Source organism: Octopus sinensis, linkage group LG15 (assembly GCF_006345805.1).
Source record: "Octopus sinensis linkage group LG15, ASM634580v1, whole genome shotgun sequence".
NCBI classification, from domain to species: domain Eukaryota; kingdom Metazoa; phylum Mollusca; class Cephalopoda; order Octopoda; family Octopodidae; genus Octopus; species Octopus sinensis.
In genome coordinates, this window is record NC_043011.1 from 5,597,374 (window position 1) to 5,669,462 (window position 72,089).

Below are 72,089 nucleotides of genomic sequence, written 5' to 3' on the forward strand. Positions count from 1 at the left end.
CTTCCTTAATAAGAACTGGAATAATCTGGTTTATGATTTTTCCCAGAAAACAATTATAAATCAAATCATTTCCGCTAATTCCGTGAATCTGAAAGTCAGACGACAGAAATACATTCTGAAAATAACAAAAAAACTTGGCAATGAATATTATTCGTGAGAACATTTCAACGACCAATGGAATTACACTAATAGCGAACTAAAATGCGATCACTGAACTAAACAGGATCTACTACTGAAAATATTACTGGGAAAATCTGTTTATGAACAACCAAAAGTCTTTAGTCCTGCGTATTACATTGTCCAATGTGTTCTTCTTTTCAATACAGTAAAGTATGATTTGGGAAAGATTTAACTGCTATTTCTAGTGGTTAGGGTGTTCAGATCGGGATTGTAAGGTTGTGAGTTCGATTCCCAGCGGCGCGTTGTGTCCTTAAGCAAGATGTTTTATTTTACCTTGCTCCTGTTCACTCAGCTGGCAAAAATGTGTTGTACTTGTATTTCAAAGGACCAGACTTAATCACATTCTTGTGTCACGCTGAATCTTCCCGAGAACCATGTGAAGACTACGCATGTCTGTGGAGTGCTCAGCCACCTGCACGCTAATTTCACGAGCAGGCTGTTCCGTTGATTGGATCAACTAGAACCCTCATGGTCGTAACCGACGGAGTGCCATAATCACAGGAAAATTCTACTGGAGAAGTCCTGATGGTGTTGATGTTGGGTCCCAAGACAACCGCTGTCAATAATTATTAATTTTGGTGTTATTGTATAGCTCCAAGACAGTTCTGTTTGCTCAGATATATGGCACACTGGTAGTTGCCGTTGAATAGCCCCGGGACAGCTCATGCTGGAGCAGTCGTATAACACACACAACGATCACAAATCAGACTTTCTTATCATACCATGGACTCCTTAAATTCATAATCGAATCTTCGGGGTCCCATCTTGACATACAACCTCTCACGACCATTTCGGACCTGGTTGAGCCCATCCCTCTCCACGTCTAACCTGAACGGAAAAATGAAAAACAAAGTTGACCTCGGCGTTTCGTACTTTATCACTTATATATATATTTATAAAAAAGAAGTTTGGAAACGCCACTATATAAGATAAATTTTAATTTTCTTAGAAATTTTTCTCGTACATTTCAGAGGATGTTTGCTTCGTTTCGGTTTCTTCATTATTTTTTGTAGAAGGACGAGGTGTTGAGTTGAGTTTGTTTAAGACTGCTATTAGGCTTGAGTTTATGCTCTTCAATTCTTTTAGTATCTCTTCATTTATCGAGATGATGTTATTGGTGTCTGTTTTAGTAGGCATTTTCGGGAGCTCGTGCGTGATATGATATTTACATATGTATGTATATATATATATATATATATATATATAATATATATATATATATATATATATATAAGACAAGATAGAAAATACTAAAATAATTTTAATCGTGAAATACATTTTGTACTGGTTTCAGTCTTTTCGGCATTTTTCAGTTAAGAGTAAAACAGGAAAAGCAATTAAATTGACGAAAAAATTAAATGAAATGGTTTGAAAATATTTCCATAGTCTTCAAACAGGTAGGGCAGTTTCCTTGAAGAAGAAGAAGAAGAAGAAAAGAAGAAGAAGAAGAAGAGAGTGGTAGTAGAAGAAGGGAGGCCCAGTAGTAGTGGTTGTTCGTGGAATCTTCTTTAATGGTCAAGTGACCTAAAAGATGATCCAAAAGAACAACAAAGCAGATATATTAGAAAAAATGGCTTAATCTGCCACCATTAATTCACTCCCGCATACTCCAGATCAGAGCCATTATAGATGGACATCTGGCACAAAGACACCTCAGGGAAAGAATGGCACCGGAAAAAAATGAAGATGGAAATAGAACTTCTAAAAGACGAATGAAGATAAAGTTAAATCGATCGATGAAGAAGTCAACCAAGAAATTAACAAAATAACTCAAGGCCCCAACCTAAAGAAAATCTCAAAATTATGGAAAGAGGATTGCGTCAAAGAACCGAAATCCCTCCAAGGCTGGGGAAAAAACGCCACTTGGTTTTCAAACTATGAAACTGCCCTTGCAAACACCCTTTCCTAAAAATAAGGAAATCAAAATAACACTCAAACACAGGCTCACACCTATCTAAAAAACAGAACCATTCCCCCTACCAAAAGAAGATTACAAGACTTTACCCTAACTTCATAAGCCACCCGCGAAACAACATTACTATATTTACTTGTTTCAGTCATTTGACTGCGGCCATGCTGGAGCACCGCCTTTAGTCGAGCAAATATATATATATATATATATACAACAGGCTTCTTTCAGTTTCCGTCTACCAAATCCACTCACAAGGCATTGGTCGGCCCGGGGCTATAGCAGAGGACACTTGCCCAAGATGCCACGCAGTGGGACTGAACCCGGAACCATGTGGTTGGTTAACAAGCTACTTACCACACAGCCACTCCCGACAACAAAGAAATAAAAAATCACTACCCACAAGGTAGACATTACAGCCTCCCTCCATAAGGAGATACCAATGTAATTTTTATTCCAACAATCCACCTAACGACCACGCACAACAAACCCATACCACACGAAATAATTACCAATGATGGCCCTCTAAAGCACTACATCCTAAAAGGGAATATGGGGACACACTTTTCAATCCCCATCCAAAAATCCGCACCATAAATCACAACAACAAGGCACTATACAACAACAGGGGACAATTACATAATAGCTACCGTCCCAGTCACCTCAACCGTTTTTTTGGACCCAGTACACAGACACAGGGATACGAGATAGCACCAGACAGGAGAAGTCAAAAATGATAAAAGTCATTACTCTAACTCACAAAGAACTAGCATCAAACCAGAACAGCATACTCTCCAAAGGGCTCAAATTTACATCCATCCCACCAACGCCCCAACTACTACGAAATGGAAGAAGCCATTGCGGAATTCAGTAGAAAATTACGACTCACCGAGGTACTTTGCTACAGATACAACCTTGTGAGTGGATTTGGTAGACAGGAACTGAAAGAAGCCTGTCGTATATATATGTGTGTGTGTGTGTGTGTGTGTGTGTGTGTGTGTGTGTGTGTGTCCGTGTTTATCTCCTCACCATCACTTGACAACCGACGCTGGTGTGTTTACGTTCCCGTAATTTAGCTGTTCCGCAAAAGAGACCCGTAGAATAAGTACTAGGCTTACAAAGAATAAGTCCTGGAGGTCGATTTGTTCGACTAAAGACGGTGCTCCAGCATGACCGCAGTCAAATGACTGAAACAGTTAAAGTTGAGACCGCTACAACGCAGAAAATTTCTGTCTCACTATTGGCTAAAAATACATAGTTTTTTCGATTTCTAAATATTTGTAACTTTATCCTCAATTTGTTCTCCACAGTATCATGGCTTCACAGCAGTAAGAGTGGAAAACTACATCAATATAACCGATTTTCAGATTTTTTACATCCTTCTAAAAAAAAATGCAGATTCTGTGAATCAATTTAACTAGATCCCATATATGTGTGTCTGTGTATGTATATATGTACACACACGCAACACACGCACACACACACACACACACACACACCACACACACACACACACATATATATATATATATTATATATATATATATATATATAATGTAGTATATAAAATTTAGAACACACAAACACACGTGTGTGTGGTGTGTGTGTGTGTTTGATATTATGTATATTGTTCGCCATTGTTGTATTCGTTGACCGAACGCGGCACTCTTAGTATGTTTGTAAGCCATTTTTCATTTCTTTTATATGCTTCTATGAGTGTTGAAATCTTTATGAAAACATCGGTTTGACACCGAGTTTATTTTTGTTATTTTTGTTACTTTTGTAAAATCATTTCTAGGGTGGAGTTTCAGTTTTTTATACTCAGTTCTTTTTTTATAATTACCAGAAACGATTTGAGGAAGGGCCTGAAGACTTAGAACCCCAGCGACTATTCTTCGAGGAATAGCAGGCACAGGAAATGGATGGATGAATTACTGCTCTAATCCTTTTATTCTTTAGCCTTTTGTTTCTTTTTTTTCTATCCCTTTTACTGCTATGATTGCACGCTTGATATCATAGACTTGAAGGAATTTATGTTATGAAAAAATATAAGAATTATATTGAAATATATGTATGGTCATTTTATTCTTTCGTAATGATTTCCCAACATAAGAAAATAAAATTAGAAGCTATTATCTCCCCGTAAATAGCAATTTCCAGCAATTCCACTGCATATTTGGTTGTTACGTGCAATTGTTGTTTTTAAAGAATATATTCTTTTATTCTTTTATTCTTTTACTTGTTTCAGTCATTTGACTGCGGCCATGCTGGAGCACCGCCTTTTAGTCAAAGAAATCGACTCCATGACTTATTCTTTGTAAGCCTAGTACTTATTCTATCATTCTATTTTGCCGAACCGCTAAGTTACGGAGACGTAAACACGCTAACATCGGTTGTCAAGTGATGGTAATGTAGAGGAACAATCACACACACACACACACACACAACACACACACACACACACACACACACACACACACACACACATATATATATATATATATATATATATATATATATATATATATATATATAATGTAGTATATAAAATTTAGAACACACAAACACACGTGTGTGTGTGTGTGTGTGTGTGTTTGATATTATGTATATTGTTCGCCATTGTTGTATTCGTTGACCGAACGCGGCACTCTTAGTATGTTTGTAAGCCATTTTTCATTTCTTTATATGCTTCTATGAGTGTTGAAATCTTTATGAAAACATCGGTTTGACACCGAGTTTATTTTTGTTATTTTTGTTACTTTTGTAAAATCATTTCTAGGGTGGAGTTTCAGTTTTTTATACTCAGTTCTTTTTTTATAATTACCAGAAACGATTTGAGGAAGGGCCTGAAGACTTAGAACCCCAGCGACTATTCTTCGAGGAATAGCAGGCACAGGAAATGGATGGATGAATTACTGCTCTAATCCTTTTATTCTTTAGCCTTTTGTTTCTTTTTTTTCTATCCCTTTTACTGCTATGATTGCACGCTTGATATCATAGACTTGAAGGAATTTATGTTATGAAAAAATATAAGAATTATATTGAAATATATGTATGGTCATTTTATTCTTTCGTAATGATTTCCCAACATAAGAAAATAAAATTAGAAGCTATTATCTCCCCGTAAATAGCAATTTCCAGCAATTCCACTGCATATTTGGTTGTTACGTGCAATTGTTGTTTTTAAAGAATATATTCTTTTATTCTTTTATTCTTTTACTTGTTTCAGTCATTTGACTGCGGCCATGCTGGAGCACCGCTTTTAGTCAAAGAAATCGACTCCATGACTTATTCTTTGTAAGCCTAGTACTTATTCTATCATTCTATTTTGCCGAACCGCTAAGTTACGGAGACGTAAACACGCTAACATCGGTTGTCAAGTGATGGTAATGTAGAGGAACAATCACACACACACACACACACACACAACACACACACACACACACATATATATATATATATATATATATATATATATATATATATTATATATATATATATATTTTACTGTTTATATGTTTGTACTGTCGTTACCGTCTTGCTTTTTTTTTACCCCTCTGCGAAAAGATCTCAGAATTTTAATTGATTTGCTTTTCGCGGGAAGGAATTTTTCTTCGAAGTATACGTCTCGCTTTTATCCTTCGAAACGTTTAGTAGATGAAATCTTAGCGACTGAAGAAGGGGATTTTTCGTTGTGCTTATTGTCCTGTATCTCTCCTTTTTTTTTTTTTTTTGCTTGTCTTGTTCCTTGGTTTGTGTCTATGTGTTTCGTCTCTCTATGTGTTCGACGTCTTTTTGGTGTCCTGTACACATATATGCGTGTATATGTACATGTAGAGGTAGGTACGTACATATATGTTTATATATATGCATATGTTCTATTTTATTAACATATATATATATATATATATATATATATATATATATATAATATATATAAAGTAACAAACTAAAGAAAATTTCTTCAAGGGTTAAAACATCCAATTCAATGGTCCGTCAGTTGAATACCACATAAATAGGAGTATAATTCAAATTACGAACAATAAATTAAATAGAGAGATACAACTGACAATCCAATAATTTATTTCTGTTATAATATAACATAATATACAATGAATATAATAAAAGATAAGATAACATAAACAATTATTAAAAACCAAAGAAACCAACAATTTGTTTCGACTTGTACACATCTTTTGATATATAATCAATTCAATTCCCTTATATAAACCTCATCAGAGCCAATGGTTTGAAGACAGACGAAAATCCATGTGAAAGGACGGCTGGATTGTAAAAGAAGATTAATTCAAATGCCTATGTATTATGAGCGTGAACATTAGCCGTTCAACAACAAAATTATAACGGACAAAATAATTAAGTAGAATCTACAACTATCGAAGTATATTTCTATATATCTCAAATACGTTTATGCCGAAGACAATCTTTCGCTCTTATAATGACATACAACAATAACATACAGGTCCATTATTAAATATTAGAGTCTTACTTAATCTAGAAACTAATAAAACGTGTAAAAAAAAAACATAAAGGATAATCTTATTTTTAATATATAAGGACTCTTCTATTTATTTAAAGTTATTGATATAAACAAGATTGTTTAAAGTAACTAATAAAAAAAGTTCTTTATTTATTGTTTATCGGAGGGAGATTTCCGTAATAAATATGAACAGAAACCTGACGAAAATCTTCTTGGTTTACTTAATTTGTCGTAGGGGCAATTCCGTAATAATGAAGATAAGTTTAGAGCTACAAGCATTATTACATAAATAGATATAGAGTTAGGCTATAATAACGGATATCAAAATATAACTAGTCTTTTTTTTTAGAAGTAACCAGATTTTTTCCTGTGGTACGTTTACGCTGATGTGTTTGAGGTTTTCATTTCCAGTGGCAGCAATTTTATTTATTTTATTTTTGCTGGTAATTTTCTTCAATGATCAATGTCTAAACATCACTAAATCTCTAGCAAGGTTTACGATTGCGGCTGTTAGTGACTCTGTTGAAGAAGAATTTACAGAGATTTACTACGCGGAAAGAATTGAATTCCTGCTGCCTTCTCCAGTCTTATAGGAAATATGGTTGCAGATCAAACTGACTAAACATTCGTTCAGCATCCAGTGCACCTACTGTTTAAACAACCTTGCAATCAGACTAAATAGATCATAGGATTGATTCGAGGCACTTTCTGGGGGTTCGGTGCCTCCATGTATGGATGGGGTGAATTATGGAACAGTGTAGGGTAGGTGAGGGGAGCAAATGTTTGACTATTTCATGCAGATTAAAAGGTGGATCGATATTTGGACAATCAACATTCACTTGTTACTATATTTAGATTACTGGGATGAGGGGAAGAATGGAAGGGTGGCGTAGAAGATCAGCAACAACAACAACAACAACAACACCCAAATGATGAAGGAGAGATTGAATAAGACTGATATTAAGCATTTACATTGTTAGGTAGGAGCGGAGAGCCGAGTGCTTGTTTTTCTTTATGTCCTGGGAACTATAGTCATTGACGGAATGCAATAGCGTAACGAACGAAAGCATATTTTGCTGTCATCGCAAACACACACACACACACCTTACACACACACACCTTACACACACACACCTTCAACACAAAGAAATTAAAGGGAAGGACACAGGAGTATGAAGGGAGGAAGACGTGTTATAGCGGTAGATAAGAAGACACCTACATTATCGCATACATACGTGATATTTGAAGACATAAAGCGAATATTTTATTTCAACCGCCCAAATTACGTTTTATTTACGTAACCACCACCACTGGTTAAACAAGTCTATAAATAAATGGACGGACACACACACACACACGTCGGTGTAAGTGATTTCTATTCCTATATAAGCAACTTGCGGGATTTTAAATGCTTCATTGAAGAGAAAATACACAAAGCGTTGGAACTCTCTTTAAACCTTCCATTCAGATATTATTTTAAATGACTGCTGTGTAATGACAGGTAAAGACTGAAAGGACACGCTTGATTTTTACCTGTTTATATTATTTATATACATATATATTTATATATTTATTTGTTAATTTATACATAAAGAAATACTTACTCAAAAAAGAAAAAAGAAATAACCTGTTGTTGAGAGGCTGGAGTAAAACAAGATTGAGAAAGAAAAGAAGTGTTAAAATAATTCAAGGAAGTATTTGTACATATTTTAAAAATCGAAAAAAAGACAGAAAAAAAAGCGCAGTAAAATATAATTAACTGAATTTACAGGGTCAATGGGAAAGCAAATATATTTGTATTTTTCTCTATGGATTACGCTGGCTCTTGCTGGACTGATTTTAAATATTTTCAATATTGACTGGCAGAAGACAAGCATACCACAAGGTATTATTCTTATCATTGTGCTTGGAATCCTGCAAGGTTCTGTTTACGAATTCCCAGTGCAGACGATCGCCACATTGATTGTCGGCGGCAAAAAGCGTGAAAATCCAACGGCTGAAGCCGACAACTTCACACTCGTTCTGAATTACAACTTATTAGCTGTCGCAGTTGAAGATATTGAAGAATGTTTCCAGACAATGTTTCAAGCATTCATGGGCAATTTATGTTTCAATGTATCTGCTGTTCTTGTCAGTGCAACTTCGGAAGAAAATCTCAAAATACATGAACTAAATTGTCGTGATAAATACCGGAAGTTAATATACGATGAACTTTTCAAAGAAGGTGTCTGTTTCGCTAATGGCTACTATGACGATATCAACCAAGACCGTTTTAAGAACGTATGGATGTATTACCAAATGTGTCCAAAAGATATTTTTATTAGTCAACACCTTGATTCAATATGTGATCGATTTGCACGAGAATTTATGGTAATTCACCGCACCAGCAAAGTTTTACGTAAATGTGGACAATATCAAGATCTAATGTTGCTATCTGAGGGAGAATCTTTTGCTTATACATATACTGACACGAAATACTATGGAAAGATGGCCCGTCCTTATAACCAGCCCACCTTTTACTATTCAGCTGACGTGCAAAATATATTTAACCGGCGATTTGATTACACCTTAGTATTGGATGCCGATACAGGGGTTCCCGATGGAACAGTAGAAAAGCTTCTCAGGATAGCTGCAGCAAACCCAGAGAAAGGGATCATCCAACCATCTATAAAACTAAGTCGCGATGAAAACGATACCATTTACATGAGACTGGAAGCAATGAGACAAATGATCTACGAGCCAATGACAAATGCTGTCACAGCATTACTTGGTCAGTGTGGTTTCTTCGGAAAAGGGCTCATCAAAAACCGTATATACATCGAAAATATAATCGGGGATAGAGACAATCTAATCGAACGTGTTCCTATCGATGTTCTTAGTCACGACACATTTGAAGCAGCTTTACTCAAACCTTACTATGCCGGCTCAGTGTTCTTACTGGAAGCTCCCAGTTTTAATTACGTTACATGGAACATTCGAGAACGACGTTGGAATCGAGGTGAGGTTATATTATCCATGTACTTCTGGAAAAATACGATTGGTATAATTTTTAGGAGCTTACAGAAAGTTTTTCAAAGGGATAAGTTTAATAAGACAGTTCTGAGGACCGAAAGTAAACTTGATTTCGTTACGGCTTATATTGCCCATTCGGCATTAAGACAGATGTTGATGAAACCTTTCTTACTTATATTTATTTGTTTACATGTTGGTGTAGAACTCAAGTTTTCAATTGCCCCAATCGCTATCATTATGTTCATGGTTCTTATCTTCCCTAAATTTGCTACGTGTACCAGATCAAACATTAAATATGTTATAATTGAAACGTTGACATCCATCTTACAATTTACACCTGAAGCCATTGTTGGTTGCGTTCGCATCTTTCGTGCAATCCAAGCGAATATTTCCGCCAATTGTAAATGGATTCCACAAAGATCTGTCGAAGAAGAATTTAAAAACTGCAATCCTTTCCTCTCCAGTCTGAAACACTTATGGATGTACTCTTTATTGGCCGCTGTTGTTGCTCCGGTGGTAGTGATTTTTGCTCCAAGTTCAAATCTTATATTAAGTATGTTGATCACATTATTTCTTCTTCCGCTGTTTACTGGAGTAACGTCATTAAAAATGAATTTTCATTTCGGATCCACTTCTTCGTTTGCGCCCAACGAACATCCTGACATTTGTGTAATTACTTCTCCCAAGATCTTCGGTTCTGGACAAAAATATAAAATTAATAATGTCTGAACGAGAAAACAAGACTGAGCCAACGAAACAAAGTCAAGATTGAAAAGAAAAAAAAACAATCAAAACCCATCTAAAACACATTGACTCTCATTAATTCACCTCACTTAAATTATTACTTATTTATGGAATACTTTTGATCATATATAAGTATTACCACGGCCTTTAACCATGCCTTTTTTTTAATCTGTCTCTGTCTCATCTGAGCACGTCTTTCTCTCGCAGTCTCATGAACTTTCTTGCCTTCATAAAAAGAGGCAAAAATAGTTTCTTGTCATATATAATATATATATATATATATATATATATTCATATGATTGAAACGAAATGGGAACTGATTTACTGCTATCTCAGGTTTTTATTTTTGATGTTCTGTATAAATTCTAAAAATTGTTTACACAGCCAATTGTTGACCATGATGATGATCATCCTCATCATCATTATCATCATCATCATCATCATCATCATTCATCATCATCATCATCATCATCATCATCATCATCATCATCATCATTATCATCATCATCATCATATCATTATTATTAGAATTGTTGTTATTATTATTATTATTATTATTATTATTATTATTATTATTATTATTATTATTATTATTATTATTATTATTATTATTATTGTTGTTGTTGGTGTTGTGACTGCTTTTATTATTGTTGCTATTGCCATTATTCTTATTATATAAAAAATGGCTCATTACGAAAGTAAGTCCGTATATACACATTCATAGTTACAACCACATCTTGTGAAAGACAAGTTTTACTTTTAGTTTTATCCATCCATCCATCCATCCATATATATATATATATATATATATATATAATATATATATATATATATATATATATATATATATGTACTCTTTTTCACCACAATTTTCTCTCACTCTTTCTTCCTGTTTCTGTTGCCCCAAAGGAGCCAGCCTTGTCGCACTCTGTGTCTCGCTGAATCTCCCCGAGAGCTACATTAAGGGTACACATGTCTGTGGAGTGCTCAGCCACTTGTACGTTAATTTCACGAGCGGGTTGTTCCGTTGATCGGATCAACTTGAACCCTCGTCGTAACCGACGCAGTGCTACAACGATGCATATATACATATATATATATATATATATATATATATATATATATATATTATATATATATATATATTTATATATATATATATATATAGATATATATATATACTAGCGTGCCCGTTTCATCAAAACTTTTATAACTGATAGAAAATGGCTTTATCAAATCAATGAGAGAAACCATTGATAAATTCAACATTTGAGAAAATATATGTGTACAGAATTGAAGCCCTTGCAGAATCAGATGCTGTGGTAATGTCTTTATATATGTGGTTGCTATGATATGTGTTGATGTTATGGTATATACTCTAGAATAAAAATGTTGTTGCTAATATTAACATATTCTGTGATAATATGGTTGCTATGACATGTTGATTTAACGATCATACACTCTGACATTAATATCGTCTTACTAAGCTGGTTGCTATAGAATGTCAGTTCTAGTATTGTTACAAGTGTAGTTAATATCTTTGCGGTTTCTAAGGCGGCGAGTTGGCAGAAACGTTAGCACGCCGGGTGAAATGCTTAGCGGTATTACGTCCGTCTTTACGTTCTGAGTTCAAATATTGCCGCGGTTTACATTGCTTTTCATCCTGCCTTAATCGATAAAATAAGTACCAGTCGAACAATGGAGCCAATTTAATCCCCAAAACTGCTGGCAGTATACCAAAATTTGAAACCAATAACCATTGATTGTCTTAGCATTACAACACGATTAGCAGAAAATTTTCTTTCATCCAGCTGGACAATATACTTGGATTATCACAAAGGATTTTCCTCCTCAAGCCAATGAAAAACCATTCGACTGTCTATGTATGCATGTGTGTGTTTTTATTTAATTACATGATTCACTCCATGGGGTGGTCAGTTATTTTCCAGTCTTTCAAAGGTTTAGAAATTACTTCGATATTTAAGGTAAATTCTTTTCTACTCTAGGCACAAGGCCCGAAATTTAGGGGGAGGGACCTAGTCGATTAGATCGACCCTAGTATGCAACTGGTACTTAATTTATCGACCCTAAAAAGATGAAAGACAAAGTCGACCTCGGCGGAAACCGCTAAGCATTTCGCCCGGCGTGCTAACGTTTCTGTCAGCTCGCCGCCTTTCCACAGAATGATACTGCAGGCGGTATCCATGGGTATTAGCAGTAGACAGACGACTGGCTACTTTAAAAAAAAAAGCGAGTTTAGTCGTTAAGCTACCCGGTACGAATTGATCCTATAATGTAAAGAAAACTGACCTATCACTTCTTCCACTTCATGAATTACAAGATTCAAAATAAATTTTCATAAATTATTTTTGTAGATGATCATAGATTTTTACACATATTCATTCATATTCCAAATTTCCATGTTTTCATAAATTATAATAAAATGTTTTCCATAAATTTTCATAAATTATTATACAATTTTTCATACATGTTGATAAATTTTCATAAGTATTTATATATATTTTATATATTCTTGTTTTATTTGTTTTGTTTCGTTTTTATTTTGATACAAATTTTAATGAGGAAGAATAAAAAGTGAAGCTGTGAAAATTAAACAGTGTTTTTTTTTCTTTTTATTTGCTTTATTGTATTTGTTTCTGGATGTAGTATTCTGGGCAGATTGCAAAGAAGTCTGCAAGTTGTGATCTTGGCCCCTTATGAGCCAGGGAAACCGGGTAAATAACCTTACCTGTTGTGCAGTTCAAGAAAGCAAAGTTATATCTGGTCGTGGGGTGAAGAAATTCGTGGTTCGGTCCCGCTACGCATACCTTAGGGGATGAAAAGATGTCCGAATAAAATAATAAAACAGGGACAACGAACAAAAGGTCTTTAGTTTTATCGGAGGTGTGACTCTTTACGCTAAGATGGACTTTTTGCCTCTTATGACAGCAATATCAAAACCACTATAGCAAAGTACTGAGGACGATATAATCCACAAAAAACTTTCAAGGCAGTGGTGCTCCAGCGTGGCCACAGTACAAAGGTTGAAATGAGTAAATGAGTGACCAGAAACAACAAGAATCCGCATTAAGCGTCAAGTTTGGTTTAGTGGACGAATATATCCAGAAGTAATTTCCAGTTTATGTTTTACTAGCTGAGTATCCGTCGTTACCAGGTAATTTTCACAGTAGAATACCTTTACAGATTTTCCGAATAGCACACCTTCATAAGTTGGGTGTTATCCGTTTTGACGGGGATGTTTCAAAAATTTCTTTCATCGCATCCTTTCAAATGATAAGAAAGTGGGGAAGTGCTTATGAAAATATTTTTGAAAATTTATGAACACCCCTCCCCCTTTCCGGACAAATCTTGTCCTTTTTATTTTTTTTGCATTAGGCAATTAAAAACAATGTGAGGTACCTTTTTAGTAAAAAAAAGATAAAAAATTGAACATAACACTTAAACGGTGCGAGAAGCCATTTCAATCTCCAATTCTTTTATTTTCAAATAGAAAATGAAACTTAATTTAAAAACAATGATGAAATTAAAAATTTTATTTTCATTAACACCCTCACCCCACCCCCAAAATCTTCTAAAATTTTGGCTTTTTTCAAAATAATTTTTTAATCATAATATTTTTAACCCTAACCTTAATCTGAATCAGCATTTTGTTTCTGTATATAATTTCAATATAATTTTCAGACGAAAAGGTGATTTAAAGAAGATTTAGCTGTCGTTTCTAGCACGTCCTATGCCCATCTTGTACCTTCCTCGTTTCTTTGTCACTCTGACATATATTAATGTTTTTTCAATATTTTTCTCCACACAAACACATTTTATGGAATGATTAATGTAGTGGTTTATTGCTACGGTTTAAGCAAACACCACAAAATACATTTGTAATATAACGTTTTAATCACTCTATCACCCTAATGAAATTCCTTACACACACACACACACACACACACACACACACACACACACATCTCAGTGTGAGCGACATTCTTTTATAGAGAGTGAGAAAGTTTAACATGACAAAATAAAAGAGATGACAATAAAAAGGAAATCTTTTCTGTTGTCACAGATTTTCAAAATCTAAAATTAAGTGAAAATTGCTGTACTTTTTTTTTTACGACGAATCTGCGTCTGCGATTCATTTATTCAGAAAAATTTTAGAAAAATATTACAGAAATTTAAAGGTTAATTACTTTTGCCCAATCAGAAAACAGGATTTGGAAGCTAAGCAATTTGCATGTGATAAATTGAGTATCATGAAAATGAAAGTAACCGTGACAAGCCGCAGATTTAAACCGAGGTTTCTCATTTTTACCTATGGATCCTTTGATTTCCATTTTACATGGACCCATTCGATGTTTAAAAACTCTTATTCTTTTAAATTAGATATTATTAAGACTTGTATAAGTATTCTTTGCTACTCTAGGCGCAAGGCTCGAAATTTTGGCGGGAGAGCACCAGTCGATTAGATCAACCCCAGTACGCAACTGGTACTTGATTTATAGAGCCCTGGATGAAAGGCAAAGTCGACCTCGGCGGAATTTGAACTCAGAACGTAGCGGCAGACGAAATACCTATTTCTTTACTACCCACAAGGGGCTAAACACAGAGAGGACAAACAAGGACAGACAAACGGATTAAGTTGATTACATCGACCCCAGTGCGTAACTAGTATTTAATTTATCGAACCCGAAAGGATGAAAGGCAAAGTCGGCCTCGGCGGAATTTGAACTCAGAATGTAGCGGCAGACGAAATACCGCTAAGCATTTCGCCCGGCGTGCTTACGACTCTGCCAATTCGCCGCCTTAAGGACTTGTATAAATATTGCTAAAATAGTTTGTGTGTTGTGGACGTAAAAACCAATTTGTTGCGCACAAACTTCACTAGTCTAATGCAGTTTTTTCATGGCCCCCTGAAAAATTACTGTGTTTCCCTAATTTTCAATATTGCATCTGTGGACCCCAAGAGTCTATATCAGGGGTTCTCAACAATTTTTTTCTATGGACCCACTTTGATTACTGTTTCATTCTGTTGGGCCCCTATAGTCATTTGATGTTTAAAAACTAGTTTTCTAGAAACCTCTTTCAAAATTCTTACTTCGCTATTCACATATTAACTTGTCTAGGTTGAATTATATAAAATGCAAGAGAATGAAACCTAGTTGTTTCTTGCAATACATACAAATACATTTCAAGGACCCTTAAAATACTATTTTAGATCCCCAGCTTAGTATTTTGTTGCGTGCATCCCCAAAACTCTCGGGGACTATATGCCCCATCCCCGCCCCGGTTGACAATTCCTGCTTTAAACAAAATGGAAGCAATGCGTAACAGTTAATACATATACAAAGTGAGGGGCTGTCGAAACTCGTAGCAAATTATATATTTTTTATTATTATTTACGGACGACATTGCGTTTGGGCTTAGATTTCGAAAATCAAATTCGTTTTCCTCTAGAATGTACCGTCTCAGAGCCTTCTGGGGCTAAACACATATCCATAACTACAAACACTCACGTTTATATATATATATATATATATATATATATATATATTCAAAAGCAGAAATTTAACAAAAGCTGTTACTCGGAGTTTCACGTTCCCAACTGTCCGACGAACGGGAACGTGAAACTCCGAGTAACAGCTTTTGTTAAATTTATGCTGCTTTTAAATAAAGCATATTACTCTACCTCTGGTATTTGAGTACTCTTTTTTCCACCTTGTGTTTACTCAGGTAACATTTATGTGTTTACCCCGGTATATATATATATATATATATATATATATATATATATATATATATATATACATACATACATACATACATCATACATACATACATACATACATACATACATACATACGTACATACATTAATACATCAATACATACATACATACATACATACATACATACATACAACATACATACATACAAGCATTTTTTCAACATATTTTATGTTTTATCTTTTAAGTGTTTCAATCGTTAAATTGCGACCATGTTGGGGCAACTGCCTTGAAGAACTTTTAGTTGAATAAATCGACCTAAGTGCTAATTTCTTTTTAAGCCTGATACTTATTCCATCGGTATCTTTTGCCGAACTGCTAAGTTACGGGCGCACATACGCACACACACACACACACACACACACCAACACCGGTTGTCAAACGGTAGTACAGGACAAACACAGATGCAAAGATGCGCGAGGGCGCACACACACAGATACACGCACGAACGCACACACACACATACACACGTACATATGCACACACACAAATATATATATATATATTTACGGCGAGCTTCTTTCGGTTTCCGTCAACCAAATCCACTCACACGTCTTTGCTTGGCCAAAGTCTATAATTGAAGACTCTAACCCAAGGTACCGTACAGTAAAATTGAACTTGAAGCCATGTGGTTGGGAAGCAAACTTCTCACCACACAGCCTCGGCTGCGCCATATTCATTTTTATGTTCACTACTAGCATTGGTGAGTAGATCTGTAAACCCGAAGTGCATTGCCTCTTAACGTTTCGGGGATTTTACACACCTCAAGAATATTATTCATATCATCTAACTTACCAAAATATTTACCTACATGGTACATGGATACATGCAGGCATACATACATTCATACATGCATAGATACATACATGCAGGCATGCATACATACATACATGTTCCCATACATAAATATATATATACATATATACAAGCATGCATGCATACATATATGCATGCATACATACATACATTCATGCATGCACACACAGACATACATGCGTGCGTACATACATATATGCATACATACATGCGTGCATACATACATACATGATGCATGCATACATACATGCACACATATATTTATATATACATACAAGCATGCACACATGAATATATACATACATGCATACATATATACATGCATACATATATACATGCATACATACATGTTGGCTGCCCCCTCGTTATCGAGTATGGCCATTGCATGAAGCTTAATCAATGTTGTTATCGTGCAATGCCTGTGCAAGAAGATTTTTTTTAAAGTGAGGAAAGGCTTTGCACTGAGTCAATCCCACTCACTAAGCAACAGCAGCCATAATCCGAAAAGAAGAACAAGTCATCGGTAACCACTGAACCGCAGGTTTTATGTCGGAGTTATCCCAGTTTCCTGAGTTACCTTCTCCTAGAAGGATTCCCTAACAAAGGCTAGGAGTCCTTCACTCCCAATGGTTTAACCGCGCGATCGAGTATTCAGTCCGATTATTTCTATGTCCCCGCGCATGATACAGCCTTAAGACATTTATTGGATGGCCGTTGACTCTCAAGAGTTCCTCCGCCCTTTGACGGGTTTTGTTTTTCCTCCCGCAGTCCTAATAATAATAAACACCCTCCTCACCAAGCATGCATACATACATAGACACATACACACATGCATACATACGTAGGTACATACACGCATACATACATGCATACATGCGTACATACATACATGCATATGTTTTCAGAAAATGTAATGCAGTTTTTAAATTCTTCTTCGATAGATCTTTCTGGAGTTCTTTTGCATTTTATGGAAATGAGTGTCTTTTAAATTTGAATTCCAAATATATTCAGTATCTTCTGCCATCTTACTCGTCTTTTTTATTAAATAGTCATTAATCTATCAATTATGCCCCTTCAGTTCTATTCCGTTGGACGATGCTGAAAAGCTACAAGTCCACCATCTTGACTCTTATAGCAGACGATATGTAGTGGAAAGAGACGGCATATTCAAAACAGAACACATCCATCTTTTACTATTTGCTGGAATGAAACGTTAGAAATAACAGTTGGTAAATTAATTTTAGTAATCTCTTCAAATTATTTGCTGAACCAAAGTTAAATTGCATTTTTCTCTTTAATCAATATTCGAACGTACCCTAGGAATAATTTTTACTGGCCCTCATTAATGTTCAATGAGCTATTCTTACTTTCTCTCTGCCTCTGTCTCTCTCTCTCCTTCTGTGTGTGTGTGTCAGTCTGTCTGTCTGTCTCTCTCTCTCTCTCTCTCTCTCTCTCTCTCTCTATCTCTCTCTCTCTCTCTCTCTCTCCCGGTATCATACTGAGCAAATATCAAACTGGCAACTTTATAACGAGTCAAAAAAATTATTTCTTTCATTCCAGTTCTCACTCCTCTCTCTCTCTCTCAGCTCCCTTCTCCTTTCTCGCTTTTTCTCCCCAGCCTTCTTGTTTTCTTTTTGGTTGTCTTCTAAAGCTATATATAATTGTAAACAAGCTGCCGTTACAAATATATGAAACAATATGTATACCAACCAGTTAATTTCACATGCAAATATTGTATGGCGATGAAGCAATAACAAGAAATAATATTTTTTTGAAATATATATTAAAACAAACAATTTTTAGTCGCTGCTAATTGGTGTACGGAAAAGTCAAAACAAACGCTTCACTTTCAGAGAAATTCATTCCAAATAGTGACAGTTTCAATAAATACTATGATTGATTTGACTAAATATCATGATTGATGTTTCAAATAAAAATAGAAATAGGAAGAGATTTACCACATATCATCATATGTCTGGTTTAGGTAAGCACCCGTAGAATTGATAGATGTCGTTTTTAAACCTAAAGTCAGACTGCTAGTACTTCCAAGAACACTAACTTGTAGGTGCTGCTTTGAAGTTGAAATTACACTTCGGGAGGATTTCAGGTCCATAGTTAGTGATGTTAGCCCAGTAAACAGCGGAAGAAGAAATAAAGTGATCAACATACAGAGAATAATGCTTGAACTTGGGACAAAAATCACTACCACCGGAGCAACAACAGCGGCCAATAAAGTGTACATCCATAAGTGTTTCAGACTGGAGAGGAAAGGATTACAGTTTTTAAATTCTTCTTCGACAGATCTTTGTGGAATCCATTTACAATTGGCGGAAATATTCGCCTGGATTGCACGAAAGATGCGTACGCAACCAACAATGGCTTCAGGCGTAAATTGTAAAAATGATGTCAAAATTTCTATAATGATGTATTTAGCGTTTGATTTGGTACACGTAGCAAATTTAGGGAAAACAAGAACCAAGAACATGATTATAAAGATTGGTGCATGCGGATACCTTAGGTCTATACCAACGTGTAAACAAATAAATATAAGTAAGAAAGGTTTCATCAACATCTGTCTTAATGCCGAATGGGCAATATAAGCCGTAACGAAATCAAGTTTACTTTCGGTCCTCAGAACTGTTTTATTAAACTTATCCCTTTGAAAAACTTTCTGTAAGCTCCTAAAAATTACACCAATCGTATTTTTCCAGAAGTACATGGATAATATAACCTCACCTCGATTCCAACGTCGTTCTCGAATGTTCCATGTAACGTAATTAAAACTGGGAGCTTCCAGTAAGAACACTGAGCCGGCATAGTAAGGTTTGAGTAAAGCTGCTTCAAATGTGTCGTGACTAAGAACATCGATAGGAACACGTTCAATTAGATTGTCTCTATCCCCGATTATATTTTCGATGTATATACGGTTTTTGATGAGCCCTTTTCCGAAGAAACCACACTGACCAAGTAATGCTGTGACAGCATTTGTCATTGGCTCGTAGATCATTTGTCTCATCGCTTCCAGTCTCATGTAAATGGTATCGTTTTCATCGCGACTTAGTTTTATAGATGGTTGGATGATCCCTTTCTCTGGGTTTGCTGCAGCTATCCCGAGAAGCTTTTCTACCGTTCCATCGGGAACCCCTGTATCGGCATCCAATACTAAGGTGTAATCAAATCGCCGGTTAAATATATTTTGCACGTCAGCTGAATAGTAAAAGGTGGGCTGGTTATAAGGACGGGCCATCTTTCCATAGTATTTCGTGTCAGTATATGTATAAGCAAAAGATTCTCCCTCAGATAGCAACATTAGGTCTTGATATTGTCCACATTTACGTAAAACTTTACTGGTGCGGTGAATTACCATAAATTCTCGTGCAAATCGATCACATATTGAATCAAGGTGTTGATGAATGAAAATATTCCCTGGACAGTATTGGTAATACATCCATACGTTCTTAAAACGGTCTTGGTTGATATCGTCATAGTAGCCATTAGCGAAACAGACACCTTCTTTGAAAAGTTCATCGTATATTAACTTCCGGTATTTATCGCGGCATTCTAACTCACGTGATATGAGATTTTCTTTCGAAGTTGCACTAACAAGAACAGCAGATACATTGAAACATAAATTGCCCATGAATGCTTGAAACATTGTCTGGAAACATTCTTCAATATCATCAACTGTAACTGCTAACAAGTTATAGTTGAGAATGAGCGTTAAATTGTCGCCTTCAGCCGTTGGGTTTTTCCTTCTGTTGCCGCCGACAATCAATGTGGCGATCGTCTGCACGGGGAATTCGTAAACAGATCCTTGTAGGATTCCAAGCACAATGACAAGAATAATACCTTGTGGTATGCTTGTCTTGTGCCAGTCAATATTGAAAATATTTAGAGCGGCACTACACAGAGCAAAAACGATCCATAACATAAAATACAAAAAACTTCCTATATTCATTGTACATAATTCTCTTTTGTCAATCTTTTACTATTTTATAGTTTTACATGTTCTCTTAAATTCTTTTTGTATATCATTTTTATAGTTTAATTTGTTTTGTTGCTTTAAATTTTCTTGTAATTACTTTATTCTATATTCGTTTTTCATCTGTGTCCTTATTGGTTACAATTTCTTTCGTTCCTTCTTCGTTATGATTATTTGCGCTTCAATGGCTGTTCTTTCCTGTTTACTTCTTTACATTTCGTCGCATTTTATTTTGGAGCACTTCGACAGATTTCCATCTAAAGTACTTCATCGCTCGGGTTTTCTTCAGACACCATTTTGGTTACATTCTGCCAAGAATAACAAATAATAATAATAATAATAATAATAATAATAATAAGAAGAAGAAGAAGAAGAAGAAGAAGAAGAAGAAGAAGAAGAAGAAGAAGAATAGTAATAATAATTGTTGTTGTTATTGTTGTTGTGGTGAATAAAAAAGAAAGAACATGCATGATAATTGGCGTAGCATATCCTGAGAAAGAAGAAGAAAAAAATGAACAACTATGACGATTTGAAGTGGGAAATACGAAGGTTGTGGTCAATGAGGAGAGTAGACGTGGTAACGACCAACACGGCTCCAAAAGATTGGTACAAATGTAAAGGTAGAACACCGACAAAAATCAGCATTGCTTGGAGCTGCAAGAATTCTTTTCAGGGTTCTTGAAGCGTGACCGGTAAACAAATGTCACCTTGGTCCGCTGACAGTGGATCGACGACGCTTTCTATCATACTCAGTAAAATAAACTGTGAGTTTTCAGTAAAGAACAACAACAACTACTATTACTACTACAATACCAACAACAACAGCAACAACAGTGGAGGCGCAATGGCCCAGTGGTTAGGGCAGCGGACTCACGGTCGGAGGATCGCAGTTTCGATTCCCAGACCGGGCGTTGTGTGTGTTTATTGAGCGAAAACACCTAAAGCTCCATGAGGCTCCGGCAGGGGGTGGTGGCGACCCCTGTTGTACTCTTTCGCTCCAACTTTCTGTCACTCTTTCTTCCTGTTTCTTGTCCCCGACTCCCCACGCAACCGCTGAGCCTGGATGCGCATTCATCCATCCGTCGATGCTCTCGGTGTCGGGGGTTGACCTGCTTTCTGTTCTGCGGGTCTTACGAATAGCAAAAGGACCTCGTTTCGGACTTCTCCCAAACGCTCAACAGCAACAACAATAAAGAAAATGGTATGCAGAAGAAGAGGAGAATAAACATTGTAAGAGGCGAATTGAAACAAAGAGTGAGAGCAAAGATTCGAGAAGATAAAACAATATTGGAATTAAGTGCTTTAAAATAATCAGAAGAAATTGTTTGAAAAACATTGTGGTCGGCGGGAAAATTAGAAATACATGGAGATGAAGTATTAAATATAGAGAAAAATAGAAAGTGCTGAGGTGATTAATGGAGCAAGAAAAATATCTACGCACAGGATGTAGATCTGTGGTCCCTGAGGGTACATATAAGATTTTTTAGGATCCGCGTAACAAAATAATAAACTGAGGATCTATATTAGAATTTTAAGGGACCCTGAACAATGTTTACTTTAGATGTATGTATTGGTGTGTATTGCAAGAAAACCCGGGTTTCTTTCTCAAACATAGTTCAATCTACACAACTTAAAGTGTGAAAAACAAAATAGGAATTTTCTAAGTTTCTATAAAACTAGTTTTTAAATATCGAATGGTTACGGGGGTCTACCAGAATAAAACAGCAATCAAGGGGTCCATAGATTTGTCCTGTCTATATAACTACTACATAGGTTACACATACATACATATCACGCACATCATAAGCAGTTGTCCGAAAATGTCATCACAGTTTTATCTACCGATGAGACATGGTGTTGCAGCTAGGACACTCTATAATGAAATCCGTCGGAAGGATAATCCCGAGGACAAAGAAATAAAAACCCACAATCGAAGACTACAGATCCAATCCATCACTGGAACTGTCAAAATCTGTAAAACTTTCCAGAAGTTTATCATTTAAACATACATGGGCATGTCTAGATATGCAACTATATGCATGAGAATACATACATAAAACAAAACATACAAATCTGCATGCATACATACATTCATACATACATACATACATACATACATACATACATACATACATACATACATACATGCATGAATGCATGCATGCATACATACATACATACATACAAACATACATACATACATACATACATACATACATACATACACAGTATTCGTCACACGATTGTAAGGTCGTGAGTTCAGTTCCTGGCGATGCATTGTGTCCTTGAGCAAGACACTTTACATCACATTGCTCCATTCGGCTGTAATGTAGCAAGGGACCAGCTTTGTCGCATTCTGGATCTCTATGAGAACTGAGTTAAGGGTACACGTGTCTGTGGAGTGCTCAGCCACCAGCACGTTGGTTTCATGTGAGGGTTGTTCCATTGATTGGACCAATTGGAACCCTCGTCGTCGTAACTGACGGAATGCCAGTTTTATATATATCAGTATCTATCTATCTATCTATCTATCTATCTATCTATCTATCTATCTATCTATCTATCTATCTATCTGACTATATATATATATATATATATATATATATATATATATAACGGGAAGCTTTATGAAAATAGACAAAAGACGAAGGCAGGTTTACGGAAATAAACAAAAGACGAAGGCAGGTGGAATACAAACAAACAATTGTATTAGTATGGCGCTCAGGAAATATAAATAAAACAAGTCTTTAACGTTTCGAGCCTACGCTCTTCAACAGAAAGATACACAGAGAAGAAACACAGAAAGAAGGAGAGAAAAAAAAAGGCGTGCAGAGGCTAGCGAATCAACATGGCGATCTGATTTCGGCCAGAAGTCAAAGATCAAACGTGAGACGCAAGAGCGAAATTAGGGGAGATAATAGGGTTAAATGACCTCGCTCCAACACAAGAGTGTGTGTGCGTGTATGAGAAGAGTGTGTGTGTGTGTATGAGAGAGTATTAGTGCGTATGAGAGGTCTGGACGTGTGTATTTTTTATATGATGTGATGTGTAAAGTCGTATGGTGTAGTGTAGAGAGAGGAGATGAGGGAAGAGGGGGTAAGGGGGAGAGAGAGGGGAGGGGAGAAAGAAAGGGGAGAAGAGGGGAGAAGGAAAGGGGAGAAGAGGAGGGGAAGGGGGAGGAGGAAGGAGAGGAGAAGAGGAGGGGAGAGAAGGGGGAGAAGGAAGGAGAGGAGAAGAGGAGGGGAGAGGAGGGGAGAGGAGAAGAGGAGGGGAGAGGAGGAGGGAGGATAGAGAGAGAGGGGAGAGAGAGAGAAGGGGAGTGAGGGAGCAGAGAGAAAGAGGGAAGGGGAAGAGGGAAGAAGGAGGGAGGGAGAAAGGGAAGAAGGGAAGAGAAGTAGGGGTGAAAGGATGAAGGACTGAAGAGAAGTAGGGGTCGGGGGGAGGTTAGATGAGGAGGGGGAGAGGGGGTTAGATGAGGAGGGGGGAGAGGGGGAGTTAGATGAGGAGGGGGGAGAGTTGAGACCAAATGGCGTATAAGAGCGAAGAGAGAAGATTAATTCCTGTTCACGGCGCAAACGGGAATCCGGATGGCCTCTGTGCAAGGACAAACCGAACACAGGCAGGTGTTGCAAGGAGTGACCGGTGGAGCGGAAAAATGCATGTAAACACAACGTTTTCAAGGCGATCCAAAATTAGTTGAATTCAAAGTGAACACATACGCACGCGCACACACACACACACACACACACACACACACACGTTCACTTTGGATTTCACTAGTTTTGGATCGCCATGAAAACGTTAACATGTATTTTCGGAAATATGGGTCGCACGGGCGCCTCAAAAGCGGAAGATCGCCCCGGGAAGACGATGAGCGATCTGGAAGACCTGCCATGAGCGTCACCCCCGGAAATAGGGAGGAAATTCACCCGCTTGTGTTTAAGGATCGTCGAAGGACAATCAACGACATTGCTGACATTTTTGGTCTGTCGTATGGGTCCGTGCAGGCAATCCTCGCGTCTGGATTGAACATGCGGCGTGTCACTTCTACGTTTGTCCCTCACCTACTGACCATTGAGCAGAAAGAACGTCGAAGTCTGTCAAGATCTCCGTCGGCCTATCGCTGATGACCCCCGTCCTTCATGTCGACCATCATCCCAGGTGACGGGAGTTGGTCTACGAGTACGACCCTGAGATGAAGCAGCAGTCGTCACAATGGAAGAGGTGTTCATCTCCACGATCGAAGAAGGCACAACAGAGCTGCAACTCAATCAAAAGCATGCTCCTCGTTTTTTTCCCCGACATCCGCGGTATTGTGCATCGAGAATTCTGCCACCCACCCACCTCCCCCGGGCCAGGCCGTCAATAGAGTGATCTAATGCGACGTTTTGTCGTGTTCGAGGGAGGACATTCGGCGAAAACGACCGGATTTGTGGAGCGCAAAGAATTGGATCCTTTACGACGACAGGGCACCCTGTCGCCAAGCCCTCCTCAATCGTCAGGGTCTTGTCAAAAGCAACATGATATTGCTTCAGCACCTGCCCTGTTCGTCAGATTTATCACCTTCGGACTTCCACCTCTTCCCCCAACATGAAAATGAAGCTGAAAGGTTGCCGTTTTAACATTGTTGTCGGGATCCAGAGCGAATCGTAGAAGGTCCTCTACTCGCTTATGGAAAACGACTTCCAGGCCGGATTCCAAAAGTGGCAGGAACGCTGGGACCCGTGGACCGCTGCGCAAGGCGACTATTTCGAAGGAGATGATGTTAATACTTAGGTAAATAGCCAGCTAGAAACGATGTTTCCTGGGGCTAAACAACAGTAACAATCGTCCTATTTAGGGCAGCCACATTATGTTAGCAAATAGTTTTTACTTTAAAGGACTGTTACTGAATATCTCTCTTTGAGAGATTTAGAAATGATAACGTTTCTTTTAATAGTTATCGCCAAGCTAATATGGCAGTCCATAAATATAGGTTGAAAGCTGCCGTTGATTAGCTCCGAGAGGCCATCGCCTCTAGCTAGCTATATGACACACGAACCTGTGTCCATTATAACCTTCGAACAGAGGGGGTCAGCCGCTTCCACTTGCAGATCATTCGTAGTCTCCTTTAGAGAGACTTAGAAATAATATTTCTATTAATATTTCTTTTTTTATTATTATTATTATTATTATTAAACATAACTAGTTTGGGAACTTTTTGCCACCATCCTGGATGTGTCTGTGCGTCGCGCCGTGCATTTGTCGTCATAAATAACATTCTTTGTTACTTTTTTAATTTATTTTGAAGGAGGGATAGGTGTATTATCAAAATATCTGCTGTCACGTTGGTATTCATATTAACAAATTGTTCTGCCGGGGTCTTTTATTTATATATTTGTCGTTTTATTTTTAACGTACAGCAACAACAACAACAACAACAACAACAACAAGGATAATAGCACTAATAATACACTATCTGCAACAATAACTACAGGTGCCGAAAATAGTCACTGAGTATGACAACAACAGCAACAACAAGGAAAACGATAGGTTACAAGACACATGAAACAACCCAAACGAAAATGTCAAGAAGCCAAGATGACGTCGTTCAGTGAAGCGTGAAAATGAGGTTGTAATCTCTGTTATTGTTCTTGTTTATTCTGTTATTGCTGTGGTTGTTGTTGTTGTTGTTTAGTTTGTTGTTGTTGTTGTGGATGTGGCTTAGTCTCAAGAACGGAACCTGCAGATCTACGGTCTACACTCCAACATGACGATCCTACATCTCTCCCTCGATGAATAAACCCAGAGCCTTACTGTTCGAGATGTTCTCTTTTTATCGTTATCTTTTACTAGTTTCGGTCATTAGACTGCGGCCATGCTGGGGCACCGCCTTGAAGGGTTTCAGTCGAAATCATTGACTGCAGTACTTCTATTTCTTCTTTTTTTCTTTTTTTTGTTACAAAAAAGAAAAAGAAAAAGTGTTTAGTACTTATTCTATCGGTGTCTTATGCAGAATAGCTGAGTTACGGAAACATAAACAAACCAACAGCGGTTGTCAAGCGGTACGGGGATGGTGGGACACAAAAATAAACAGACATATACACCATAGACTTCCACACAGTTTCCATCTGCCAAATTTGCTCATAAGGCATTACTCGGCCCGGGACTATTGTAAAAGACACTTGCCTAAGGAGGCTGTGCAGTAGGACCGAACCTGAAACCACACAGTCATGCCTATATATATTTAAAACGGTAAGACGTCATTTGTAGCAAGCTTGGTTGCTAGGAGTGGCTGTGTGGTAAGTAGCTTGCTAACCAACCACATGGTTCCGGATTCAGTCCCACTGCGTGGCATCTTGGGCAAGTGTCTTCTGCTATAGCCCCGGGCCGACCAATGCCTTGTGAGTGGATTTGGTAGACGGAAACTGAAAGAAGCCTGTCGTATGTATGTATATATATATATATGTGTGTGTGTGTGTGTGTATGTGTGTGTGTTTGTGTGTCTGTGTTTGTCCCCCTAGCATTGCTTGACAACCGATGCTGGTGTGTTTACGTCCCCGTCACTTAGCGGTTCGGCAAAAGAGACCGATAGAATAAGTACTGGGCTTACAAAGAATAAGTCCCGGGGTCGATTTGCTCGACTAAAGGCGGTGCTCCAGCATGGCCGCAGTCAAATGACTGAAACAAGTAAAAGAGTAAAAGAGAGTAGAGAGTTAAAGGGTTAAAGAGACCGAATGACAGAGTAAATGCTGTTTCGTTGAATCGCAAGCTGGAAGGTGTGGTGGGACGGTGACGCAAAACAGTATCGATTTACATTGTCTGATACGGTGTGATGAACAGGATACCAGTTTATGATATCGTTTAACGTCATTTCAAGACCTACTGAAGCACAAACAAGTAAGGGTGTGACATTAACGCTTTTAGTGCCAGCGATGGAGGGCGAGTGCGGGGGGTTTCAACAGGCTATCGAAAAATAATCTGTTGACCAAAACACAATATTACGCAACGACTAGAGAGAGAGAGAGAGAGAGAGAGATACACCTGTTTGTTTTTGTACGGTTTTACATACACAGGCCCACGTACACACACAGAGACACATTTACACACATTCACACACACACACACACACACACACACATATATATATATATAATGATAAATCTCATATATATATATGTAAATGTAATATGTGACAATTATTCGGTAGCCAAGATAAAACTCCGAGTTTCGGATGCCGAGGTGGAAATCCACGCCGCCATCTCTTCAATTATCTTGGCTACCGAATAATTGCCACATATTACATTTACAGATAAATTCCTCTATTTACATAATATCGAGGTCTCTTTCATTCTTTTGTTGTCTTACCATTTTTATCAATATATATATATATATACATGATGGCCGTCCACTCGTGACCGAGGAAGACCATTGCCGACCTTCAGGAACATTGTGCGCTCTAGGACTAACTTATATTTTGCATTTGCGGCTCTGTTGGTGGCTAATGAGCCCTGCTCTTGACAAGCAAACACGACTGCAAACATTGCAAACCAAGCTTTCCCCATTCACTATCCTAGCAACGCACTTTCGAGCAGCACGCTTAAGTTCTTCATACAGAATACATGCTCTCTCAAAAGTGTTAACCCCCTCCTTAACTTGCTTCCTTCATCTCTGGCGATGACAGGCATTGCTCTCCCAGTCAGTCACCTGCTTATTACAGGCCTTTAATGAGGACTTAACACAGTCCTTAAATCGCAGCCTTGGTTTCTGCCCATATAGCATCTGCTTAAGTATTTTGCTATCCTTCATTTAAAAATAAGTTGTCCAGTCCAACGCAACCGGTACTTGTGCACCATCGCCTCAAAACTCAGGATATCAGCTGTCCTCATGACCTGTGTCTCTGGAGTTTTTAAGGTTCAGCCAACATTCAGAATGTGTCTGAGACATCCCTGATGAAAGCGTTCAAGGACCCTTACATGACGTTTGTAAAGGGTCCATGTCTCACATAAGTAAAGAAGCAATGTCAGTACACATGCACGGTGCACAGTAATTTTTGTTTGCTTTGTGATGCCATGCTGGGACCAGACACGAGACTGAAGAGACCGGAAGGAATCAGTTGCTCTCTGCAGCCTGGAGCAAGAACAGCTGAGTGTGCTGCCCAGGTAGACAAACTTGTCTACCACTTTCAAAATTGTTCCTTCAACCAAGATAGCTGGTTCCACATATGGATTTCCCGGTGCAGGCTGGAACAGTACAACAGTCTTGTCCAGGCTAATGCTGAGTCCAAATGCCTTGCAAGAAGCAGAAATACGATCCATAAGTATTTGCATGCCATTTGCACTTTCAGAGACTCGTAAAGAAGGTGATTGTCAGCTTGAGGAAGTAGGAGGTAGATGCACCTTTTTTGGAAGGCGAGGCAGGAGGAGCTCAGAGAGGCTGGTGTTGGCTTTGCAGTTTGATCTGATATCCTTAAGAAGTTGGAAGAGCTTCCTGTTCCTATAAATGAACGTCTAATGACTCTACGATTGCACCCGAAAGGTGGGCGGCTTGCTACTCTAATAAGTGCCTATGCACCTACTTTGACTAGTTATGATGAAGATAAAACTATTTGTTATATCCAGCTGAGAACCATACTTAGGAAAATCCCCAATTCTGATAAAGTCATTGTGCTGAGGGATTTCAATGCAGGGTTGAAACAGACTGGCAAACATGGAACTCTCTGGGACGTTTTGGTTTAGGGAAAATGAATAGCAATGGTCTTATGTTGCTGGAGTTTTGCGATAAACCTAGACTTTACATCGCAAGCATTGATTTTATGCACAAAGATGTTCACACAACAATGTGGATGCATCCAAGGTCTAAAGTTTGACACTTGCTGGATTTTGTCATCATCCGCAAGCGTGACATATATGTCATTTGTAACATCAAGTCTTTTCATGGATCGGAATGCTAGACAGACCACAGTCTGGTACGAGCAAAGTTCCGGATGATCATTAGAGTGAAAGAGAGAAGAGGGCCAGTCGGTATTCCCCGGCGTCTGAATTTCCACAAGATATATGATCATCATCATCATTGTTCGACCGTGGTCGAGACAATGGAATTTACCATGCTACGCCAGACTTCACGGTCCATCATGGCATTACGGAGGTCCTGTTGCTGGATGCCTGTATCCCTGGAGATTACATCAGGGTAGGAGAGTGTGCGCCCTCTGGCATTGCGAGTAGATGGCTTCCAGAGGAGGAAGCACATTAGATATATGATGCTGTGCTGAGGTAAGAGCTTCAGACTCGCTTGACCAGCATTGAAGATACTAGAGTATGTGAAGATTTTCGAGACCAGATTCTTCAATGTGCTGCTAAAGCACTGGGATATGCTACTGCCAGACACAGAGACTGGTTTCATGAAAATGATGCTGAAGTTCAGCGACTATTGGCTCTAAATCGCCATGCCCACAATGCATTGCTGCACAAAGGACATTCCGCTATGCAGCGAAAATCTAGCACTTGCCCACTATAGCAGTGTAAAATCACTGCTGCAGCGATCTCTCAGGAAGATGCAGAACACTTGGTGGGAGGATCTTGTACGTGATGTTCAGGCCGCTGCTGATACAAATGACAGCAAGAAGCTTTACCATCTTATAAAGCAAGATTATGGGCCTAAAGACTCCGCATCAGCTCCTTTGTTTTCCAAGGAGTCTTCTACTCTATTTACTAAATCAACAGAAATCACATACATACATACATACATACATACATACATACATGCATGTATGTATGTATGTATGTATGTATATATGTATGTATGTATGTATGTATGTATGTGTGTATGTATATGCTAGTGTGTTTGGGTGGGTGTGTATGCTTGTACGCATGTATGTATGAATGTATATGCTAGTGTTTGAAAGTGTGTGTGTATGTAGCTATGTAGGCATGAATATATGTATGTATGTGTGTGTATGTATGTATGTATGTATGTATGTATGTATGTATGTAGGTAGGTAGGTAGGTAGGTACGTAGATAGGTACGTACGTACAGACAGACAGACATTGCACACACAAATCGATGATAGACAGTCGTCAGACAAGCATGATCGATAGCCTATGACCAGTCGAACTGTTAAAATGGAGACATAAGGCAGACGATTGTAGACAAATAGATGATAGATAGGAATACGATAACTAGGTAGGAGCCTGAAAAGAATTTCGATACATTAGCAATGAATAAATATATATTAAGTTGACTTTCGACGAGTGTTTCCCTACTATTTTTCAGTTATGGAATCTTTTGATTCTTATTTTACCCGAAAAGACCCTCATCATACCTGCTCAATGTTTTAAAAAATCTCATTGCATTTTTATATTATTTAACTAGCAGTATCGCCCGGCGTTGCTCGGGTTTGTAAGGGAAATAACTATATAAGCATTTTTAGAGAGTTATAGCCAAAAAATAGCAAAAAAATGCATTAAAAATGGAAAAAAAATGACGGTAAATTTTTTTTAAATCGTTGACTCATCGTAGACATTTTTAGAGAGTTACTTCCCTTATATAATAGCGAAAATGCATTAAAATGGAAAAAAAATGATGGTAAATTTTTTTTAAATCGTAGACTCATCGTAGACGCGCGCTAATACCCAGAAGGGCTCGATATGAATCACGACTATAAGATACCCGGTTTTGGTTAAACTGCACCGCAAAATGTGGGAGTAGTTAGGAATCTAAATCGTAGGAGACAGACACACAACCTCTCTTTTATATATAAAGATATCATTAGGAATCGTATTTAAGAAAATTATTGAAACACTTTGTGTTTTGTAGAAGCATAAACAATATATCGCAAATAAATTCTAACAACAAAATCTTGACTCCGGTTGAGAACCACTGCGTCAGAGAGACAAAAAGATGGCAAAATAGACCCATTGGATATATAGAAGAAAGACAAACGATGGGTAAGGTGATGATAAATTGACAATGAGACTGGGAAAAAAAAACAAACATAATAATCAAGCCAGTGGTTATATAGAAGGACAGAAAGAAAGATGATCGACAGATGATCGACAATAGACAGACAAATAGATGACAAACGGACAAAATGAATATATATATGTATGTATGTATGTATGTATGTATGTATGTGTATACTCTTTTACTCTTTTACTTGTTTCAGTCACTTTGACTGCGGCCATGCTGGAGCACCGCCTTTCAGTCGAACAAATCGACCCCAGGACTTATTCTTTGTAAGCCTAATACTTATTCTATCGGTCTCTTTCGCCGAAACGCTAAGTTACGGGAGTGTAAACACACCAGCATCGGTTGTCGAGCGATGTTGAGGGGACAAGCATAGACACACATTGCAACAATACCACACACACACACACACACACACACACACACACACACACACACACATATATATATATATATATATTATATATATACATATATACGGCGGGCTTCTTTCAGTTTCCGTCTACCAAATCCACTCACAAGGCTTTGGTCGACCCGAAGATGTAATAGAAGACACTTGCCCAAGGTGCCACGCAATGAGACTGAAACCAGAACCATGTGGTTGGTAAGCAAGCTACTTACTACACAACCACTTCTACTCCTATATATATATATATCTATATCTATATATAATAATATATTATATAATATATATATATATATATATATATATAGGTGATGTATGTGGGTGAGTGTTGTGTGTGGTGTGTGTGTGTGTGTGTGTGCACGTGTGTGTTGTGTGTGTGTGCACGTTGTGTGTGTGTGTGCGCGGGTGTATATATATATGTGTGTGTGTGGTGTGTGCACTGTGTGCGTGTATGTGTATGTGTGGTGTGCGCGCGCGTGTGTGTGTATGTGTGTGTGCACGTGTGTATATATGTTGTGTGTGTGCACTGTGTGCGGGTGTGTGTGTATGTGTGTGTGTGTGTGTGTGTGTGTGAGCATTGTGTACGTATGTATGTATTTACATGTGTATTTGTTTTTATATATATATATATAATATATATATATATATATATGTGGGTGTGTGTATATGCATGGTATGTGTGTATATGTTAGTACTTTGTTTGTGTGTGTGTGCGGCATGTAGAGATATATTTGAGTGTGTACGCTATAGGTTTGTAATTTGTGTGGGGGGGTGAATTTTTTATATATATATATGTGTATGTGTATTGTGTGTATATGTGGTACATCTATGTATGTGTATGTAAACACTATTTATATGTATATGTGTATATATGTATATGCATTGTCTATATATATATATTATATGTATGTACTGCGTACGTATATTGCATGCATATATTGTGTATGTATATTACTTACATGCTGTATGTGTGTATTGTTATGTGTGTATATATATGCTAGGTGTATTTGTGTGATATTTATATTATGTATGTATGTGTGTGTGTGGTGTGGTGTGTGTGTGAGTGTGTGTGTGGGTGTTGTGTGTTGTGTGTGTATGTGTGTTATATATCTGTGTATGTTATATATAGATACATATTATATTTGTGTGCTGTGTGTATATGTGATATATGTGGGTGCGTTGTGTGTGGTGTGTGTGTTCTGTGTGTGTGTGTGTGTTGTTTGTATGTGGTGTGTGTTTGTTTACTATGTGTGGTGTGTTGTGTGTTGTGTGTGTGTGTGTGTGTGTGTGTGTGTGTGTGTGTATGTGTGTGACAAACAGACGCTATCTGACCAGCGGGCACGGACACATCTATTCAACCCGCATACTAACCTCCTGATACCCCCCAAAATCATTCATGCATAAAGGGGAAGTATACACCACATTGGCTACTTCCTCTGTTCTCTCAGTTCAGCCTTTCTGCTAATACCGACAGGTCAGTAAAAAACATATTCTCGCCTTGTACTTAAAATATTCTGAGATGTATAAAAAATCCATTTTAATTTTTGCTGTCAAAAGGCTGTATATATATACCAAAGATTGTATATATAACATGTAATGTGACAATTTGCGACAACCAATAATTAACGCAACCAATTCCCAATAATATATTTGTTTTATCCTTTTCTGCCAAATTTTCCCAAATATTCTCATCACACTATTGAACTTCTCTGTTACCAAACACTATATTTATACATGTAATGTGACATTATGTATAAAAAAACATTTTTGAATTCATAATATCCAATGTGACAATTATGTAAAAACTTTTTTGAATGCATAATATTCAATGTGACAATTATGTAAAAACTTTTTTTGAACCCATATTATTCAATGTTTCCTTAAATGTAACTTTTGACAATCTTTTACCAAAGAGTGAAACCGGTAAGTAAATAAACATCGTTTAAATTGCATTTTCAAACCTTCTTTCTTATATAATCCCACTCGTGCGATACCCCACACTCAACTTTTATATATATATATAATATATATATATATATATATATATATATATATATATATATATATATATATATAATATATATATATTAATATATAATATATATTATATATATATATATATGGACATTTCCTAGACTGTTTTTCTTCTGAAGGTGGGTGTTTGCGCCTGAAATATAAAAATTTTATAAAGCTACCCGCATTGTCAGAAACTTTCTATTTTATCTCTTTTTACCTTCGATACACACACACACCACACCACACACACACACACACACACACACACACATGCACACATGCACACAAAGGATAAACGTATGATACATAGACAATGGAATGGCAAACAGGCGTTAAACAAGGGATGGGTTGACAAATATATAACTAGACAAGGGGCGGACAAATAAATTCTTAATAGGTATTAGACAAATACGCAAACTACAGGTAGAAAACGTATAGAGATAGGACTAACGATAAATAGGTGATAAGAATGAGAAAAGATAGCCATGCTGGTCAAAAGACATGTAGGTGTATAGACACACTGAATAACAGATGCATAGTCTAGGTCGACAGACAGACAAAGAGAAAAATAAACGATCGAGAAACAGGGAAAGACTTGTCGCAAAACCGTAAAACAACGTGGAGATTAATTGATGAATAAATAAAAATGTGGAACAAGCAAAAGATGAGAAAATTGCAACGAAGATAGAAGAGGGTAAAGCAGACAAATGGAGTCCGCCAAATTCAGAAAAGGAAGTTGGCAGTGACATTGCGGACTCTGAAAACAAAAATATAAAATACCGTTGACTCCATGAATTCGTTTGGCGTTAACAGAATGTCCATGAACTTCTTGTCAGCGATCACTGCTTTGGACTGACTGATACCGAGTGGACAATCGACAAACTTGACCATGGTCATGCATTGCTTCACATTATCGCCACTACAGCTTGCTAATTCTACCACCGCCATCCCCACCAAACTACACGACTACCACCATCATTAGTACAGTCACCACCATTGCAACAGTACCACGATCAGGACCACCATGACCACAAGCACCACGACGACGACCACCACCACCACCACCATCACCACTACTAATGTTACTAAGCTTTTCCGGAAAGCTACCTAACAATTTGTTGCTCTGCCACCATTTTAATTCGTCATTCACCGAGGCAAACTTAACATTCGTAAAAATAATTCCAACACACACATACATACACACGCACACACGCTTTCACGCTTGCACGCCCGCATGCACACACACACACACTTTCTCTCTCTCGCTCTCGCTCTCTCTCTCTTTCTCGTGTAGACTCATTCATACCCAATACATACACATACCTACACACACACACACACACACTCAGGGTTGCCTCAAAGTAAATATACACTTTACAATTTATTTATATTTTAGTATGTTTCATCTCGTAGCTGCTCAAACTGGCTTCCCTCGGACCCTGGGCCCCTTGGCCCCTCGGCTGTGCAGCGTTTCTCAAACCTGTCCAGAACATTCTGACGCACACACACATTGTACGACACGAAGCCCCAACTAACCCCATGATAATAAATGCTCCCGAAATGAACTGTCTTCATTCATCCACAGTCTGGGACTTTCTCTCATAAACCTTATTCTTTACTACGCCGTCCCCACCCCACTCCAACAGAAGCCCACAGGTGTGAAGTGCGGTGAACTTGATGGTCTTTCGATGGTGCCACATCATCCGATCCAGTGCTTTGGGAAGGTCATGTTAAGGTAGTCCCTTACAGCGAAAGCATAATCAGAAGGTATCCCCATCTTGCTGGGAGAGTAATCCGGGTGAAGTTAGCTCTGGCTTTGTTGAGGCTCTGCCACGTCACACAACATTTGCGTGAATTGTTATTGTCCACAGATCCATCGGGAAAAGCCAAAACAAAAAAACAAACAGACATACAACACCTTCACTGGGCAGTGGACTCTCCCCCCGTGACTCCTGGCTATTTCAGTTGAGAGGTCATGATCAAACGAGGATTTTCATTCATCCAATACACGGAGCTCCACCTGTTCACATGGCTCGACAACTTGAACACAGCCTCGTTTTAGTGAAGGTGTGTGGTAAAGTGGTTAGGGCATGCGGCTCACAATCGTAAGGTCAGGAGTTCAGTTCCCTGCTGCGTGTTGCGTCCTGGGGCAAAGCTCTTTATTTCGCGATGTTCCAGTCACTCAGCTGGCGAAAATGAGTAGTTTCTGTATTTCTGTGGTCCAGCTTTGTTACAATCGGTGTGTTACGCTTAACCTCTCTGAGAACTACGTTAAGATTACGCGTGTCTGTGGAGTACTCAGCCACTTGCACGTCAATTTCATCAGCGGGTTGTTCTGTTGATCGAATCAGGCGCAGGTGTGGCTGTGTGGTAAGAAGCTTGCTTCCCAGCCACATGGTTCCGGGTTCAGTCCCACTGTGTGGCACCTTAGGCAAGTGTCTTCTACTATAGCCTCGAGCCGACCAAAGTCTTTGAGTGGATTTCGTCGTCGGAAACTGAAAGAAGCCCGTCATATATATATATATATATGTATGTATGTATGAATGGATGTATGTATGTATGTATGTATTTGTGCGTCTGTGCCCCCCCCCCCTCATCATCGCTTGACAACCGATGTTAATGTGTTTACATTCCCGAAACCTAGCGGTTCGGCAAAAAGAACCGATAGAATAAGTACTGGGCTTACACAGAATAAGTCCTGAGGTCGATTTGTTCGACTAAAGGCAGTGCTCCAGGACGGCCGCAGTCAAAATGACTGAAACAAGTAAAAGAATTTTTTAAATAATTGAAACACTGATCGTCGAAACCGACGGAGTGCCATTTTTTTTAGCTTCCTCTGTCCGAATGATCTTATCAAGAAGTCACTGAGTGTTAAGCCATGCGCTTTCGGTAAAAAGGTAAACTTGCAAAGCTACCCCTCACATGACGGGTAACACTCTTTACTCTTTACTCTTTTACTTGTTTCAGTCATTTGACTGCGACCATGCTGGAGCACCGCCTTTAGTCGAGCAAATCGACCCCGGGACTTATTCTGTGTAAGCCCAGTACTTATTCTATCGGTCTCTTTTGCCGAAACGCTAAGTGACGGGGACGTAAACACACCAGCATCGCTTGTCAAGCGATGCTAGGGGGACAAACACAGACACACAAACATACACACAAATACATATATATATACATATATACGACAGGCTTCTTTCAGTTTCCGTCAACCAAATCCACTCACAAGGCATTGGTCGGCCCGAGGTTATAGCAGAAGACACTTGCCCAAGGTGCCACGCAGTGGGACTGAACCCGGAACCATGTGGTTGGTAAGCAAGCTACTTACCACACAGCCACTCCTACACTCTAGTAGCAATTATAATAACTACAGAATAATTTTTTTCCTACTCAAGGCACAAGGCCCGAAATTTTGTGGGGGGGGGGGAGCCAGTCGATTAGATCGACTCCAGTACGCAACTGGTTCTTAATTTATCGACCCCGAAAGGATGAAAGGCAAAATCGATCTTGGCGGAATATGAACTCAGAACATAAAGACAGACGAAATACCGCTAAGCAATTTTCCCGGTGTGCTAACGATTCTACCAGCTCGCCGCCTTAAGGACTTGTATAAATATTTTTTTCCACTCAAGGCACAAGGCCTGAATTTTTTGGGCAGGGAGCCAGTCGTTGAGATCGACCCCAGTACGCAACTGGTACTTAATTTATCAACTCCGAAAGGATGAAAGGCAAAGTCGACCTCGCCAGAATTTGAACTCAGAACGTAGCGGCAGACGAAATACTGGTAAGCATTTCGCCCGGCGTGCTAACGTTTCTGCCAGCTCGCCGCCGAATAACTACAGAATAATATCGTAAAAAGGCTGTAAACATATTTGAAGGAACAGACCAAGTAATTTAATTCATTGATCAAGCAATTAAAATTATATATTTCATTCAATAAAGAAATCAACTATGTGATTTTGGGTCGAGTCCCACAGCGCAACACCTTTAGCAGGTGTCTTCTGCTAAATCTTCGGGCCGATCAAAGTCTTGTCAGTGGATTTGGTAGGTGGAAACTGTGTGGTAGCCTGTCATATTGTGTGTGTGTGTGTGTGTGTGTGTGTGTGTGTGTGTGTGTGTGTGTGAGCACATGTATGTGTGTGTATGTATTTGTGTTGTGTTTGTTCCCACCACCGCTTGACAACCGGTGTTGGCATACTTACGATTTCGTGACATAGCGGTTTGGCTAGAGAGACCGATAAAATACATACCGCACTGCTGGGGGCGATTTGTTTGACTTAAAAACAGCCGAAGGTATTGCTCCAGCATGTTCGCAGCCCAATGACTGAAGCAACGGAAAGACTTTTAAAAAATGATAAAGTTATGTAAATAATTAAAATTAATTCCAGTCAAAAGGGTAAGGAGCGACAACCCCTTTAATTTTAAACCCTTAATTATTTTGAAGGAACTGCGTTGGAGAGTAAGTCTGCTGTTCAGTAACATGGTAACCAGGTTATGACAACTTATTAAGCTGTGTAGTCAACCGTATTATATTTTCTGTGTTTTTGTGGGTCTTTTGTTTCTTTGGTGTTATAAAAATAACCGCAGTGAAAAATCTAGAAATACTTTCGGACGTTGACCCATGAAAGAAGTCAATGTGCTAACCTCCAATTTTGCTCTTACTTTGATCGCTATTATTATTATTGTTATTATTATTATTATTATTATTATTATTATTATTATTATTATTATTATCATTACTATTATTATTATTATTATTATTATTACTATTATTACTATTGTTATTATTATTATTATTTATTATTATTATTATTATTATTATTATTATTATTATTATTACTATTGTTATTATCATTATCACTATTATTATTATTATTATTATTATTATTATTATTATATCATCATCATCATTATTATTATTATTATTATTATTATTATTAATAATATTAATATTATTATTATTATATCATCATCATCATCATCATCATCATCATCATCATTATTATTATTATTATTATTATTATTATTATTATTATTATTATAGACGTCGCACAGTAAACAATATTGTGAGGTCGTTGACTGGAAATATTGTATCTACCAGAGGTCTGTACTGTTTGACAAGTCACAACAAGGACCTCAGACAGACAGTACTTTACGCAATATGCGTTCAGTTCCAAGTAATGCGTGACGTTTAACCAGATAATAATATAAATAATATATATATAGGCGCAGGAGTGGCTATGTGGTAAGTGGCTTGCTTACCAACCACATGGTTTGGGGCTCAGTCCCACTGCGTGGTATCTTGGGTAAGTCTCGACGAAAGCCTTGTGAGTGAATTTAGTAGACGGAAACTGAAAGAAGCCTGTCGTATATGTGTGTGTGTGTGTGTGTGTGTGTTGTGTGTGTGTGTTTGTCCGCCCCCCCCCCACATCGCTTGACAACCGATGCTGGTTTGTTTATGTTCCCCGTAACTTAGCGGTTCGGCAAAAAAACCGATTGAATAAGTACTAGGCTTACAAAAATTGTCCTGGGTTCGATTTGCTCGACTAAAAGCGGTGCTTCAGCATGGCCGCAGTCAAATGACTGAAACAAGTACAAGAATATATATATATGCATATATAGATACAAATATGTACATACATACTTATATATATATATACATTAGTTACATTGTTTACAATTGACGGATATTTGTCCGTGGGCATATGGCGTAGTGGTTAAGAGCCCGCACTACTAACCCCAAGATTCTGAGTTCGATTCCAGGCAGTGACCTGAATAATACTAATAATACTAATAATAATAATAATAATAATAACAACAACAACGACGACGACATCGAGAAATATCCCCAAGACACCTGATGAAGGCTGGAGGGTATATCAGCCGAAACGTTGTGTTAACAACAAACGAGAGGAGGACAAACACCCGTCAAATGTAAATAATGTACATAATTCCCCATCTCTTAAATATAGAACTGTACACATATATATGTATATAGATATGCATTTAAGGTACAGGACGTCACAAAACGTAAACAACATGAAATACGAAAATAAAGATGGATACGCAAACAACGAGAGAGAAACAAATGGAAAACAAGCCAAGTAACATAAAGAACGAGCCTTCCTCAATTGTCGGCTGTCCTTCTACTCCTTACACACACACATCACACTTCGTTATACTCCGTATTTCAATTCTCATTAAGATGAATTTAAAAAGGAAGACAAAAGGAAAAAAAAACTATGTCGTCTGCATAATTTAAACATTCTTTATTGTCCGTTCATTGTCAGAAATATAGAAAAGAAGAACAGGTTCATGAAGAGAAGAACATGATTGAGGCAGACACCTACATAATTTTATGGGATGATTAAATAGTGGAGGACAAGGGCGGTTTAATGCGAACTGTCCGCACGCTCCCTATTTAGCTTTTGTTGTAACGGAGGGTTGTCGATCGGTGCATTCCTGGAGGCGAAGATGTCGTGGAGTGAAAAAGAAATCTTCTATATATATATATATATATATATATATAGGTGTGGGTAATGACTCAGGTGCAGAAATGTATAGATACACGTGAATATACACTCACAGCCTGACAGATGTCTCTTTGTGCTTAGTTCTTCATGTTATACTATCATGCGTGCACACACGCACACGCTCAGAGAAAGAGACTGTTAGAGAGAGAGAGAGAGAGAGAGAGAGAGAGAGAGAGAGAGAGAGAAAGATACTGTTAGAGAGAGACAGACAGACAGACAGACAGACAGACAGACAGACAGACAGACAGACAGACAGACAGACAGACAGACAGACAGGGTGAGAGTTGTCAGATAAATTCGTTCGTTTCTTTCCGATATTTGAAGTTACTCTTTACTCTTTCTCTTTTACTCTTTTTTCTTGTTTCAGTCATTTTGACTGTGGCCATGCTGGAGCATCGCCTTTAGTCGAGCAAATCGACCCCAAGACTTATTCTTTGTAAGCCCAGTACTTATTCTATCGGTCTCTTTTAGCCGAACCACTAAGTTACGGGGACGTAAACATTCCAGCATCGGTTGTCAAGCGATGTTGGGGGGGGGGGTGACGAACACAGACACACAAACATATACACACACATACATACACATATATACATATATACGACGGGCTTCTTTCAGTTTCCGTCTACCAGATCCACTCACAAGGCTTTGGTCGGCCCGGGGCTATAGCAGAAGACACTTGCCCAAGGTGCCACGCAGTGGGACTGAACCCGGAACCATGTGGTTCATAAGCAAGCCATTTACCACGCAGCCACTCCTACGCCTTTTCGAAATTTTTTTTATGTAGTGCTTTATTTATTTATTTAATTTTCTAATTTTTTTTATCTCTATTCTTACTATACATTTTATGCTGATCATTTTGAAATTTGATTAAATTTCACCTCTTCACCTCTTTTCAGGCACGTGACGATGGAGTGCCAAGTGGAAAAGGAAACAAAAATGACCATTTTCGACACTTGCTTCGCTTCGATTTCAGTCAAGGTGCCAAAGCTGCCAGAAACTGTCAACACTGCTAGAGACAATTGTGCCGTGTATGGAGAAGTCGTTGAGACCGAAAGAACTGCACAGAAGAGATTCGACGTCACAGACTCTGCATTCCGGCCGACCTGTTCAGTTCAATGAGAATTGATTGAACGAATTCATCCACGAGGACACGCACCAATCCACCAAGGAATTGGCTCAACAAATGCGATGATCCAATGAAATCCGTCGTCCGTCGCCTAAATTCAATTTTCGAATAAAGGAGGGAGTTGTCGATCCGTGTATTCCTTGAGGTGAAAATGTTGGAAAGTTAGAGCTAGGCCCGTCGCTGGACTTTTGGTGCCTACGGATGCTTCAGGATATTCTGGTTGGTCACTAATTTGTAGTAATGGTAACATGGAATTTAAAGATATGTGTATCACTGTAAAATTTTTCGACGATTTCGTTAATTGGCGGAGTCGTAACTTTAAAATATTTGTGGAGAGGTATTTTCAGAAAATTTTTACGAATTTATGTTCTACACACTATATCTTGTACGATTATGCAAAAATGCTTTTAACTAATTCACTCTCCCCATCCCTGTATCCTAAAATCTCGGCTTCTTTTGTAGAATTTCTTTTTAAATCATAGTTTTAAAATATGGACAGTCCGAATTTGCCACCTGTTTCTGTTTATAAGTTCCAAATAATTTTCAGAAGAAAAAGTGAGTGATTTGGGAGATTTAGCTATTATTTCTAGCACAACCCACGACCATCTGATACCTTCCTTGTTTCTCTGTCACTCTGACATGTATTGATGTTTTTCTATATTTTTCTCCCCATTAATACATTTTATGGAATGATGATGCGGAAATGACACGTGGGTTTTGTCTGGCCCAAGGAGGGTCCATATGCTGGGATCTAAGTAAAAAAGAAGAAATACTTTTTTGTAATTAAAATTTTCAAGACATACAGCACCAAATGAGTCCGTGTGTGTGCATGTGTGTGTGTGAGACCGAGAGAGAGAGAGACAGACAGACAGACAGGGACAGAGGGATGTGAGAAAACATATTTACTAACAATTTTCTGTATGTTATTAAAGTGAATCATCTTTCACGTGGGTTTTTTAAATCACACTGGATAAATCCCAGCAATATTTCGGCTCTCCAATTTAGGTGTGATCGATGCGGGTTCAGTCTAATTTGAGCATCCGTGACGATTTACGGGAGAGGTGAGGTGGATAAAAAGATTTTAATCAAAAAATATTCTTGGCATAATCGTACGAGAGAGTTTGTAGAACACAAATTCAGAAGAATTTTCCGAAACTACCCAAAACTAAAAACAGTCACGACTGGTTACATGGTGTGCTTTGATCCAGAAATGATAATAGGCTGTACGCATGCGCGAGGATTTTTTTTTTTTTATAAAAACGCTTCTTGAATTTGGATTTCGAATGATTTCAAAAATTATTTTAAAATTATAAGCAGACACAAACGGCGGTTTGGGACTGTCCGTTCTTTAAAACTATGATAAAGAAATTTTTGTTTTAATGATTGATTTCAAACCGGTAAAAATAGTTGGTCAAAATTTCTATTTTTTTTAAGCTCCTCCACCCTTCCCCTTCCTCCTCCTCCTCCACTTCATCTTATTCCTCCCTCTGGCCGTAACTTTTCATTTTTGACCTTTTACATCATTCTTTCAGAATCGTTTCAAATAGCAAAGATATTGATGACACAAAAATGTATTCCCCGACTCTCCACTGTTTCGAAAGATGCATCAAGCTGTGACCTGTTAAGATGTATGACTTAAGGTTTTTAGGTTTTGCTTTTGGGCAAGGTTCGGCGAACCGGGGTAAATTACCCGAAGTGGAGTAAAAATGAAATTCTTTGTGGGTAATAAGGACTCATTAGACATAAATAAAGTTATATAATAAAAAACGTGTTCCTTGTTAGGGCAGAAATTTTTTTCTCGCACGAGGAGGCAGTCATATGTGTACGTTGCTGCTTTTGTAGTTCCTGCCGAAGAGTGTATCCTTTAGCTTATGTACTCGTGTATCCTTGGTGCTTGTATCAGATACTATAGTACAAATCCTTTTTGCCAGGTTTTAAGATTATGCTTTAGGTCAAGGGTCAGCATGAGTAAGTAGTCAAAAGTTGCTGCTTTTGGCAATAATTTGCAAGGATTTGGGATACAGTTTTCGGGGTCCAATCGATTACTCTGCTTTGTTATTCTGAACATAAAATCGAAGAAGAGTAATCAATTGGACCCCGAAAACTGAATCCAAATTTCTCGGGAATCAAAATGCCCCAATTATGATTTCATTGTAACAAAATGAAACATCATTTCTCCAAAACGTGAAGTTTCTAGAAAAATCCTTTTCTTTCATAATGAGGATATTAATTTATTTTATCACATTTGTTTTATAATTTTTATATTATAAATACAGTCCCAAACTGCCGTTTGTGTCTGCTTATAATTTTAAAATAATTTTTGAAATCATTCGAAATCCAAATTCAAGAAGCGTTTTTATAAAAAAAAAAAAAAATCCTTGGCTATTTTAAGAAAATTCTTCTGAATTTGTGTTCTACAAACTCTCTCGTACGATTATACCAAGAATATTTTTTGATTAAAATTTTTTCATCCACCTCACCTCTCCCGTAAATCGTCACGGATGCTCAAATTAGACTGAACCCGCATCGATCACACCTAAATTGGAGAGCCGAAATATTGCTGGGATTATTTATTTTATCACATTTGTTTTATAATTTTTATATTTATATTTTATATTTATAATTGTATTTTCCATATAAACAGATCCAATAAACCTTTTGAATTCCAAGGGTTATGATATAGGTTTAAGGTTAGGCTTAGCATTTACGATTAGAGATTAAGTTAAATGAAGAAGGGGTGTATGTGTGGAGGGGATCCGAAGCAGTATTGATAAAGTAAAAAAGAATAAATATGCTTGTGTGTGTGTGTGCGCGAGTGCTTTTCAGTGCCTTGTCGTTGTTGATATTGTCCTTCGTTGTTGCTTTTTCTCTTCCATTTACTATCACTTCTTTCTCAAATTTATTTCCCTGGGGAATTTTTGACCAGTCTCTTTGATTCGTCTGCTTTGTCAAACGTATTCTTTTACTCTTTTACTCTTTTACTTGTTTCAGTCATTTGACTGCGGACATGCTGGAGCACCGCTTTTAGTCGAGCAACTCGACCCCGGGACTTATTCTTTTTGTAAGCCCAGTACTTATTCTATCGGTCTCTTTTTGCCGAACCGCTAAGTTACGGGGGACGTAAACACACCAGCATCGGTTGTCGAGCAATGCTAGGGGAACAAACACAGACACACAAACACACACACATACATATATATACATATATACGACAGGCTTCTTTCAGTTTCCGTTCACCAAATCTACTCACAAGGCATTGGTCGGCCCGGGGCTATAGCAGAAGACACTTGCCCAAGATGCCACGCAGTGCGACTGAACCCGGAACCATGTGGTTGGTTAGCAAGCTACTTACCACACAGCCACTCCTGCGGAAGATTTTGTGGAAGATTTTTGCAAACTGTATTTTCTAAATCTGGAGGTAGTGCCGTCCGGTAGAATCTTTTAACGACGGGCGTGATAAGAGTAAACATTCTCAGTTTGTATAGGTAGGGTTAATGACATACGTAACCTGTGTTGCATACCAAGGCATTTCCGACAAAGAACACGGTGGACAAAGAACACCATTGTGTTGAATTAGCCCACCGTGTTCTGTGTCAGAAATGCCTTGGCATGCAACAACAGGTGCTCACGACCCTGGAACTAGTTGGAGGAAAAAAAAAGTTGCTATTCAAAAGCTCGGCGTGGTAGTTCTACCGCACCTACCGGGTAATCTTTTTCTTGGTTGCCACCCATTTCTTCGAGGCGTTTCACCAACGCCGTGGAGCTGAAAAAAGTTACTCGATGAACTCTTCTAGTTAAGAGCCGATGATTCCAATCACCGACGCTCGCCGAAAGTTGGCAATAAGTCACGAACAACTGAGGAGAGTATTCTGGCTTCGAATTTTGGCACGAGGTCATCAGGTTAGGTGCGGGTGGGAGGGGCAGATGGTAAGTCGATTACATCGGTCCCAACGCTCAAATGGTACTTATTTCATCGACCCCTAAAGGCTGTGATTTGTTTAAATATGTGCGTGCGTGTGTATGTGCACGCATCATGCGCATTATTATCCGTCTCATTCTCTCTCTCTCTCTCTCTCCCGCTTTCCTTCTCTCTATATATACATACATACATACATACATATATACACACACATATATATATATAATATATATATATATATGTATATATATATATATGTATATATATATATATATATTATATATATATATATATATATATATGTATATATATATGTATATATATATATGTATATATATGTATATATACATACACGCAATATATATACACACACACACATATATATATATATATATATTATATATATATATTAATTCTTATATCTATTTATTTAGTTTTTTTAAATATATATATTTATATATAAAGGGATCTAACGTATTACATTTTAATTTGAGAACTAATTTCCTTAGACAATATATTATTTAATTATTAGGTGGCATATTTATTATGTAATATTAAATTTTAAGTTAATTAGGTATTATATTAATTGATATTTAGTCAACTATGTTATAGATTGATATATTAAATCTGTAGATACTACACATGTATATTAATTATACAGTTAGCTTTATTTAATGAGTTTGTCTATATTTGAACCATTTCTTATTTTGATTACAATTTAATGACTAGCATTGTGTATTTTAATTAATCTTAAAGTATTTAATAATTTAAGTATTGTTTTAGTTTTCACTTATGTATATTTAGTATTTATATATAAGCGTGTAAACATGCCCTGGCAAAACCCCTCAAGATTCTCTTCCAGAGCTTTCTTACAAATGGCAAACTGCCAAGCAAGCTGAAGGAGGGAATAATATGCCCAATACATAAAGGGGGAAGTAGAGAAGATGCCAAAAACTATAGGCCTATCTCTCTGACTTCATACATCAGCAAAGTCATGGAACGGATAGTAAGAGGGAAACTAATCGCATTCCTTGAAAAAAAAATAACTTGCTAAGTGATACCCAACATGGTTTTCGACCAGGTAGGAGCTACCAGACCCAGCTCTTACAACATTATGACTGGGTGTTGAGGCAGTTACTCAACAAATCAAATGTGGATGTAATATACGTTGATTTTGCAAAAGCTTTTGACAAGGTGGATCATGGTATGATATGCCACAAACTGCGTGACCTCGGTATAGCTGGAAAACTTGGAGTGTGGTTACATGACTTCCTGAAAGATAGGAGTCAGGCAGTAGTGGCTAATGGAGCCACCTCTATGAACACACAAATACATACATACATACATACATACATACATACTACATACATACATACATACATACATACATACATACATACATACATACATACATACATACATATCCATCCAATACATCGACACAGTTTAATGAAATTATTTTGGTGACCGATTCCAGAAAACTTAAATTCATTGAAATATCGAACAGCTCTCTTTTAGACTCTTTTGTTGTAGACAAAGCAGTGCTTGTGTTCTTAGTTAAGCCCTCATGACTTCCTGAGGTGTGGTTTCTATAACTGTTTGTTCAATATTTTTTACATATTTGCGTGACGGTTATTATTATTTCTGCAGAATTATATACTTAGCGTGTTACTTAGCACCGAGTAACATAACGTAGGTTGATTTTTGATGAAAGAGATTTACAATCCGTGACATTTACTCTTTTCATGCGTATTTGCGAAAATACAGATTATTTTATCGCAATGTATAATTTCCTTTCTTTTATCTAAATATTGTAGTTTTCTATTAAGATGATCGGCGTGCTTTTATTTCTTTCGTTTGCTGTGGTCCGTCCAGTTTGTTTGTTATGAGAATGTATTGGAGCTGTTGCTGCATATTATAGAAACAGGAATGTTTGTCACGTGTTCGAATATGCCCCAAGTATATTTGAATTCGTAATAACCTCGGATATATACATATCACTGGTAGTTACGTTCTGAGTTCAAATTCCGCCGAGGTCAACTTTGCCTTTCATCCTTTCGGGGTCGATAAATAAAGTACCAGTTTCGCACTGGGGACGATATAATCGACTTAATCCCTTCGTCTGTCCTTGTTTGTCCCCTCTATGTTTAGTCCCTTGTGGGCAGTAAAGAAATATATATACATATCACTGCTTAGCGCTGCAGTCCCGTAATATATATATATATATATATATATATATATATATATATATATATATATATATATATATATATTATGTGAAATAGAAAGATGAATAATCTTGTAGTGGATTAATCAAAAGTTTAACCGATACCTTAGTAGCAAAAATCACAGCAGTGAACAGCACGGTTGGAGGTACAACCATCTGGCGTTGCAACCGTGCGTTGGTGCGGATAATTGAAATTAAAACATTATTGGTGAATTGAAGAAATGGAGCTGAACGCAGATTGAACAGAAATCGTTTTATTTCATTCTACACGTGTTTCGAAAGGCACAAATTACCAAAATCCGATTGAATAATGGGACCATATTGTGTCTTTCTCTTCAGGAAGAAAAAAGAAATCCGTTGGAAAAACAAAAACAGAACAGAGGCAGAGCAAAAAACAAATCGAACTGTGCTCCTAAGAGCCCATGGCGAAACTGTTTATCAGTGTATGTTGAGAACCGGTGGCTGAAGAATTCAACAGGTCAGGCATCGGTCAAACATGTGGGTGAGGGCGTATAGATGTTCTTTGTGACCGAGAATAAAGTTCTGACTATTTAAAGAATATTGGATGTTTTATAAGGGGCGAGAAAAAATCTACTTAGAGACGTGTGTGTGTGTATACTGTTCTATATATGTGTGTGTTGGCGTAGGGGTAGAAAACATTTTTTGTGTACGTGTGTGCGTTTGATCGTTCGGCTGTCAGTGGCTACTGCCGTGATAACCGTTGGGTGGCAGAAAGAAAAAAAATAAAGAAATTATATATATATATTTTATGTTTTATAAACGGGCTCTTACAGTCGGCTTTTCGATGCCCCCATTGGCGGCGTTACACTTATCTGGCCTTTAAATAGCGTTTATAAATAAGACCGGCACCCATAGCCCTTGGTAACAAATTCTGAAATAGATTTTAAGATATCTACAATTAACCACTGCAAGGGAAATTACTCCTGTAAGACAAACGGGGCTTGTTTTTTCACAGCGGGGGGTTTCCTTGTCAAGGTAGGCTTAGATGAACCACACACACACACACATAAAACATAAAATATATATATATAATTTCTTTATTTTTTTTCTTTCTGCCACCCAACGGTTATCACGGCAGTAGCCACTGACAGCCGAACGATCAAACGCACACACGTACACAAAAAATGTTTTCTACCCCTACGCCAACACACACATATATAGAACAGTATACACACCACACACGTCTCTAAGTAGATTTTTTCTCGCCCCTTATAAAACATCCAATATTCTTTAAATAGTCAGAACTTTATTCTCGGTCACAAAGAACATCTATACGCCCTCACCCACATTTTTGACCGATGCCTGACCTGTTGATTCTTCAGCCACCGGTTCTCAACATACACTGATAAACAGTTTCGCCAGGGCTCTTAGGAGCACAGTTCGATTTGTTTTTTGCTCTGCCTCTGTTCTGTTTTTGTTTTTCCAACGGATTTCCTTTTTTCTTCCTGAAGAGAAAGACACAATATGGTCCCATTATTCAATCGGATTTTGGTAATTTGTGCCTTTCGAAACACGTGTAGAATGAAATAAAACGATTTCTGTTCAATCTGCGTTCAGCTCCATTTCTTCAATTCACCAATAATGTTTTATATATATATATATATATATAAATCAAAATAAGCAACAAGGATAACCAAAGGTAATGCAGTACGATTGTTTCATGCAACTCCATTTAATTGAACAATACAATCATTAAATCAATTTAAAATGCAGAGCAATCCTCAGCTGCACAAAGACATAGAGTTTAATTAAATTAGAACAGATGGACACATTAGTATAATTATACCTAAAATCTCCAAGAAGTTAAGGAGATAGACAAAGAACATGGTGTCTCGCTCCAGCATAGAAGTTACTGCTTTTCAAGAAGATATACATTGTTACAGACTTTACCTGTCACTGAATTTTTTTTTTGTTGTTTTTATAGGGTCAGTTTTAATTTATAGACTAGTTTATCAAAGCCTTGCATATCTAAGGCTGAGAGAACAGAGGGACAGTATCTGTTGGGGGTAGGGCTGAGGGAGCAGATAGACATCATAGTTGGTATAGTCATAAAAATCAAGATTTATTATAAGCAATATCATGATGTTTGGTAAAGGAAAACTTAAAACAAGATGTTAGCTGACAATTAAGTGTGTCGCCCACTAGCAGATCATTGATGATAAAATAGGGGAAGTCTTATCATGAGGTACTATAGTCAAATATTTTAAACAATGTTGCTATATTGCATACAGAGGATTATTAAGAAGAATATTATAACAAAAGGATAGAAATTTATGAATACTTTTGAGTATATACCAAACTTTTACCACAATAGAGGGAGGAAAAGAAATTATCCAGAATTAGTTTAATATTTATACATATTGTACACTTAAATACTAACTAATCAGATGGTATCTGTGAATATTGATTAATTGGTATATACTGGTATTAATAAAGGAGTATTGAGGTAAAGGTACATGCTAATTATATATTGATAAAATTATAATCAAAGCAGTTTTTTTATAAGTAGTGAATATTCCAGTATGGTTTTATATAAGCTAAGTATGAATTTATAGAGATAAAAAAATTAGATTAATTTTATAAATAAATAAAAGCTAATTATAAAATAATAAAGAAATAAAATAAAATAATCAAGTAGGGCAGAACATCATAGAAAAGGAAATAAAATGGCTTAATTACTAATACTATGGTAAAGTATATGTAGCTTATTAACACCATTAGAGAAGATTTTTAGAAAAAGTAAAATAATTCAAAATATATTAGACTAAAAGTTATATATTTACTTATTTAGCTAATATTAATAAAAGACTGATGTCTGGTATCGGCTAAAGGAATATCTAAGTTATGGAACAATCATATTTTACACTAATCTTTTTTTTTTAAATTAAGGGTTATATTAAGAGTTTAAGGGTTACTCCCTACACGATATTTATAGTTTCTTAGTGGTACTTGTTTAGAAGGGTTATTTCTATAAAGGCCCTTATAAATACTAAGTTCAGGAGGGTAGAGCCATTTAAGAAAGGGATAAATCAAGTAATTTCTAAAGATCATTTCAAACAATATTGTCTTATTGTATAAAGTTAAAATTTAGGGTAATCAAGAAGATTATCAAGAATGAAATTTTAACGAAAGGATAAAACTTCTTTGAATATTTTGAGTATTTACCAAATTTTTACCACAAAAGAGGGAGGAAAAGAAAATTGCAAAGAAATAGTTTAATATTTATTTACTTATTATTTATCTAAATACTAACTTATTATATGGTTACCATGGAGATTGATCAAATTGGATTTAACTGGAATTTAATAAGGGAGCAACTGAGGTTAAAGAACATGTTAACTATATATTGATTTAATTAAATTGAACTATTTTAAATTGTCAAAATACCGGTATTAACTTATGAGTACGAATTAATAGGGGTACAAAGATAAGATTTATTTAAAGCTACTATGAAATAATAAATTCAATTGATCAATCTCCATAGAAGCCATAAAAGTTACTATTTAGATAAATAGTAGGTTTTAAAAAAATATCAAATATTAAATATTAATATTAAAATATTAAACTATTTCTTTGTAATTTTCTTTTCTTCACTGGTGTTGATGTGGAAGTTTTCAAGGAACGTCTGGACAGGTTTCTATCTGAGATACCAGATGAACTCACATTGTGGCAGGATACGCAAACAAGAGCAGCTCCATCCCCCTGGCTACTTCAACAAAAACAATATCAAAACACCACCGAGTAACTACAGCTGAAACCAATAAAAGATAATATATATATATATATATATATATATATATATATATATATGTTTTGATATTGTTTTTGTTGAAGTAGCCAGGGGGATGGAGCTTCTATGGAGATTGATCAATTGAATTTATTATTTCATAGTAGCTTTAAATAAATCTTATCTTTGTACCCCTATTAATTCGTACTCATAAGGTAATACCGGTATTTTGACAACTTAAAATAGTTCAATTTAATTAAATTAATATATAGTTAACATGTTCTTTAACCTCAGTTGCTCCCTTATTAAATTCCAGTTAAATCCAATTTGATCAATCTCCATGGTAACCATATAATAAGTTAATATTTAGATAAATAATAAGTAAATAAATATTAAACTATTTCTTTGCAATTTTCTTTTCCTCCCTCTTTTGTGGTAAAAATTTGGTAAATACTCAAAATATTCAAAGAAGTTTTATCCTTTTGTTAAAATTTCATTCTTAATAATCTTCTTGATTACCCTAAATTTTAACTTTATACAATAAGACAATATTGTTTGAAATGATCTTATATATAGGTAATGATCTTATATATTGGTAATGAACGTTACGGAGAGGGTCATAGCCCAACTGATTAGGGAGAGAGTCAACTTGGATGAGATGCAGTTTGGTTTCGTGCCAGGGAAAAGCACCACTGATGCCATATTTCTGGTGAGACAGCTGCAGGAGAAATACCTAGCCAAAGATAAGCCCCTGTACCTGGCTTTCGTTGACATGGAGAAAGCCTTCGACAGGGTCCCCCGATCCCTTATCTGGTGGTCAATGAGGAAACTAGGGATAGATGAATGGCTGGTGAGAGCTGTACAAGCCATGTACAGGTTAGGGTTTGCAACGTGTACACTGAACAATTCAAGGTAGAGGTTGGGGTCCACCAAGGTTCAGTCCTCAGCCCCCTCCTATTTATCATAGTCCTCCAGGTAATTACGGAGGAATTCAAGACAGGATGCCCCTAGGAGCTCCTCTATGCTGACGACCTTGCTCTAATTGCTGAGTCACTATCAGAACTGGAGGAGAAGTTTCAGGTGTGGAAGGAGGGATTAGAATCGAGGGGCCTTAGAGTCAACCTAGCTAAAACCAAAGTCGTAATAAGTAGGAAGGTAGACAAACCACAAATGCCTTTAGGTAGATGGCCCTGCTCGATCTTTAGAAAAGGCGTAGGTAGAAACTCTATAAGATGTACCCAGTGTAAGCTATGGACATATAAGAGATGCAGCAATGTCAAAGGAAGGCTAACTGGGAAGATAGTTTTTGTATGTGGCAGATGCTCAGGGGCAATAAACACTGAAAACAACTTCCGTCACTTTCCAGGGGGAAAAACTAGAAGTAGTTGATAGCTTCCGTTATCTAGGTGACTAAGTCAGTAGCGGGGGTGGGTGTGCTGAAAGTGTAGCTGCTAGAGTAAGAATAGCCTGGGCAAAGTTCAGAGAGCTCTTACCTCTGCTGGTGACTAAAGGCCTCTCGCTCAGAGTAAAAGGCAGACTGTATGATGCATGTGTACGAACAGCCATGCTACATGGCAGTGAAACATGGGCCGTGACTGCTGAGGAGATGCGTAAGCTCGCGAGGAATGAAGCCAGTATGCTCCGATGGATGTGTAATGTCAGTGTTTATACTCGACAGAGTGTAAGTACCTTGAGAGAAAATTTGGACCTAAGAAGCATCAGTTGTGGTGTGCAAGAGAGACGATTGCACTGGTATGGTCATGTGGCGAGAATGGATGAAGATAGGTGTGTGAAAAAGTGCCAATCCCTAGCAGTTGAGGGAACCCGTGGAAGAGGTAGACCCAGGAAAACCTGCGACGAGGTGGTGAAGCACGACCTTCGAACTTTAGGCCTCACCGAGGCAATGACTAGCGACCGAGACTTTGGAAATATGCTGTGCGTGAGAAGACCCGGCAGGACAAGTGAGTCCAACCCACTTATGCATGTCTTTCCTCCCTTGGACACACAAAGACCTGTTGAGGCAAGTGAAGTCGAAATCGAACCTCATCCGACGACAGGCACCCATGCCAACCTCCCTTCATTGGACACTAAACTCTGCTTGCGAAGACCTGTTGGGGCAAGTGAAATCGAAATCGGAATCGAAATTGAACCAATCCTGACTGGTACCCGGCTGTGAAAGCCATGTACAGGGACGCTGTCAGTAAGGTGAGGGTTGGCAACGAGTACAGGGAAGAATTCCGGGTAGAGGTCCACCAAGGTTTAGTCCTCAACTTCCTCTTATTCATCATAGTCCTACAAGCAATAACGGAGGAATTCAAGACAGGATACCCCTGGGAGCTTCTCTATGCTGACGACCTTACTCTAATTGCTGAGTCACTATCAGAACTAAAGGAGAAGTTTCAAGTGTGGAAACAAGGATTAGAATCGGACGGCCTTAGAGTCAGCCTAGCTAAAACCAAAGTCCTAATAAGTAGGAAGGCAGACAAACCACAAATCCCTTTAGGTAGGTGGCCCTGCTCGATCTGTAGAAAAGGCATAGATAGAAACTATAAGATGTACCCAGTGTAAGCTATGGACACATAAGAGGTGCAGCAATATCAAAGGAAGGCTAACTGGGAAGATAGTTTTTGTATGTGGCAGATGCTCGGGAGCAATAGACACTGAAAATGTGCAGAGAACAACTTCCGCCACATTCCAGGGAGAAAAAGTAGAAATAGTTGATATCTTCAGTTACCTAGGTGACCAAGTCAGTAGCAGGAGAGGGTGCTCTGAAAGTGTAGCTGCTAGAATAAGAATAGCCTGGACAAAGTTCCGAGAGATCTTGCCTATGTTGGTGACAAAGGGCCTCTTGCTCAAAGTAAAAAGTAGGCTTATGACGCATGTGTACGAACAGCCATGCTACATGGCAGTGAAACATGGGCCGTGACTGCTGAGGAGATGCGTAAGCTCGCAAGGAATGAAGCCAGTATGCTCCGATGGATGTGTAATGTCAGTGTGCATACTCGACAGAGTGTAAGTACCTTGAGAGAAAAGTTGGACCTAAGAAGCATCAGATGTAGTGTGCAAGAGAGACGACTGCGCTGGTATGGTCATGTGGCAAGAATGGATGAAGATAGTTGTGTGAAAAAGTGCCACACCCAAGCGGTTGAGGGAACCTGTGGAAGAGGTAGACCCAGGAAGACCTGGAATGAGGTGGTGAAGCATGACCTTCGAACATTGGGCCTTACCAAGGCAATGACTAGTGACCGGGACCTTTGGAAATATGCTGTGCATGAGAAGACTCGGCAAGCCAAGTGAGACCATAACCTCGTGGCCTATGCCAGGGATGTAAACCAGCCCACTTATTTAATGCATACCTTTCCTTCATTGGACACTAAACTCTGCTTGCAAAGATCTGTTGAGGCAAGTGAAATCGAAATCAAATTTGATGACTGGCAGCCATGCTAGTGGAGCGCTAAGAGCACCATCCGAGCATGATCATTGCCAGAGCAACAAACAGGCACTTGTGCTTGAAGCACGTGAAAAAACATTCGAGCGAGGTCATAGCCAGTGCCGCTGGACTTGCCTCTGTGCAGATGGCACGTAAAAAACACCATTTGAGCATGGCTGTTTCCAATACTGCCTGACTGGCCCTCGTGCCGGTGGCACGTAAAAGCACCCGCTACACTCTCAGAGTGGTTGACATTAGGAAGGGCATCCAGCTGTAGAAACTCTGCCAGATCAAGATTGGAGTTTGGTGCAGCCATCAGGTTTGCCAGACCTCAGTCAAATCGTCCTACCGATGTTATCATGGAAAGTGGACATTAAATGATGATGATGATGATGATGATGATGATGATGATGATGATGATGATGATGATTATATTATATTCTATACATGTATACTGCAGGCTGTACATAAAAGCAGTGTTGTCGATAAACAAACAAGTAGATCAGCTGAGATCTGCTGCGAACATATTTGACCTGCTGCATAAAGTAGTAACCGGTGTTTATTGTTGAGAACATTTCTCGCTTTAGGCAATAAATGTTCAAAAACACCAACAGCTCTTTCGTGGCGCTGCAGAACAAATACTTGAATTGATCTTTCTATTTATTGTTGTTTCGTGACGCTTATTTACTATTATTTATTCTTTTTGCCAAATAAATTCATGTATAATATATTCGTTCTTCACTTCAGCATTATTATGTCCCTATTTTCGTGTCCTTTGCATATCTATCTATCTATCTATCTATCTATCTATCTATCTATCTATCTATCTATCTATCTATCTATCTATCTATCTATCTATCTATATCTATCTATCTATCTATCTATCTATCTATCTATCTATTATCTATCTATCTATCTATCTATCTATCTATCTATCTATCTATATATATATATATATATATATATATATATATATATATATATCCATCTATCTACATACATACACACACACACACATATAGATAGAAAGATAGATCGATAGATAGATAGATCGATAGATAGATAGATAGATAGATAGATAGATAGATAGATAGATAATGGACAGGCATATATGTGTGTGTGTGTGTGTGTATATATATATATATATTATATATATATATATAATATATATATATATATATATATATATATATATTTATATATATATATAAAGACAGAGAGTGAGAGACAGAGACAGACAGACAGTCACACAGACAAATGGATCATAAGCAAAAAGTGATTAACAAGGGTTTGGTAATCCAGGCAAAATACTTCATAAGCTCCCTTGTACCTAAAAATACATCTGCCTAACCTGTGATCGTTATTGCATTTCAGGTTATCTGAAGTCAAAGTCCATCACCATAGCTGTTTCCCATAAGCAGTTGGATGCGTTCAATTTCAGTTTTTAACAATTGATTGGTGGGAAATATAAAGAACAACGTTCACTTGCTCCAGGCCCACCCTAGCTGCGCCCTGTTTGCCTACTCACTGGCTTACCTGTCGTAGGGAACTCCGAACATATTCATCAACACAGGCAAGGTCATACCGTATTCGATCGGCGTTCAGCAGGGTGATCCATTTGGCCCCCTCCTATTCGCTCTTGGGGAGGACAACATTGCTTGGACCATCACAGCACCTTTCATCGTCTGGTACCTGGACGATGGGACGATAGATGGGCCAACAGAGAGTATCTGCTACGATCTCAGAGCAGTAATGCCTGCTCTAGCGAGGATAAACTCATCCAAGTCGGAGGTTGTGAACATCAACTACGACGCAGAAGGCTTTGCGGCGTCCATCTCGGACGTACGTTCACTACTTCACCAGGTACAGGTGATCTCAAAAGAGGACGTCCTTATCCTCGGTTTACCGATGCTGCTGCCTGCCATTCGCCCCACCCTCAGGTCTAAGCTCCGCCAGTTTGAAAGGCTGACGTGCACACTGATGACGATCGACATCCACCCAGAACTGTTCCAATTAAAGAACTGCTTCGCCCTGCCGAAGCTATTGCATATCTTCCGCAGTGTCCCTTGCCACAGCTACGTATCTTTTCTTATGGATTTTGGTGCCTGTATTCAACGGTTCGCTGAAGAGGTACACATTGGCAAACGGCGGCATGAAGACATTCAGCAAGAATTTGCTTTTACCTCCCTTGTTCTCTTGTTGAAGACTCCATGAAAAAGTAACAGTAGTTGATTAATGTAGATTTTTAGGTAATATGTGGAGTAGAGAAGATAGCTTTTGCCATAATATAATATAATAATGAAATTATTGTATACAGTGTTCAGGTGCCCCACAACTTGTCAGACAGTGCATATAAAGCACATGCAGTAGTGTACAAATGTCTGTGAAGTGAACAGTGTATGAGTCAGATACATGCTTGTGTGCGTATGGAGGGGAGAAAATCAGGTGTAGTCTTGGCGAATCTCAGGAAGCAAGGAAGTTTTGAAGGATGCAGTGCTCTGACAACTAACAACTGATGCCGGCAGTTTGTTCCATGTTTCAGCAACTCTCAGCGTGAAAAAATGTTTCCTAAAGTCATGGGAGCTGTGCTGTTTTCTGACTTTGTAAACATGTCCACAGGTGTTAGATGGGTGGAGTTTGAAAAGGTGCTCAGAGTTATTGTTTGTGCGATGGTTGATAATTTTATGGGTGTCTGCCAGAAGAACGATTAGGAAGTAGTTAGTTGTGTGAAGCTTATTGAAAGAGATGTTATTTATATGTTAAAATTAGTATTTGAGAAGACTTATATTTGTAAAGTCAGTGATTGTAGAAGAGGGGATTTGTATATATATATAGTGTGCGGCTGTGACTGTGGCACGGGAGTTAACCATGACCCTTTTAGGTGGTTCTCCCAAAGTGAGGCCTTTCATTGCACTCCGGTTGGGTTGACCTTTGCGATCGCCTCAAATGCGGGAGACTCAGGTACACTATTTCTAAGTATGAGGCCTGCGTTCGCACTCATCACGTCATATAATTCAAATATAGAATCTAAACGCATTAACGCAAATATAGAATCTAACGCTGTCAAATGCGAAATTGCTTGCTTTTTTCCGCAATGTTCCCTTTCAATTTCTGGCTTTATCCCCATATTTACTGATACACCCATTGTAACCTTTCATATCTCTCTCTCTCTCTTCTCTCTCTCTCTCTCTCTCTCTCTCTCTCTCTCTCTCTCTCTCTCTCTCTCTCTCTCTCTCTCTGTATGTCTACCACAGTTCGAAACATTATTAGATACAATGTCAGTAAATATACATTATAATTGAGTGGTTGTATACTGTCAACTTAACGTGACAGTAGGGAATTACACCACCGCTGTTTAGCCCTAGGAAGCATCGACGCTTCCTGTCGGCTTCAACACATTTCCTGTGTCCTTATATATTTACGAAGGGGAGACAAACACCCCCAACAGCTAGGCCTGCATCTAGAGACACGCATGTTTCAGGGTCTTTGCCCATCATCGGTCTAGAGTAGCAGAAGCCCGCTAACTGAAGATATCCGTCTCGACTTCGCAAATATATATATATCTAATTTTCAGTGAAGTTTATTCCCTGATCACCAAAATCAGAAATATTAAATTAAATTATAATTGTTTTTCATGTATTTTTTTGCTATAAAGAGAGAAACAAACTTTTTTGTGGAATATGACACGTATGTATATGATACATATATAATAGAAAACCACAAGAAAAATACAAATCCAAAACCAGGAGGAAAAATGGAAAAAAGTAACAAAGATAGGGAAAAAAAAAGAAAAGCAATTACATATGTTATATAGACCAGCGCTTTTAAACATATTTAACCCAACAGATACCCATGGGGAGCCTTGTAGTTCTTCTGGGGCAGTGCTTTTCAACCAGGGTTCCGCGGAACCTTAGGGTTCCGCCAGTACAGTCCAGGGGTTCCGCAAGAAGTTACAAAACTGCTAAAATCGGCAGTAATTTTTAATTCTCCTGTGCAGATATGTGTGCATAAGACTATTAAATTATTGCACAGGGGTTCCCCGAGCAAGTGGAATGTTTCCTTGGGGTTCCGCTCCTGCAAAAAGGTTGAAAAGCACTGTTCTAGAGTGTGGCCTTTCGTGTACACTCGCTCCTGTTGGGTAGACGATTCAGGAGCGCTTTTTCTAAGTGTGTGCGTGCAGTGCCAATGCACTTTCCCCGTAAAATATATTTGTGAACAGAAAATCATTACAAAATGGTTTTCTTTTGTTTTATTTTTCGCTTGCTGTGCGCTTTTCCCTTTCGTTTTTTTCTTTTTAATTTTGGTTGTGAGCATCACTAACTCTGTTTCTTTACTTCCATGCTCTTTTCTTTCTTTCTTTTAATTGAGCAATGATTTTCTGTTATCTTCTTTAAATATATCGTATTTCGGGTTTATAGAACAAAATCACCACGAAATAATTTTATTCGAAAATCTCGCTCTGTCGCTTCTCTTGTCTAAATCTCTCTATATAAAGCTGAAGTTGTCTGTGTGTGGCAGGTTTGGTGGCCTTCGACTAACACTATCTCCTCCGAGACCCTGCGGCGCAAGTTGACCAAAATTGAGAGCATGATAGAAGAAGGCTTGTTCTTCATTCCGTAGAAGAAAAAATTCAAATTGAACCATGTTAAGACCAAAAATTATTTACATCAAAAAGGTGCTTTTTTTTTCTATGAAAATCCCTATTTTTTACGATTTTTTTACTGCTGTGTCGCCATTTTTCGGTGTATTTCAAGCAGAAAATAAGAGAATAACAAGCTACATAATGCAAAATTTCAAAAGGGTCGAAACAAATACTGCTAGTATGATATAAATATTGCGCAAGCGCACGCACACAATACCTGAAACTTGGGAGGGAGGGGGTTGGTCGATCGCATCGCCCCCCCCCCCCCGCCAATGCTCATCGACCCTGAAAGCATGAGAGGCAGAGTTGACCTCGTCGGAATTTGAACTCAGAACGCTGAAATTCTACTCAAGTGAAATATTCGTTTCTACTCTAGGCACAAGGCCCGAAATTTTGAGGGAAGGGGCCAGTCGATTAGATCGACCCCAGTACGCAACTGGTACTTAATTTATCGACCTCGAAAGGATGAAAGGCAAAGTCGACCTCGACGGAATTTGAACTTAGAAAGTAAATACGCATTTCGCCCGCAGTGCGAACGTTTCTGCTAGCTCGCCGCCTTACTGAAGTGAAATAATGATAACTATATACAGGGTGTTCAAAAAATCTCTCCACAGTCAATTTCTTTCATCTTGCGCATCACCATGGCGCTACTTCAAAAGTTTTTCGGTGAACGGATTTTTTCGAAGGGACTTTAGCCGTAGGAAGGACCTAGCAGATTTCCTCGCCGGGCTGCCGCGCCTATCGAGGCAGGACTCGGAGCGTTGTGAAGGGCCGATCACGCCAGAGGAAGTAATTGAGGCTATGGTGGACTGCGGCGTGCGTAAGGCGCCGGGACTAGATGGTCTACCCTATTAACAGTATAAAAGTATGCTAGACTTGTTCGGGCACCTGCTGGCGAATGTATACACGAACTGGCAACAGAATGGGTTCATTCCCAGATCTGTGCGCCGGGGAGTGGTGACGCTTGTCAGAAAGGACTCGAACAAGGGGGATTGCGTTGATAATTTTCGGCCCATCACTCTACAAAACACAGAGTTGAAGATTTTGGCCATAAGAAAAGATACGTAGCTGTGGCAAGGGACACTGCGGAAAGTATGCAATAGCTTCGGCAGGGCGAAGCAGTTCCTTAATCACCTGATTAAACACCACCAGACATTTTGTTTCTGGGGAGCAATAAAGTATCAGTGTTCAAGAATCGCCTGAAAACCATTAAATACTTACTGCGGAGAGACATTTTGAACACCCTGTATATAAAACTGGGAATATATGTGTGTCTGTCCATCTGTCTGTCTGTATGTGTGAATCACTAAAACTCGAGAACAACCCAAACGATTTCATGCAAATTTTACACATGCATTATGCTTGCGCTATATGAAAAAATGCAAAGGCGTCGCCAAAACTGGTGAGCTTGGTTCGATTTTTCAAATGTAAATCTTGTCCGAAATTCTTCCCTTCTGCTACCAAACTAGAGTAGCACCAAAGAAATGGAAAATGTGAGTACGAAAACAGATTTTCCTATGAACTCTGTGAGAGATATTTTGGTCGTTAAAAATCCATTATAAAGTACATTCAAAACGAGATTTTCAATGGGAATCTTGTCGTCAGGCATTTCGAAGATCTAATGATCTTTCTGTCCATGTTAGGACACATACTGTAGAAAGGAATTTCCGTTGTAAGGAATGTCCGAAAACTATTATCACTGCTTCGCATTTATCTAAACACAAAAAGTTACACAGAGAGGGGGGAAAATGATGCAAATATAAAAAGAAAATAAATAAAAAGCTTAAAATCAGTAATAAAATAATAAAAGATGTGCTTTCATAATCTGTTAATTGTTGAACTGTTTTTGCAGGCTGAAAAAAATACCGAATTGTTTCGGCAATTCCACGAAAGCAATTTTGTTTTCAAAGAAGTGAATCATGACGGAAAAAGACTCCATGTATTTTGATCTTTATTTTACAAACTCTGGAGTGAGCTAAAAAAAAATAAAGTGGCAGCAACGGGATTTGAAATCAAAACAAAGAAAACTGAAAACAGATTTTGTAACTTCATCAAATGAAGTTCATTTGCTAAGTTCGAAAAGTAACAAAAGAAGAATTCTGTGGTGTTATTCTTAAAGGTTAGTGTTGGAATTGTTGTTGAAATTGTTGTTACATTCTTTTCTTTGTGTTGTTAATAATACCGTTCTGCGTGTGGCAGACGGAGTAGCTTTTATTCTCCTCTGTGAGGGAGGAATTATCAATTTTTTTTTGTGATGTTTTTCCACAATTTATTTTGTTAAAAACGAACACTTCCTCTGTAGAGGAAAAATACTGTAAAAAGAACTGTGAAATGAACTGAAATATTAAGTATGCCGACGGCAGAAAAACTGGTCGAACCGGCAAAATACTATGCATTGACAAAAAATGTAATAATGCAGCACCAAAACATGTTTTCAAAGGAGGGATACGACGTAAAAGCCACCCTCCCGAATGAAATTATAGAAGGAACTGCGTTAAAAATAGTCGTATTTAAAACTCTTGTTGCAAAGGAAAAGAAACTAGACAAAGCATCAAAAGAAGCATTAAAAAAATGCCTACTAGCAGATCCTTATAGGCTGGAATTTCCGAACGCTCCATTGTGGACATGGTCAAACAGCGACGGATCTTCCAGGTCATACCTAGATAGGATGTTAATTAGAAAAGCAAATAAGGATATTGTTAGGTGTCCACAGTTTTCCCGGTCAGCTACAGTGATCATAATATGGTCACCTGTACGCTCGACATAGATAAGCTATATAATAGAGGATCCCGCTACTGGAAACTTAATACGTCCCTCTTGGCGATTAAGGAGTACAGAGACCGGATTAAGTTATTGATATAGAGGGCTTTAACCGAATCTGTTATTAATAGCAAATGGTGGTATGCCCTCAAGGGAGCCTATTAGATATAGCACAGGTTTACTGGCTAGAGAGACTAGTAAGGGATTAGCATTAGCTAAGGACTTAAAGGAAGCAATGGAATCTGGCTCTGCAACTCAGGTGACGGCCAAGAGACTAGCGTTAAACCAGCGCCTCGAAGCCCAACATATGGGTTGCATTGTCAGAGCTAGGATTCGTGCATTGGGTTGTGAAGGAATCAAGACAGCGGGATGGGCCCGAGTGGTTTGAAGCCCAACGTGGAAACGATGGCACAATTCGAACCAACGAGGTAAGTTGATAAACGAGTCCGAGGATGTGCGAGGTCTTTCAGGAGCACTTCGCCCAGTTTTTCTGTGTAGGCGGCGGACCGGACAGTAGGGGGGGGGGGGCTAACGGACTTCCTCGCCGGGCTGCCGCGCCTATCGGAGCAGGACTCGGAGCATTGGGAAGGGCCGATCACGCCTGAAGAGGTAATTGTGGCTATGGCGCCGGGACGGGAAGATCTACCCTATGAACTGTATAAAAGTATGCCAGACTTTTTCGGGCACCTGCTGGCGAATGTCTACACGAACTGGCAGCGGAATGGGTTCATTCCCAGATCTGTGCGCCGGGGAGTGGTGACGCTTGTCAGAAAGGGCCCAACAAGGGGGATTGCATTGATAATTTTCGACCCATTACTCTGCTAAACACAGAGTTGAAGATTTTGGCCAAAGTGTTATCGAAAATATTGGCGCGTGTCACGGACGGCTTGATCGGGAAGGCACAGACATGTGCCGTTCCCGGTTGATCCATCCAAGATAATCTCCATCTTATACGGTACACTGTAGAGGGGTTTAATATCGATTCTGGCAAGGGATGGGCAGTGGTCCATTTAGACCAATCAAAGGCTTTTGATAGGGTCGACCATCATTACCTGGTGTCCGTTCTGGCGCGGTTCGCCTCGGTCTTGGCTTCCTGAGGTGGATCATTGAAATTTATCACAACATAGACTTGGTAGTACTCGGGCGAGGCGGCCCGGCCGCGACTTTTGGTTCGGCAGTTTCTTCGTGAAGAAACTGCCGCGCTAGGAAGAGAAGGAATAGGCGTCGGCAGCGGAACAGAGCGCGCACTGTCGAAGCCAAACGGCCGCGTTACGGTCGGAGGAGGAGGAGGAGGAGGCGCTAGGCCCTAGGCCTCCCCCAGGCCGACGCCGCGGTCGGCGAGGTAGGAAGGAAGAAAGAGTTAAATGTCATGGAGCTGCAAAGCGTGCAGCACCGTCGTCCGAGCGCCATGTGTGTCGGGCCGGCGCCGGTAGGGCGTTCCGCGGTCGGCAACAGAAAAAGTGCGGCACGTTAGTGGGCTGCCGCACTGCTGCTGCGCTGTTAGAGGGCCTAAACAAAAGTATTTGGTAGTACGCGGGCGCGGGGGCCCGGCCGAGACTTGTAGTTTTGTAGGTGGCTCGTAGTTGCGTTGTTGCGCGCTAATGATCCTTCCGCAGGTTCACCTACGGAAACCTTGTTACGACTTTTACTTCCTCTAAGCGATCGGGTTCGGTCGTCTTCTTCGGGCCATCAGAGAACGCACCGAGAACGACGACGCGGAACGCCGCCGCGCGTAAGCGAACTCGTCGGCCAGATCCGAGGACCTCACCTCGATCGGTAGTAGCGACGGGCGGTGTGTACAAAGGGTGCGTGCGGCCCCGGACATCTAAGGGCATCACAGACCTGGTATCGCTCCGCCTCGTGCGGCTTTCTGCCGCCTGTCCCTCTAAGAAGCGCTGCGTTCGCCAACCGACTGGCCCGGACGCGACGGCGTGCCGCCGCCGGGCTCGCGCGGGCCGACACGACCGGTTCACCGCCGCCGCTCCGCAACCGACGCCGCAACCACGCCGCGACCGCCCCGCGAGGGGGACGGCAGTCGGACGCGGCCGCAGCGCCAGACGCGAAGGAGAGCGGCGGCAACGGCAAGCCCGGGCCGCGCGCGGAGCTACCGACGACGCCTTCGGCTCCGCCACGCTACCGGAAAAGAACTAGTGTCCGCTCTCCCCGCTTTTGTATGTAATGGCTCTTGAGCCATTGCTGCGAAAATTGAGCGACATCCCGAGATAGCCAGGTTATAGAGAGTCGGTTTCAGCGTACGCGGACGACATTACCATCATCGTAACCGAAATGGATCACCTACAGAGTGTAGGCGAGGCCACTGAGGAATGCGAGACGGTGGCAGGAGCAAAGGTTAATCGCGAAAAGTCAGTCGGCTTGCAGCTCGGCACCTGGAGAGGCAAGTCGATGCCTCCTGACAGCGTCGTGGGACGTTGGACGGAAGATCCGATTAAGTTGCTAGGTTTAGACCAGGCCCCCAAGTAGAGAACTGGGCCGACGTAGCGAGCAGAGGGGCCCACATATCCAAGACCTGGTCTTGACGGTGGCTATCCCTGAAAGGGAGGGCGGAGGTGGCCAATGTGTCCATCGCATCGGTCATCACCTACCGCCTGACCGTCGTTCCCTGCCCTGATTCGTGGTTGAGCAAGCTGGAAAGACAGCTCTTCGACTTCTTGTGAAAGGGTTCGAATCCGCTTGTGAGACGCTCCATTTGCTGGCAACAACCGTTTAAAGGGTGGGCTAGGGATGCCTTGGCTGATGATGAGCTGGCACGCGCTGAGGTTGAGGTGTCTGTGGCTCCATCTGGATGGTGATCGTGTGTGGTCTCCGCTGGCGAAACAGATGTTTCCCAAGTTCACTTGTTTCGGTGGATTGAAAACCTGGTTCTATCGTAGATCAAAGTTGGGTACATGGTGTACGGAGTGCCGTAAGGCTCTCCGGATATTCCATCTCTCAGGCAACGCCAGCGGTAGTGGTTCTACCACATTCTTCTATAGAGGGTTGGTAGAGGCGAAATGTGACGATAATCAACTGGCCAGTCTGTTCCAACGTACATTAGGGCCGAAGACACTGGATAACTTCCAGAAGTCTTTAGCATCGCAATATTACCGGGGAGCCTTACCTGTCCGAGACAAGCTTACAAGGCATGGTGGCCCTGGCCCACCGACCTGGCCAAGATGTGGGCGGGACAGGGAAACCTTCCTGCACGCTATTGTTCAGTGTTCGGAGGTATCAGATGTGTAGGTTTATGCCGAACAACTGTTGTCAAGTACAGGATGAGTACAGCTGTCAACTGAGTCAATAGTAAATATTTTCCCACCGGATTTCCTATCGAAAGAAGGTAAGAATTGCTTTCTCATCGTAGTAGCAATTGCAAGAGAGGTGATTTGGAAGACGCGAATGAAAGGGTTAATCACAGGCATTTTTATCTCTGGCCCTGGCTTGGCAAATTTCTTCACCTTCCACCTAAGGAAGAAAAATAGGGTTAGAGAAAAAATGCCTGTCCGCGAAAATGTTCCAAGATCGATGGAAGAATGTCACACGAATGTTGCGTGTGGATGGGACCGCATGAATACAAGGCAGGAAGAACCCAAAGTATCAGTAGTGAGACGGGGCTCGTGGGGTCTGAGCATATCCCGCCTCCCTACTCCATTCTGTATTGTTGTCTTGTATATGTTATCATTCGAACTATTAATATTTATGTAAAATTTTTAAACTCATCTTTTTGTTAACTCATCCGTGAAATCTGACCCCATATCAGATTGTAATGTCCCCTCTTTGTTGTTCCCTTGTAAGAAATAAAAAAATTTGCAAAATGCTTAGTGGTATTTCGTCTGCCGCTACGTTCTGAGTTCAAATTCCTCCGAGGTCGACTTTGCCTCTCATCCTTTCGGGGTCAATTAAATAAGTACCAGTTACGCACTGGGGTCGATATAATCGACTTAATCCGTTTGTCTGTCCTTGTTTGTTCCATCTGTGTGTAGCCCCTTGTGGGCAGTAAAGAAATAAGAAACGTTAGCACATCGGGCGAAATGCTTAGCGATATTTCGTCTGCCTTTACGCTCTGTGTTCAGATTCTGCCGAGGTCGACTTTGCCTTTCATCCATTGGGGGTCGATAAATTAAGTACCAGTTGCGTACTGTTTTCGATCTAATCGACTGATCCCCCCCCAAAAAAAAATTTCGACCTTGTGCCTAGAGTAGAAAAGTATATTTTGATAAAAGGGAAAGTTCACCTCGGAGAAAACTGAGTTCGGAATGACCAAATCCCCCAAAACATTTTGCTCGACGTTCAAACGATTCTGCCAACCCATCGCCAATGGCTTCATCTCGATATTGATCTTATAATAATTCTGCTTGTCATTGCGTTACTTTACCCGTCGGTAACGCTTTCACGTGATTAGAGAAAAAGAGGGAGAGAAAAAAGAGGGAGGGAGAAAAAGAAGGAGAGAGAAGCGTCCATGACGTAAGGTAGAAGGAATGTAATTGTAACGCTTTCACGCGATTATTTGGAGGAAACGAGAGGAAAGAGAAAAAGAAGATACGGCAAAGGGTGGTTAGAAAAGTTAGTTGACGATAGAGGAGGCGAGTTAAAAATATAATTTTTGCGGAGGGGTGATGTTCTGATGGTGAAGTTAAAGAAAGACAGAGAGAGGGAGAGGGGGAGCGAGAGAGAGGGAGATGATGATGGCAGTGGTGCTGGTGGAGACGAAGTGGTTGTGATTGGATACTGAGAAGTGTGTTTTTTAAAATTGAATTAATTTTTTTTTTTTTGTATCACCTACCACTTATCGCATGCACGTAAATACAATTTCGTGAAATATTCACGCTTATTTACGTGGCAGATAAATGCAATTTAATTAAAGATTTATCATATGTACCGGACTTTTTTTTTGTCGTTTATGGGGGAAAATGGAAAAATAAGAGTGAATATTTATTTTATGTGTGCTGTGCATTAAGTCTATAAAATTGTGCGTATATATAAAGTGTATATATAAAGTGCATTAAGTAATCATCGTATTCCAATATCCTCCACTTTTCAGTGATTAGCAGATGAGCGACTAACTTTTGATACAGATACAACACAGGCTACACTTTCGGGATTTGGGGATAAAGTTTTCAGAAATAACCGAAATAAGTTTACCATTAATTCCGTGAAATATTCATGGGTCCCGCTAGTTAGAATCATTCACAACTTGAGTATTAAACATCATATGACGGGTAACTTTATAAGTATAGTTTTACCTCCGTAGGTAATATTAGGAAGTATAATCTTACTCTTTACTCTTTTACTTGTTTCAGTCATTTGACTGCGGCCATGCTGGAGCACCGCCTTTAATCGAGCAACACGACCCCGGGACTTATTCTTTTGTAAGCCCAGTACTTATTCTATCGGTCTCTTTTGCCGAACCGCTAAGTAACGGGGACATAAACACACCAGCATCGGTTGTCAAGCAATGCTAGGGGGACAAACACAGACCCACAAACACACACACGCATATATATATATATACATATATACGACGGGCTTCTTTCAGTTTCCGTCTACCAAATCCACTCACAAGGCTTTGGTCGGCCCAAGGCTATAGTAGAAGACACTTGCCCAAGGTGCCACGCAGTGGGACTGAACCCGGAACCATGTGGTTGGTAAACAAGCTACTTACCACACAGCCACTCCTGGCAGACGTACAATTTAACTTGTACAAAATTTCTTGATGGTAACGAAAAGGATGAAATGAATACTAATTTTCGAAAATTTGTATACACGCAAGCATGTGTGTGATGTGTATCTGGCATCCATCGACTATAAAACTTTTATCATCTTCACCATCAACTTACCACTCTTGACGACTTCAATGTTCTGTCGACGTTAACTTCTCATGTTAACTTTCTTCCCCCTTTCTCTTTCTCCCCCTCCTCTCTCTCTCTCACTTTCCTTCTCTCTGTACAATGTAAAGCGTGAGATCAACCAATCTATCCATATCGGCTATTATCATCATACAGAGATAACGTCTGATGTTGAGACCGACGTTGAGCTGGCGTTTACTTATGCATCACGTCGCTACGGGACAGCGAATAACACCCTCTGCATGGTCTTTGGACATGCTAGAAATACTCTTTTACTTGTTTCAGTCATTTGACTGCGGCCATGCTGGAGCATCGCCTTTAATCGAGCAACTCGACCCCGGGACTTATTCTTTTGTAAGCCCAGTACTTATTCTATCGGTCGAACCGCTAAGTAACGGCTACTTACCACACAGCCACTCCTGCGCCCTAGTAACTAAAACTTCCTCAAATTAATTTCCTATTGACTTAGAACTACAAGAGATTACATTAGATAGTTTAATCTCAGGTATGCAAAGAGACAAACGGCCATGGCTGGAACGCTGTTGATTATAGGTCACCTGCAACAAAACTCATTTTGTTGCTAAACACGATCTTCCAGACGACTCGGCAACGTTGAAACAAATGTTTATAAACTCAAGGGAGATAATTATCGCGACACTCATCACCTTTAACGGGGGACAACTCTTCATTTTAATTGCCTTAAACTGGAAATAATACGTATATTTAAAATAATAATAATAATGAAATTATTGTATACAGTGCTCAGGTGCACTACAACTTGTCAAAAGTGCGTATAAAGCGTATGCAGTAATGTACAAATGTCTGGAAAGTGAACAGTGTATGAGTCAGATACATGCTTGCGTGTGTATGGAGGGGAGAAAAGTAAGTGTAGCGTTGGCGAATCTCAGGAAGGATGGAAGTCATGTTCACAAGAAAACTTTTTGAGATTAGTGTTGTGGAGGGAGTAAGTAGACGCTAAGTTTTTCCTCCTAAAATGCATGGTGGTACATTTGTCCACAGCCAGCTTGAGTTGCTAGTCCATGATCCACTGCTGCATTGTGTCCAGGTCTGATTGCAATAAAGATCTATAGTGTACAGGATATGTCCTCCTTATTTCGAGGTACAGCTTGATGTCATCTGCATATTTCAGCACTGTGGCACTCTTTAAGTTGGCATCTATGTCATTAACATATGCAACAAATAAAAGGGGGCCAAGAACAGATCCCTGTGGTACACCAGATGTCATCTCATAGGGTGAAGAATGCTGTCCTAGAACTGTGACAACTTCTTTTTGGCCGATAATGAAGGACTTCAACCAGTTATAGAGATCATCTCTTACACCCATTGCAGAGAGTTTCACCATAAGTCTTTTGTGTGGTACAGAATTAAAAGCCTTAGCAAAGTCCAGGTAAACAACATCCACCCAGGATCCGCGATCAGTGATTCGGGTAATGTCCTCAAGAAACTCGATGAGTTGATTACAGCAGCTGGAGTTAGGAATAAATCCAAATTGTGACGGCTGCATGAGGCTGTAAGACTTCCAGAAGTTCCAGAGCGTGTTTCTGACACATGATTCCATCAGATTGGCGATGCAGCTAGTAAGACTAATAGTTGACAGGCGATGTGCGGTCGCCTTTTTTGAACAGATGGATAACACTGGTAGTTTTCCACTGCTCTGGAGTAACACCATTGTCAAGACAGAATTGAAAGAATAGTGAAAGTTGGTTTAGAAGAAAGTACCCACCGCGTTTGCGAAGTAGGTATGTAACACCATCGAGACCAGGAGAGGCATAGTTACGTTTATTCTTAAGGAGGCGTTGTAGCATTGCTGGTGTAAATTTCATAGTAAGAGAGTCCAGTGTCAGAGGTGATGGAGATGGAACATTTTGATCTTCGACAGTAAAGATGCCTGCATAGCATCCAGCAATAATTTCTGCACATTCTTTGGATTGTCAATAATCTGGCCTGTGTGGGGATTGCGAAGGGGACCAACTGGAGAGTTAGGTCTCTGCTTTGAATGTACTGACTTCCAGAACACTTTGCTGTCAGGGCTGTTCGAATTCAAGTACTGCCTTTATTGTCACCTGCTTGAGATGGTTGGATGATCTATTGCGCTTTTTCCTCTTGATCTCTGATTTGTGCAATTTGTATTCCTGTTCAGCATTTCAGCGTTCTTTCCTGACAAGTCAGACTGCTGCAGTCTCCCAAATTGCACTATTGGGTGGGGGGTTGTGCTTGCGTGGTACCGATGCTGCACATGCCGTCCATATTGAATTCAGAATGTTCTGAAGTATAGTGTTCACATCTCCAGAGACATAAAATTCAAGCCAGTTCGGGCGTCGCAGCTCAGTACAATAAGAGTTCCAGTCTGCTTTATTCCAGTCAAAGTGGGCAGTTTGAAGATGGTTGTGGTTTTTGTTACAACCAATCAGAGATAAGTCGGCCATGATCATGGAATGATCAGAGTCACCTAAAGGTTCTGCAGTAGTGACACTAATAACAGTTTCGGGAGAAGTGGTAAATAGCAGATCTAAAGTGTTGTTACCCCTTGTGGGGGAGGTAACGACTTGGAACCAATTTGAATTCAGCACCAGTTCAAGGAAATCGTCTGCACTTTGTGGCCAACGGAAGGCCTCCCAGTCAATCTCAGGAAAATTGAAGTCCCCCACAATATAAACATAAGTGGCTGTTTTCATGGCAGCAACCCTGGGGATATCAAAAAGAGTTTTCTGTGCCTCTTAACGTGGATATACTGTAGGAAAGCTGAAACATTGCAGTATTTGTCTTTAGTAATCATGTCATAGAGACGCTTAGTGTCAGAAAAAGAAGAACCAGTCGTATCCGTAGCAAATTTGTTATCCATTGTCGCTGTGTGATGAAAAGTTTGCCTTCCAGCCACATGGTTCCGGGTACAGTCCTAGTGTATAGCACTTTGAACAAGTGTCTTCAACTATACGCTCGGGACGACCAAAGCCTTGTGGAGGGATATAGTGTATGAAAACTGAAAGAAGCCTGCCGTGTGTGTGACTTTGCACCTGTGTCCCACATAACCTCTTTCTTTACTACCCAAAAGGGGCTAAACACAGAATGGGCAAACAAGGACAGACAAACGGATTAAATCGATTACATCGACCCCAGTACGTAACTGGTACTTATTTAATCGACCCCGAAAGGATGAAAGGCAAAGTCGACCTCGGCGGAATTTGAACTCAGAATGTAACGGCAGACGAAATACGGCTACGCATTTCGCCCGGCGTGCTAACGTTTCTGCCAGCTCGCCGCATAACCGTTTGACAACTGGTGTTGGTGTGTTAAATCCCCGTAACTTAGCAGTTCGGCAAAAGATACCGGTGCTTTAAAAGAAAAGTACAGGGAATTATTTATTCGACTAAAAGTTCTTCAAAGTGGTGCCCCAGCATGGCCACAGTCTAATGACCGAAACAAATAAAAGATAAACGGTAGAAACGAAATTTGTCAAAGAATGCGCTTCAAAATGGATACTTGCTGCCGATGACAAGCAAACGCGCAGAAATCCCAGACCGAGCAATTCCACC

At 39.1% G+C, this 72,089-nt stretch overlaps 2 protein-coding genes, 1 long non-coding RNA gene and 1 other non-coding gene across 5 annotated transcripts; 3 read left to right on the forward strand and 1 right to left on the reverse strand.

Annotated features, from left to right (window-relative positions):
- Window positions 1–8,017: 8,017 nt before the first annotated feature.
- On the forward strand, window positions 8,018–10,818 carry LOC115219904 (glucans biosynthesis glucosyltransferase H-like). Its single transcript, XM_029790211.2, has one exon. The coding sequence runs from the start codon at window positions 8,364–8,366 to the stop codon at window positions 10,326–10,328; it is 1,965 nt and encodes a 654-aa protein (XP_029646071.1). The 5' UTR covers window positions 8,018–8,363; the 3' UTR covers window positions 10,329–10,818.
- Window positions 10,819–18,913: 8,095 nt separating this feature from the next.
- LOC115219941 (glucans biosynthesis glucosyltransferase H-like) lies at window positions 18,914–35,217 on the reverse strand. Its single transcript, XM_029790244.2, has 2 exons — window positions 35,088–35,217; window positions 18,914–21,249 (listed from the first exon to the last, which is right to left on the reverse strand). The coding sequence occupies exon 2, from the start codon at window positions 20,915–20,917 to the stop codon at window positions 18,914–18,916; it is 2,004 nt and encodes a 667-aa protein (XP_029646104.1). The 5' UTR covers window positions 20,918–21,249; window positions 35,088–35,217.
- Window positions 35,218–48,711: 13,494 nt separating this feature from the next.
- On the forward strand, window positions 48,712–64,645 carry LOC118766168. 2 transcript variants are annotated; one of them, XR_005002079.1, is made up of 3 exons: window positions 48,712–48,721; window positions 53,253–53,266; window positions 64,497–64,645. It is a non-coding gene; the product is annotated as an uncharacterized LOC118766168 (long non-coding RNA). The 2 variants fall into 2 exon arrangements; XR_005002078.1 differs by having other exon boundaries at window positions 53,253–53,257.
- LOC115220038 lies at window positions 58,136–58,294 on the forward strand. Its single transcript, XR_003882426.1, has one exon. It is a non-coding gene; the product is annotated as a U1 spliceosomal RNA (small nuclear RNA).
- Window positions 64,646–72,089: the final 7,444 nt, after the last annotated feature.

What these genes read in the sequence shown, in the direction of transcription:
- LOC115219904 (XM_029790211.2), top strand. Translation starts at nt 8,364, where the DNA reads ATGGGAAAGCAAATATATTTGTATTTTTCTCTATGGATTACGCTGGCT.
- LOC115219941 (XM_029790244.2), bottom strand. Translation starts at nt 20,917, where the DNA reads ATGAATATAGGAAGTTTTTTGTATTTTATGTTATGGATCGTTTTTGCT.